The sequence below is a fragment of the Cavia porcellus genome, unplaced genomic scaffold (genome assembly GCF_034190915.1).
Source record: "Cavia porcellus strain 051 isolate PalLab524CR breed Dunkin Hartley unplaced genomic scaffold, mCavPor4.1 scaffold_2, whole genome shotgun sequence".
NCBI classification, from domain to species: domain Eukaryota; kingdom Metazoa; phylum Chordata; class Mammalia; order Rodentia; family Caviidae; genus Cavia; species Cavia porcellus.
Window position 1 is genome coordinate 52,046,183 of NW_026947485.1, and position 72,089 is coordinate 52,118,271.

Here is a 72,089-nt window from a genome sequence, read left to right on the forward strand (position 1 = left end):
TTATGGGATACAAATCATGTATTAATTTTCTGATCAATGTTGGCCATATCTCTATATTCAGAAAATGAATGGCGTGTTTAATTTATGAAAGAAATATTGAAATAATTCTTTATATACTAATAGATAATATATTCTATCAATATAAATTTAGCATACTATTTAAATAGACTACATACTAGTTTTACTTTTCTTCATTTTTCAAAACTTCTTTGCATGTTTCTTAATCGAATTGCACCATATAATTCTGTTCTCTAGCAAGAGATAAACACAATGTTGTTCTTTATTGTGGCTACATTAAATGTTAATAAAGTCTTCACATTTACATTAAATAAGTAAAACAGCATTCCAATGAAGCACTGATGGGGAAATCACATGCTTAGGATGCCAGGGCAGCCTAGAATAAAGGATACCTTGGGTTTCCTCACTACGTCACAGAACATACAGTACCACAGATAACCACCAGAGGGATTAGGAGAGTGAGAGTTCCTAGGAGTGGAGGAAACTGAACAACCTCAAAACTCTCCTAACTGCAAAATGACAAACACAGGCCTGGAGGAGAAGAATCCGCATAGAAGCTTTGAGGAGACCCTAAAATCTTTAGAGGGGCTTACTGCTCAAGGTCATTTCCTATACATACATAGTCTATGAAGAGTGACAGGACTGGCCTTATTGTTTGTTTTTGAAAGCAGAAATGCCCAAAGCAGTAAGAAGGCATTCAAATAAACTGGACATTGCTCAGTCCAGGTAGCAGACTAAATCTAAGAAACTCACCTTATAGAAATGGACTTCTGTGAACTAGGGGACCAAGAATTCACAAACGTCAACTAAAAGAAGCAAACTGGTATCAGTGATCTCTTCTATAGGACACTAAGAAACACAGACAATAAAAGCAAAAAGAGCCAAATAAATGGGAGTATGTTAACTTTTAAAATCATTTTTTTTCTTTTCCTCAAAGATATCATCTTTAGGATTATACCATCTCAAAGTAAGAGAAAGCTGGGTGTGGTGGTGTAGGATTTATCCTCAGCAGTCCTGGAGGCCGAGGCAGGAGAACAGCAAATTCAAATCCAGCCAAGAAATTCAGCAAGAAAATGACTAGAAATAGGGGCCAGTGCAAAGACCCTAAGTACTGAACAGCAGAAAACACAAAGACACAGAAAAATAGAGGAGAATCAGAGTTTAGGAAGGACCCAAGTTACTCTAGGTGGAGGATCTGCCCGAAGCCATGTCCAGGCTTAGGCTTAGCACAAGTCGCTAATTAGTTGTGGCGTCTTCCTGCTTACTCTGCTGTGCAATCTTTCTTTTTTTAATGCTAATTTTTATTTGTGCGTGTTTGCAGCACATAATGATTGTATTTAAAGTGAAGAGTTAATACATGTACGTAACACACCTTAATTATTTTTCTCTCTTTTCCTTTCTCTCCCATCCCTTGATTCCCTTCTTTTTTGCAAAAAATCTATCTATGTACATTATTAATCTATTATTCTACTCTTTAGCTTATTTATATGTAGGGTTCTCACATGAGAGAAACCACGTGATGTTTAAGATTGTGCATCTGATTTATTTCATGTAACATTTATTTCATTTAACATTTCACTTCACATTAAGGGATGTAGGAAGGTCCATCCTTTTTCCTACAGTTTATCATTATTTATGGCAGAGTAGTACTCTACTGTACACACATAATACTTTTTTTTTTTTTTTATTGGTATCAGGGATCAAACTCATGACTCTGCGCTTGCCGCTGAGCTAAATCTCCCACCTGCACACATAACACTTTTTTATTGAAATGTTAATGGACCTTTAGGTCACTTTCAAAATTTTTTGTTTGAGTTGTGCTGCTACAAACATGGTATGAATCTATGATTATAATACGTTGTCTTTAACTTGGATGATTTAACATGCACAAATCAATAAATGTAATATATTACATAAACAAAAACAAGGACAAAATCACATTTTAATCTCATTAGAGACAGAAAAAGCCTTTGACAAAATCCAACATCTATTCATGATAAATCCTAAAGAAAATAGTTATTGAAGAACTTTATATCAATCTGACAAAAGCTATTTATGGTCAAACTACCACTATCAACATATTAACTAGGAAAAGTTGAAAGCTCTCCCTCTAAAAGCAGGAATAAGCCAAGAATATTCATTGTAACCACTCTTGTTCTATATAGTAATCAAAATATTAGCCAAAGCAAGTAGACAAGAGAAAATAATAAATGGGATATATATATGTGAATAAATCAAATTATCACTATGTGCAGACTATGCAATCCTGTATGTAAAAGACACAAAAAGATAAAATAAGTGTTATGGATTAATAACTGGTAGTCAACTTAATACCAGCTGGATTACATCAGCATGGCACTGAGTGAAGATGCTCTACCTGAGGAAAGTTGCCAGGATAAATAGTGGAGAAGAAGGGAGGAGTTGAGGGTTGAGATGTTAAGGCATTATTGCGTTGAGGCGTTGTGGGTTCCCCTATGAGTTGCTGTTGGAGCCATTGGTTCTCCTGGAGAAGCTTGGGTCCTTGAGCATTGCTTCCTGGCTCCGGAGGGGGAGACATGTGCTGCTTGGTCTCCAGGATGAACTCATCATGCTGGCTTCCTGGCAGGTACCTGACTGTGCTTGTTGTCGGAGGAGCTCGGGGTCTCCGTGTCGCTGAGGATGGCTGTGGTGTCTTTCAGGACAGCCCTGGTCTTTGTTATGAGTGTGACTTCTCCTCTGCACCAGCGCAGAACCCTTATCCCACCGGCACAGCTCCTTCATCCTGCTGGCATAGGCTTTCTGGTTTCCTCTGCTGACCCTTGGGCTTTCCCAACATGGATCCGTAAAAGAGACTGGCGTGAGTCCTTCTTGTGGGCTCCGGACCTCCAGTTGGACTTGTGGGAGGCATTGTCCTGAGCTCTGGGTTTTTATCTGGACTCATGTGGGACATTGCCGTGAGATTTAGGCTCTTGACTAAATAATTTAAGTTTTTGGTGCTGAGGATAGATTTCCTGCATTTTCTTGTGTTAACTCCTGGTGACCATCATAAGTAATTTTCTAAACTCCATGTCCTGATTCTAATTGTTCTCTGCACAACCCCTAACTACAACAATAAGTAAAACATGAAGATATATACATAGGGAAGGGCTTTCTGAAAAAAACCCCAGTTGTACAGAAAACAACAAGAATCAACAAATGACTTTAGATCAAATTAGATATTTTGCATAGCAAAAGAAACAACCAACGGGATGAAGGCACAACCCACAGAGTGGGGAAAAATGTGCCAGTTATTCTAATATAATACATAACAAATTTTAAAAGATTTTACTAATCAAAAATGTGCAACTGGGGGAGCAGGGATTTAGATTAGTGGTATAACTACTTGCCTGAAAAGTGTGAGGTCCTGAGTTTGATCCCCGTACCAAAAAAAAAAAAAAAAAAAAAAAAAAAAAAAAAATCATTATGGAGATTCCTCAAAAAACTAAGACTAGAAATTCCACTTAATCCAGCTTACTCTGTTTCTTGATATCTTTCTGTAAAATTCAAACTTAGAAACCTTTACATAATAAAATAAATCATAAAATGAAATGCCAGTTTATAAAACAAGAGAAAATTCACAACTCAAATATGTGAAAAAGGGTAATCTTGAGGAAACACAAGGAAGTTTTACAACTCTAAAACAACAACTGAAATAATAATTGGACAAAGGATTTTAATACCTTATTCTCCCAAGATGATATACAAGTAAACAACAATTACATAAAAAATATCATTAATCATCAAGTAAGTGTAAATTACCTCCTACCATTAGGAGGGTCATCATTGCAAAACAAGACAACTAATGGACAATACCAAGTGTTGGTGGGGACACAGAGAAATTGAAACCCTTGTGCACTATTAGTGAGGAAGAAAAATGGTGCCGGAACCATGAGCAGCAGTACAGAGTTTCTTCAAAAGATTAAAATTAGATCTACTGTGTGCTTAGCCACCTTACTGGGCATACTTCAAAACAAAGTTAAAAATAAGATGTTGAAGAAATATCTGCACACTCATGTTCATTGTGGCTTTATTCCCAGCAGTAAGAGCAAAGTAAATATCCACATATGGATGAATGAACAGATATGAAAATGTGGTCTATACACACAGTGGAATATTGTTTAGCCTGAAAAAATATGGGAATCCTGATATAAGGTATAACACAGCTGAACCCTGAGGACACAATACTAAGTAAAAAAGTCAGTCACAAAAAGGCAAACTCCAAATGACTGCCTTTGTGGACAACATAAAACTCAAGTTCACTCCATAAAGTTAATGCACAACTGTTTAAAATAGTCCCCTTATAATTCTTTGCACTTCTTCAGGAGGTATAGCAACACATACTCTGGGCAAATTTTTCCATTTCATTTGCATTTTAAAAGACTTATTTTTAGGTTTATTCAATTTTCTCTGCTGTTTTCTAACATCTATTTTTTTTTATTTTCTGCTGTGATATTTATTATTTCCTTTCTCCTACTACCAGTGGATCTGTTCTTCTGCCTTTAGCTTGTGAAATGAAAGTTTAAATGAGTGGCTATATCTTTCTATTTAATAACAGTGTTTTAAATTATGCATTTCTCTCTAACTACTGCTTTTGCAAAATATCAGATATCTAGATGTTATTAAGGGTTTATTTTCATCCAATCCAATCTTAAATTATTGTGACAATTTTTTAATTTGATCTTTATTTCCTTAATAAGTGCACTATAGACTTTCGAATATTACAGCTTCCACCTTCTGTAATGAATGTATGAGACTTGTAAAGTGTATTCACGGTTCCTCTGGCTCTGAAATACTCTTCACATTTTATTCCTTTTGCTTTCCCTTACGTAGTCTCTCCTACACATGCCCATTATACCCTACTCAGCTTGAGAGGCAGGAAGCTTTGACAGCCATTCTATTTCTATATATCTCAGATGTTTCTTACATTTCTATCTGACTTGTCATTCATCCTTACTGTAGATTTTTCCCATTTTTTATTGGAATTCGTTTACCACCAGAATTGCTCTGTGTATTTGACAAATCCAGAATTTTTCACCCTCTGCATATATCAAATCTGTTCCTTTTACAGAAGAGAGGCTGGGTGTACAGCCTTTTACACTCTGGCAAAACTACAGATCTCAGCAACCAAGCTTAAGGGAGTATAATTGTGTGGTGGTCAGGTAAAGTTCCAGCAGACAGGAGCAGCACAGATAACAGGTATTCTGACCATACATTTATCATTTTTGTATATAGCTATTTCAATGCCCTGGCATAGACAGGTATTTGGAATTTTGTTCTAGCATGGATTCACTCACTTGTTTCTATATCCACCATTTCCAAAGATGCTTTTTAAATCTCTTTGGATTATAAAGTTGTTCCTTCTCATTTTCTATTTCTGTTAACATGTTATCTGTTGGGTCAGGTATCTAGTTCAGCAGCATAAGCGCCTGCCTGGCAAGCACAAGCTTGTGAGTTTGATCCCCAATACCAAAAAAAAAAAAAAAAAGATGTTATCTGTGGTTTATTCATTCTTGAATGGTTCTAAGTATCACTCATGGTACTGTTTTATTTCTTTTATTTGTTTTCCCTAAATCTATTTCAAACTATTTAGTTAACAATTTTTACTAATTTTGTGAAAATGTTTTTGTGGCATGCTTTATTATCCAAGAGGATGTTTTCTTTTTGTTCCTTTATTTTTCATATTTCTGAATTCCTTTTATATAGCCCATTTTTACACGGAATTCACGTAATTCATGGAATTAAGAGGTCAGTATAGCTTTTTTTATTTGCATGTCTTTAGAGATACTGCTTTGGTTGGTTTTGCAAAAAGATCAAAATACTTTCCAAGTTCTGCTCCTTCTCACATCCTTTTTCCTTTTTTATTTGAAACTTCTCTTTATCTTTTTCTTCTAATTCTCATATTATTAATTTATATTCTGGTTGTTGCAGCTTATCTTTTCTGTATGGCTTTGTCTAGGAAAGCAGATTAGGTTTTTATTGTTGATTATTTTTGTTTTGAGAATTAAAGATTGTTTTAACGCTCTTGTTATGAATCATATGCTCTCTGTATTAAATGGGCAAAAGCTTTTCTCAGTTGCAGCTGTTATGTTTTTACTTTAGTCTGCCACTGTTGCTAATAAATGCATTTTGAAAACTTGGAGGTCTGTGTTGTTTTTCTTCTCTTCCTGCGACAGATCTCCTGATACTATGTTGTACTTACAGTTATTGATATTTTCTTCTGTATTCAGCTCTTGTTAGTCATATAGATAATTCATCACCAAGTGTTTTTGCAGATACTCTTGCTTTTTTGTTTAGCTGTAATTTTGCTGCTCTGGTTGTTTTGTGCATTTTTATGGGAAAATTTAGATAACTGGGTAACTTTAAAAACTGTATTAGAAACTCCAGTTGAATTCTAATGCAGTAAAATGTTATTTGACTCAATCATGCCACAAAAAGCCACTGAACAGTATCAAACTACAAAGGACAATGATACTGAAAGATACTGAAGAATCATTAAAAACAAGAGAGCTATTAAAAAAAGGAGACATGTCTAAAATTGGAACAATAGATTGTTAGCAATTTTCTTCATCTTTTAACCTAACTACAGTATCATAGAAAATTTGAGGTGTCTTTTTTCTTGTGTCCAAAAAGCTAAAAGAGAGATTTTGGTCAACAATTTTCCAGAAACCACTGAAGAATAAATCACAAAAGGAAAAAATAGCAGAGAGGAAAAGTCCAAGATTCTGTATTTCTAATTCAGTTCAGACACGTGGCTAAGCCATAGATTATACATTCATATGATATACTCCAACTCAATGTAAAAAATTAAATTTTCATTTGATTTATTAACTAGAAACACTTTTTTATATTTAGTTCACCAAGTTAATTTTCTTTTTAAAATGTCACTTTTCTTGAGTAGATTAAAATAGAATCCAGTCCAGGTGTGGTGGCAGACACCTGTAATTCTAGCACTCAGGAGGCAATCACTGTAAGTTCGAGGCCAGCCTGGGTTATAAAGTGAGTTCAAGGGCATTCTGAACTGCATAGTGAAAAGTTGTTTCAGAATCACACACACACACACACACATACACAAATCCAGAGTATAAAATATAATGTCAGAATGTCCATACAGAGCCCAAAGTTGCTAAACATGATACAAAAGGTAAAAATAAAATATTTGCAAAAGAAAGAGTAAGAAAACCAAGTCCCAATTATTTGACTATGACTTTGAAGTACAATTATAATACATAGCATATAATAACACTTAAGACTATGTAGGATAAGGGCTGGGAAATAAATGTGGCACAGTGCCTTCTTGGCAAGCGTGGGGTCTTGAGTTTGATTCCTGGTTCCAAAAAAAAAAAATAAATAAAAGTTTGTACAGGAGAGTACGTGGACAATACGTGGAAACATACTAAAGTACATCAAATTAATAAATATTCAGAAAAAGGTTTTAAGATACTACATAGCAAAGGTAGATGTCAATGAAGTAGAAGAACTTTCAGTAGAAAATATTAAACCTGAAAAGAGATAAAAGACTGAAAAATAAATAAAACATCAAAGACATTATGAAAATGTTTAATGTGTGTAAAACTAAAATTTCAGAAGAGAAAACTGAATTAGAATAGCTAAAGAAATAATGTCTAAAACTTTAGAAATTTGCTGAAGACACAAGTGTAAATATATAAATATTTCTGAAAACTCAGAAAAAAATACAAACATAACATCCTTAGAATACATACTAGTAAAACTGTTAAAACATTTTTTAAGCAGTCAGAGTAAACTGATGTTCCCTTTGTTAATAAGGGAGCATTTTAATGTTGGCTGATAGAAACCATAAGGCCCAGGAAACAGTGAAAGACATAACTAAAAGATGAAAAATAAGAAATTGTCATAGGACATTACTTTGTTCACCAACACTATCCTTTCAAAATAAAAGTTGAATAAATATTTTTTTTTATTTTGAAGGTAGTAAAATACAACCAAACAAGACAGAACAAAGCCAGTTAAAACAATGTAGTGAAACTGTTACAGAACATCAGAGCAGGATACCAGGATAATAGTAATGGGTACCATAGTATATCTTGTTATATTCACAATAGTTGTCTATTCAATCAGGTATAGCAAAATCCAATCAAAAACAGAGCATTAAAAAAACTATCAAAACAGAACATTGAATACAGCAAGACAAATGATCAGAACAAATCAAAATATTGAGAACAATATTGGATTTCAAGGAGAATATAGAAGAAAATCCCCCATATTTGCTATATTGCATGCAGGTCATCCTTGCAAGAGATGGTCAGACCTTTGACCTCAGGTCAGCATAATCAGCCCAACAATGTAAGCATTTAGTTGCTTTATGTGCCTTATTATATTAACTCCGGCTGTCCTAGACACCTTCCAGTTGCTAAGGCGGGGCGGGAAGGAGGATGGTGGGCCGTTGGATTCTCAGTCCGGCAGGCAGGCTCATGGGAGACACTGGAGGAGGACTTGATAGATGAGGAAAAACTCCTTTTGACTCAATGGCTTGTCCAAAGTTAAACTTCTAAAGAAGAGGCAGAAAGAAGACAACCATATTTCATTGTAATGATTAAAAGTTTGAATTTGACATAGACTGAAAGGTGAAATGAAAAATTACAGTAAGTGAATTATGAATTTCAAATTGCTTTGCAAAAGAGGCTAGAAAAGTTTTGCAGCTTCCTAGTTTCTCATTTATGGACCATGGCCCCCTTCTGTTGCCCTTCCAACAGTCCGTGTACCTATTGCTTGATAATGAAACTGAATTTTGTTTTCATTTAATGCAGCTTTGGGTTTCCTGGATTAAATTTTGAATATTTAAATAATTTGAAAAGTCTATTGTCCTTCCAGAAATGCTTTTGGAATAAACATTAGATGCAAATGGCTAAAAAAAAAAAAAAGTTTCTGCAGCACTTTTATTCTAGAGATTTTGTAACTTGTTCTTTTAAAATACGTTTGCAAATTCAAAGACACTATGAATCTCAGGCATTACACAAAGCTATTCTGTAACTTGCCTCCACATGAAGTATTGATGTATGGTAGGAAGAAAACAGGCTGTTGATGATGAGATTTATGTTTTAGTATCCAGGGTAGTTTTTAACCTCTTGAGGAAGTCTTCTTGAATAATAATTACCTCATTTAAATGAATAGCTCTTTTTGTTTGTTTGTTTGATTTTGTTTCCTTTCCTTCAGCTTTGGGGCTTAAATTCAAGGCCTGAACACTAATATCCATGTCCAATATCCTTCTACCTGAACATTATTTGTTTGTTTGGTTGGTTGGTTCATTTTGTTTGTTTGTTTTTTCTCGAATATTTTCGACAGGATCTTGCTAAGTCACTAAATTCCTCAGGCAGAGTTGGAACTTGCCTTCACCCCAGAGATTGCTGGGATTTTCCATGTGTGCCACCACACCTGGATTACCCCTTATACTTTTATATTATTTAAATTATCTCAGCACTTACTATGTTTTTCAGTTCTCATATCTATTTTGTGAACTGCATGGCAGCTACAAAACAAAAACACAAAAGGTAAGAAGTAGGAAATTAAAGCATAACACTAGAAAAAAATCATGTAACTAGAAGAAAAGAGAATAAAAAGAAGATATACAAACAATCAGAATGAGTAACATAATGGCAATAGTAAGTCATTACCTGTCAATAATAACCTTGCATGTCAATGGATGAAATTCTGTAAGCAAAAGTCATAGAGAAGCTGAATGGAAATTAGAATAAGGCCCAACCACATGCTGCCTGTAAAAGATTTACACTGGTTCAAGACATACATAGGTTGAAAATGAAAGAGCAGCAAAGATATCCATGTTAATAGAAATCAAGAGAAATAAGTAGTTATAATTAATTAAAATAAAGCAGACAAAACTAAAATGAGACCAAGAAAGTCTTTGCATAATGATGAATCAATTCAAAGAGATATAAAAAATATTTATATATATCCAACATCAATGCACTGAAAGAAAAAAGACAAATATTAGTAGATTTGAGGACAATGCAACACAATAAAAGAGAATTCAGTGTCCCATTTTTAGCCAGAGACAGATCATCCATACAGAAAATAAATAAATACTGAGTTTGCACAATAATTGAACCACATGGATCTAACACATATAAAACAGTTCATCCATCAGCAACAGAATGTGTATTATTCTCAAGTGCACATAGAATTTTCCCATAAATAGATCAAACTTGAAGCAACAAAATAGGTTTTCACAAATTTAAGAAGAATGAAATCATGTCAAACACTTTTTCTGACTGTGATATTATGAAACTAGAAATGAGTAAGGGAGAATTTTGGAAAATTCAAATATGTGAAATTAAGCAAAGTGTTCTGGAATGGGTCAAATGAAGAATTTAAGGGAATTTTTAAAAAATATATACTGAAAGACAAATGAAAATGGATGAAAATGGATGCAACTTACCAAAATATATGGACTGAAACAAAAGCAGTTCTAATAGGCAAGTGAAGAGAGACAAAGGTATACCCTTAAAAAAAAAAAAAAAAAAAAAAAAAAAAAAAAGGATTTAAACAAAGTAAGATTTAAGTACAAAAAACTAAAGTGAAATAAGAAGACCCCTCAGTTTTAGTACACAGAAAAAAGAAAGAATATAGATCAGAGTGAAAATAAAAGAAAAAGAAACTAGAAATATGATAGAAAAAGTAATGAGACAAGTTGATTTCTGAAAAGTTAAAGAAAAACAACTTCTAGCAACACTAAGAAAAAAGGAATAAAATAAATGGAATCAGAAATAAAAGAAACATTCAGTTGATACCATAGGAATACAAAGCTTCATAAAAGACTTTTATGACTTATTATTTTCAACAATTTGGTTAGTCAAGAAGAAATGTACAAAGTCCCAGACACAGACAACCTACCAGAGTTCAAAGAAATAGGAAATGGACAGACTGATAATTAGTGAGGAGATAACACTAGCAACACAAAGGTTTTATCTTGGTGAAGTCCAGACTTAATTGCTTTATCAGAAATCTACCAACAATTTAAATAACTAAAAACATTTTTTTCTCAAATTCTTTTTAGGAAAACATTAAATTCCTCTTAAAAGGAAACACATCCTACCTAATATTTTTAACACTAACATTACCATAATAATAAAAATATACAATGATATTAGGACATAAAAACTGCAAATCAATATCCCTAACTGATACAGATGCAAAAATTTAGTAACCTGAATTCAGCAGTACATTAAAAGGATCATTCACCAAGAGCATGCTGGAGTGTCTGATGGAATTGAAAGGTGTTTCAACATGGAGAAAGGAATAAATACGATATACCAGGTCAACACACTGAGGACCAAAACTCTATTTTTGTGTACAGAAGGCATCTAAAAAAATTCAGCATTCTTTGATGATAAAGAGAATACCTTTAAACAAATCAGGTATGGAAAGAATATACATTAACACATATAATAAGCCAAATACTGATGACAAACACATCAATGGAAAGTTGAAAGTTTTGCTGTAAGATTTGGAATAAGACAAGCATGCTCACTCTCACCACTTCTATTTAATATACTGCAGAAAGTTCTAGTCAGAACAATCGGACAAGAGAAATAAAAAAGATAAGCAAACTGGAAAAGAAAGAGACAAATTGTCTGTTTATAGATAACACAACCTTGTATTTTTGAAAACGTTAAAGACTACAACAAAATGTGAGAACCAATAGAATTCTATAAAGTTGCAGGATACAAAATCAACATTCAAAAAGTAATCAGTAACAGTTCTATACCCTAACAATGAGCTACTGAAAAAGAAATTAAGAAATTGAATCTAAAAGAGCTACAAAAAACAAGAAAGAAAAATAAATTAATGAAAAGATGAAAGATATCCTGGTGATGCATAACTGTAACCTCAGTGCTCTGGGAGACTGAGGCAAGAGAATCATAAATTGCATCCTGGGCAACTTAACGAGTTAAAAAGATGCCAATCTCAAAATAAAAATAAGAAAAATTTTGAAAAGCTTGGTAACAAAACAGTGTAAATTGTCTGGGTTCAATTTCCATTACTGGAAAAAAAATCAGTTCATACAGTGAAAATAGCAAAATACTGGTCGAAAGAAAGTTAAATGACACAAGCAAAAAGAAATCTCTCTCGTCTTCCCAGATTGGAAAAGTAATATTTTAAACTTCTAAAATATCCATAATACCCAAAATGATCTAGATTCAATGCAACTTCAATCAAAGGACCAATGTCACTTCACAGAAACAGAAAAAGTAATTCTAAAATACGTGTGGCTCTACAAAAGACAGTGAATGGTAAATCAATCTTGTGTAAATAGAATGAAGTAAATAAAAACAAAAGTTTCACTTTACCTAATTTTAAAATATACTACAGAATCATACTTACTGTAAGTTAGTCCAACCATTACTGAAAAGAGTTTAGAGGTTCCTAAGGAAGGAAAAGTAGAAGTATTACATGGTTCAGCAAATACTGCTGCATTCAAGAAAAAGAAAATCTGCCCAAATTATCTGCATTTCTATAGTTGTTGCATCATTTTGACAACAGTCAAAATATGGGATTATTTTAAGGGTCTATAAGCACAATAAAGAATATATTTATATGTCTATAATATTAGATATATATATATTATATCAGCCTAGCATGCATGAGGCATTGGGTTCAGATCCAACATACCAAAATGCGTGTGCATGTCCATGCACACACTCACACAGAGAGAAGGGTAGGGTAGGGTAGATGAGCCTAGAAGACATTAGGCAAGTGAAAGTCAGGCACAAAGTGACACACACTGCACAATCTCACACATGTGTGGAATCCAAAAAAGCTGAACTCATTGAAACAGAGTAAAACTGTGGCAATCAGGGGCTCATGGCTGGGAGAATTGGAGAGATGTTGTTATGGTGATTGCAGTGAATAACAATATACTGCATTTTTAATTGTGGAAGAGAGTTTTTATACCTCAAAAATATAAAAATAGGGGCCATATACTCATTAACTATCTTGATTTAGCTATATCATTATGTATACATATACCCCGATGCCATAATGTATAACATGAAATATACTCAATTTTTCCTCAATTAAAAAAATCAATAGAAATTTAAAAGCAAGTAAGGATATTTTATCTCATTTTAAAGAACATCAGTTGCTCTTTTCATTATAGCTTGCATTGCTAAGTTCTAACAATATAACTTCAAAATTTTATCTTTTCACTGGAATATAAACTCATAAGGATAGTCTCTTGCTCTACGTCTTTTTTACATCCTTAATGTTTAGAAAATTATTATTAAAGCAGAGATTTAATGAAAACTCTCAATTTACTGAAAATATCATTTTTCTTAGTAATATATGGTTGTACTGTTTCATTGAAAAGTAACTTAATTAGGGAAAATAGAATAAGAAAATGAGAACATTATCAAAAGGAAAATTTTGAGGTTGTTTTACCTATGGGAAATTTTATCTATCAGGAAAATCAAGAGCGTTCTAAACATTGTTATCAAATGAGTAGACAGAAATTCAATAATTTCTGTATATGATAGTACATAGTTGTAGGAGTATATATCTCAAATTCACAAGTTTTCCAATCAAAATATTCTTTCAACAGTTCTTTTTTTCAGCAAATATTATGAAATACTATAAATAATTGTCTTAGTGACTTTCTTTATCAGTAGGATCAAGTACCTGACTCTTGCAACTTAAGGGGAGGGTTATTTTGGCTGGTGATTACAGCCACAATCCACAGGCTCCAGCACAGAAACACATGGCAAAGTGTCACAGAGATGAAAGCTGTTTCCATTATGGTGGCTGGGAAGCAGAGAGAAAGGGTTAAAGAGCCAGGGAAAGAGGAGATACACTCTTCCATGTCATGCTGCCATTAACCTGTCTCCTAGCCTCATTACTGGTGCTTAAGCTACAACTCACCATGGTCCAAGTCCTCTTCCAAAAGCCATGGCTATGAGCACAGGAGTATTTGAGAGACATTCTTCACATAAACTGAATTACAGCAATGCTGTAAGCTTATGTAGTTTAATATAACTTTGATTTCCAGCCCGATTAGTGTTGTTAAGTTTATTCCACAGTCAGTGCTAAATGACCTTCCTAGGAATCACACAAAAGTTTAATTCTTAAACTATCACTTACACAGAAACATAACAGGCTCGCTGAGAGATTGGGGACATCTATTTGAAAACCTCGTTTCTGAAAGTTGACTATTCTGCATATGTGCCGCTGTGTATGCTGGAAAAGACATTTGGCACAGTGTCTCTAAAGGGTAGAAGAACAGAGTATTTCCCAGCTAAAGTTTTAAGACAAGAAATGACCAGTTTCAAATTAGAGTTCTCTAAAGGGTTTGGTTCACCTTCATCATTGATCTTTCTGTTTGAAGTGTTCATTTACCATCCTGACACAATCTAGGACCTCACTGCGTGATGCTGATGATACTTTTGTCAATGTGAAGAATGCGGTGCCATTGTTACAAAAATCGTACAAGAAACAGGGACCTTAATATGTACCATCTGTTTTACAAAAAAGCTCAATGTGGTAATGCATTTGCAATACCAGAAGCAATATCTCTAAGACATGAAATGAACATATGTTGTCTAAGAGCCTTCAGGCTGACATTGAAAAAGAGAAAAGATAGTACTTCAAGGCAAATACTGTCCCAGTAGAAAGACTGCCAGATCCAATATGGCTCAGCCTATTGACAGGTCTCTAGTGAACAAGTTCATATAAAGATTTTCACATTGTTATGGGCTGTACAGCTCTCTGGCCCATCTTTTCAGCATGGGTAAAACAGTAGAAACACCCTCTTTGTCACTCGGCATACTTTTCTGTTTCAGAGCAACAGATGTTGTCAGAAAAAGTCACACCATATGATAAAGAGCTTGAATAATTATTTTCTAGAGTTAGTGTAAAACTAAAATAATGATTTCTGATGAGAGATAAGGTAGTTTTTAAAACAGTTGAAAATACAACCAACTGCATGCCAACAAAAACATCTAGCTATTTACTATCAATGCAAATTATAAATTTTATTAATTGTGGTTTCTGTAATTATCTCATAAATGTGCCAAACTATATCAAATATCAACTGAAGAATTTTTACCTCTTTTTCTACATAAACTAACAGAACTATAATCATTTATAATATAGATTTTAGATACACCGTGTATGTACTCATATATTGTATGTACATAGCATAAGTATGTATATGTATGTTGCATATGTGAACATTACAAGAAATTAAAGTCAGATGATGGATTACTATGCTCATGAGAAGGAAGAGTAGTTAACTAGGTTAAAAAGTGTTAGTTTGCTTATATTTCAGTTCCAAAGATTCAATATGTGTTTAAGTTATGTTAAACCATAATCAGGCTTAGCTCTTCATAAACATGTCAATATAAAAAATAAGCCCTACATTTTAAATACAGTTAAAAACAGAGCATGGGACTTGAAGCCACAAGCTCTGGTTTGAGTGTCCGATGTCAGCTTACATCATGTATGACCTGCAGCCTGTCTGACCTTGGGTCACCCTTCAAAGCCTCACTCATTTCATTTATAAGTAAGGAGATTGAACTAAATGATCTCTAAGGTTTTGTTTTTTAAATCTAAGAATTAAATTCATATTACAAAGAGACCATCATTACACTACACTTTAAAAATAAGGTGTTTAAAATATGTAGTCATGGTGAATAATTAACTCATTTATCTCATGCATTTTATTTTAAAAAACATATACTGGTCTACAGGAAAGCTGAATTAAACAAAATATATCCATAGACCATATCTACTTTTATGTCTAATTTCATATTATTGCTTAAAATATTGGCTATTGTCCTTCTAAATCTTTCTTAGGAAAAAAGATGCAAACTGTCTGTGACTAGCTGTTAGCCCCTAGACAGGTAAATGCAAACGTTTTCCTATATTTTCAATACTTTTTAAATTGAGTTCTTAAGTAGAAGTAGTTCTTTGATGAGCATTTTTGTAAGCTAGCCAATTTTATTTTTATTTCATTTTATTTTTATTTTTTTGAGACAAAGGCTCACCATGTAGTTCAGGCTGGCCTTGAAATCACTATGTAACCCAGTATGACTTCAAACTTGCTGTGGTCCTCCTGCCTCAGCCTCCTGACTGCTAGGATTATAGGCATGTGCCACCATGGCCACCTCTGTAGTTACCTTTTGAAAATAATTTTAATCTTCTATTTATAAGAATTGGGCCAAACAAATGATGACTTGCATGACCTGCAAGAATCCAAGACTTATTTTTGACATCCTGATGCTGTTCACAGTTATAATCCAAAGAGGACTAATCAGGAGATTTTGGTTTTCTTCAGGATGGCATTCCAGACTACTGTTTCCCTCTACCCCACTCTCTCTAGTATAATAACTTTTTGGAATTTTATCTCACAAGAAAAGCACAAAAGTTCACTAATCATTCTCTGATATTTATGCTACAGACAGAAATCCTCAACATAGACATATACATCCAGCTTTTGAGCTGAAATTGGTGTAAAAAAAGTCTATGTTTACATTCTCACTTGAATTACTAATTCCTTTAAGATACACTAAATTTACTCCCTGATCACAATCGCTCCCTTATTGTTTTATAATCTACTTTCTACTACTTATGGTAGAATTCATGCTACATTAAAGTGCTGGAAGGAGAATGAAAGTTCTGGTTGCATTTTAATTTAAAGGCATATTCAAACAACTGCCCAGTCTTCTAATTTGTCAATAGTCAGAGGCAGGTCAATAGGAACTCTTCTTGTCTCTGTGGGTTAGAGGAAAAGCACTGATGAAATTCACTTCCAATCACACAAAGTTCAAAGGCACTGGCCTGAGTGGTGTGCGTGTTTACCCAGGAACATGTGGATCTGATGAGTGTGAGGAGATTGGTGCAGTATGGCTCAGATGCAAGTCGTTGAGTATAATTGATTTTTAATGGGCTGCCTACCTGCCACCAGATGTTCATCAATTAGGTATGCTTTAAAAACCAACACAGCTGCTTATCTCATGCTGAATATCCAGGGGCTGATGTATTGTTACATAGCGTAAGTCATATCTGTTTAGGAGGACCATACATTCTGTTTGCTCTGGAACAGTCCTGATCTAGGCCTATAATTATTAATAGCCCCACCTCCAATGGCCCAGTTTGTACGATAAATCACAAGGGCATCCTCCCTATTTGTCATGCTACTTCATGCACCATACAAAGTAAATTAGACATAGGTCTTGTGAAACAGCAGCAAATAATTTATATTAACACCGTATAAAACATGACTTACCTCTGGACATCATTAAATTTTAAAGCTAGGAAGAACTTTTATATGACATTTCATCTAGTTCTCCTTAGGAACTGGTAAGTTGGCAAGTTCATTTTTACCACCTTGCCACTGTTCTCACTGTCCTTCCTCAATTATTTCTTCTTGCTCTTTCCTACTCTTAGAAATCACCCACAGCTTCTTTCTTCCTTTCTCTGATAGTTACAGATCATGTTCAAAGAGTACCTTTTTCTCCTATGAATCAATGTCTGTGCTACAAGTAGGTGATCAAGTGAACTCACTACTCTTTAAAAATGAATAAACAATCGTGTTTAGGCACTAAGTCCTAAAATATTTGGTAAGATTAAATTCCATGACTATTCTGTAGAGTATGATGTATTTTTAGTATTTTATAGAGGCTTTTCTGCCATAGAATTTGTGTCATTTTCTATGAGAATGTTGCAGAGTAATCTGCTGTGGTTATTGTTGTTGTTAATCTTGTTGATATTGTTATACCTTGATGTTTTAGATAACTGCCTTTTGATAGATTTTGACTAGTGCTCACCCAGTCCGTGTTTACAGGGACCTCCCTATTTTTGTCTTTACTGATGTCTAGGAAATATTTTGCACTGCAGTAGCTCCAGACTTCAACACTGTATTTATTTGCATAGTTTAGAAGCCATAGTATTTTAAAATTTAAATTTTATTTTTATAAAAGTTATGGTTGCAATATTTATAAAAATTAACATAGTCCTTAAATTTAAAACAGCATATAGTTATCCTATTCCCCAAGGCAATCCCTTTTGAATATTTTATTTTGTAGTTATTTTTTTGTCTCTGCATGATGTATGCAACTTCCAAATTTTTGATTTTTCTATTTTAATTTTATTTTTCTTTTAGATTTTACAACAATTCTCCAACTACTAACATACTCTCCTCTTCCTATTATGCCACAAATTTGGTTAATCGCTGTTTTGACATGATAACTATTAATGACACTCAGACAAGTGGTATATAAAGACCATAATTGCTAATTTTTATCTTGGAAATCTGACTCTGTGATTTATTTTTCATTTTTGAGTTTTACTTGATTTTTTTTTATTGTGTCTGTCACTAATTTGGCAACCTCAGCTTCCTTCAAAACCTGTAAATCTCCTCTTAATTCATTGAAACGTGGATTGTTATAAATTATTTTTTATTTGCCTTGAAATAGTTTCTTGTAGAATCAGTCCTCCTCTACCATCATGTACACTACAAAACCTAGCTATTGCTTTCTTGACTGTGTCTCATCATCAGGGCTACTGTGGAGCAAAACAACACCATTTTAACAGATAACCCTAGGAATGTGAACTATTTATTATTATTTTCTTTCCTTTGACTTCTTAGGAAAATTTCTTTTAAAATCTAGTGTTCTGATATTTTATACTCATTGTCTTTGCTATAGTTATAATTGCATCCATTGTGCTCAATATATATTGGTACCTTGTGATATGGAAACATTCTTCCTGTCCAGAAGTTTTATTTTTAAGTGTTTATAGAGTAATTGCTTTCATATTTTTTCTTTATTCTCTCTTTAATTTGCATTTGGTGTTCAGGAAGTTTTTGGATGAATCCATAATATGCTCTTGTTTTTCCTTTTTTTATATTAGTATTTATAGTATTTTCTGTTATTTTTATTACTTTACTTACAAGAATATTCTGTTTATTTATAAAAATATATAAAAATTGATATGTTTAAATTTACAGTGCTATTACTAGTGCTATTACTGTGAAATTCTGTGTAATATTTATTGTTTATTCATTCTTTAATATATGTTTCACATTTTCTATAACATATGAATAAAAAATATGTGAGTACTACGTGTGTGTGCCTACATGCATGCAGGGTGATGGGCAGTCCCAGTGAATTAACTCTGGTTCTGCACTAGTTTTCTATATTGTAACTGCAGAGTTTTTTATCTAATTTTTTTCATTTTATTTAATAAAGGACTATGCTTATTTTCTGAATAGGATGCTATAAACATATTTTTGCTAAATATGAAATATTTTGCCTTTTAACTTTAAGTACTTAATTTTAAGTACATGTTTCTGACATTTTGATATATATAATTAAGAATATAAGAAATAGAATATGTCCACATACATCTTTTGTATTTTGATTCACTATATTTGTTTACAGTACTTTTTAACTGTACCTTTATTCAAGTAAACCACACTATACCCTTCCACTCCCTGTTAGATCACCATATTCTTTAAATTTTATGCAGTAGAATGCTACAGGGCTCAGTCTTTACACCTTTGTCTTGATCACAACTAATTCCTATTGATGTGATCCAAATGTATGGCTGTAACTATAATCTACAGGCTAAGCGCTCCCCCATTTATATAGCTTCCATTCTTTCTGAATTTTTTTTCATGCATCTTGGTTTAAGAACTAATTCTCCAGAAGGTGTAAGAATCAACTTACATATGTTAATTGTAAATTTCCCTGCCTTAAAGCGTAGTACACAAGTTTGTTATAATAAAATAAATAATATCATAAATTTAAAGTTTCTGATGGCCAGTTTGCTCTCTTAGTATATTTGTGTTGTTTTCTGCTAAATCTTCTAACAATAGAAAAGTTTTGGTTGTAACTGTGAACAAAAGTTTGTGCAATATGAAAACATGAGATTTCTGTTTGCATAAAATAAGGGAAGTCTGGGGATGATCCAAACATTTCTCATAATGGAGGTAGAATATGGCTGTGCATTGAAGGAGAAATAAGTTGAGAGGACACAAACACAATGAAGAACAGTGTAACCGGAAGGAGGATAGGGGATGAAGCTAGGAATAACCTGCAAGGAACAGGAATATTTAAAGAAAATAGACTTTTGTAATTTCAGTAGAAGGTGCTAGCAGGTAATACCTAACTATCTGCCATGGACTCTGGTCCCATATCTGCACACAAGATTCTTGGTAGTTTAAATGATTTCACTTGCTTGGCTATTTTCTCTGGATACTTTATTGTGAACAAGTTAATAACTGGCCTCAGCAAATTTTTCTGTAACAGGAATAAATGTGGGGCTATGATCCACCGGGAAAAAAAAAAATCACTGTTTATTTTTAAAGAAGACAGGAAATGTTACATTTTCATATGACCTATTATCTGTGGAACTGTTGATTTCTCTATGCACCGAGAAAACCAGTGGCATTTGATACTTGCTAAGAAGGAAAAGGGCCTTTCACAATTTCAAATCTGCAGGCAGATTATCATGCGAGACAGCTCTCAGCTCTCAGAGATCCTGAGCATAATTAGCAGGTGATCACTTCCATTTTCAGGTCACCAAAGTCATAAGAAATACACTTTTGCAAATACATTTGAGTCATAATTAAACCCCTGTTGCCACAATAGGCTGTGCCTATTTCACATCCCATACACGTGATTAATACAAAGAAATGGAAAATGTCAACATAAGAGTCAAAACTCACACTTACAGCTTTTTGCTATTCTGAGATGACATCTGAAAACGAGCAGTTTGGAGTGAGAATTTTTCCATTAACATTGCTGATCAGCATGTACTATCAATTCTCTATTGACTTCAATTATTAGCAGTTGCTATGAGTTTTCCATTAACTTTAATGATTGGCATCGGCTAAGAAATTTTAATGCTTCCTATGACCAGTATTTGCTAAAAAAAAATTCTTCCTAATTCTTTGGTCATTCTTTGTTATAATTTTGCTTCAGATTCTATTTATTCTTGTTTATTCTTAATTTTAATGGGTAGCAAGAACTCTAAATGTTGCTAAAGAATAGTATTTAGTATTTGTTATGAATATATTTACATTTAATGCATCGATTAGAACTCATAAAACACGCAAAACAAAGATTTACAATATAACACATTTCTAACAGACATTCAAAAAGCCGCAAGTTTGAATCCTACAAAATGTTTGATGAGCAACATTTCAGCTGTGAATTAATGTTTTTATTCTTTTATTGTATATACTCACAATACCTAATGATTACATTTATCATGGGGCCCTGAACTAATTTTAAAGCCAGTTTATTAGATATCCATTATTAGACAATGATTCATAAAAAATTTGTGAGAAATATTACTGTATATTATTTTATTACTTGTTTATTCCATGGGAATAGGAGATAGAATTTTATTGGGAATAAAAGATAAAGAATTTTCTTGAACTCATGAGTCTTTTTTAAAAGTATAGTTTTGTATGTATTTAAGGAGGACAGAATGTTTTATTATTCATATACATAATGAAATAATTACTGCAGTCAAATCTGCATGTCCATCACCTTCCCTAATTTTGCCTTTTTTATGTTAAGGCAATCTAAAATCTACTATCTTAGCGGAGAGTCAGTATTAAGTATAATAGTTGTAATTGTGGTCTTCATGTTGCATATTAGATTTCTAGATATATTCATCCTACTTAACTGCGGACTCCTACCTTTTGAACTATTTTCCATTCCTATCCCCTTCTCATCCCTAACTCCAATTTTTTACCCTGCTTCTATTTATTTGACTTTTTAAAGATACTACATATAAATGAATTGATACATTATTTTCCTCTCTGTGACAGACTTGTTTCATTTAATATAATTTCTCCCAAGTTCACCTGTTTTGCAATTAACAGTGTCTTCTTTTTAAAACCTGAATAGGTTTGATATTTATTCCATGTTCTTCAACCATTCACCAATCAATAGATACTTACATTGTTATCCTGTGCTATGTTGAGATCCGAATATCCTTCAAAACTCTCATGCACAAGAGGTGGGAGTTTGGGAAGACATTTGGTCGTGGGGAGTCTATACTTATTAGTGGATTCATCCACCAGTGAGTTCAGTAGCTGAGTATGCTGTTAAGACCACATTAAACGAAGGCCATTGGAAGTGTGACCTGGAAGGGCATATCTTATATCCTGGGTCCTCCCTTCTGTTACTACTCCCTGTCTTCCATAATGTAAGCAGATTTCCTCTAACAGACCTCTCCACCATGCAGGTTCTGCTCTGAAGTGAAAAGATCATGGACAGCACCTGTAACCGAAATAAACTTCTCCTTCTTTGACTGGTGGTGTCGTGTACTTTGTCTTAGAGAGGAGCTAATGACCAAGATGCCACATCTCAGTTATTGTTAAGTAATGTTACAGTAAATATGAGAGCTTATACATAACTACAAGTGCTGATTTTATTTTATTCAGTGTATATACTAAGAGGAAGATTACTGAATTTTAAGGTAGTTTTATTTTATTTTTCTGTACAATCTCCACACCATTTCCATAAAGACTATACTAATTTCCAGTCATAAGAGAACGCAAGGATTCTCTTTTTCTCTGCACCCTCAGAAATAATTCATTTCTTGACTATTTGACAATAACTATTTTAGTATTAGTGAGCTGATATTTCGCTATCATTTGATGAATAATAAACATCTCAAATTGTCATTTCTTCAAGGAGTAATTTTCATTAATTCTTTCAGCAAAAAGTAACCCAAAACACACAATACATTCCATTCTTTTGTAGTCTGGTAGAGGTATGAGATTATTAGATGCATAAGAGCACTCATATAGAAAGAACTAGAAAGATTCATTTAAGGCTATGTTCACCACCATGATTCTAGATTCCTATCCTTCCTACCTCAAACACCTTCTACCATTTCTTCACCTGTGTCCCTAGCATTGGCGTGTCAGCTACCTGTGAGATACCTTCAGCTTTTTTCTACAGCAATCCAACTCTGAATCAGCTGTGGCTTCCTCTCTTCTATATGCTGTAGCAAATTTTACTTCTATTATGACTACCACTACCACTAGTACTGTTTCTATTCTACCACTGCTGTGGCTCCTGCTGTTGCTAATTCTGCTTTTCTAATGGCCTTTTGTCTGACAGTTGAATGGACAATTTTCTGAGAAGCAAAATAGTTTTTTTTTTTTTTTTTCCATTTTTGGCCCCTAGAAGAAGTATTTACAGTACCGTTTATTAGTATTTGTTTGTTGTTGAAATAGCTTCTCTATCCATCCATCTGACTCTGTATTAGAAGGAATATGGTATTAGGAATGATGTTCTTAGAACATGTCCTTTAAAATATACTAAACCTCAATTAGATATTGTAAACTACTCAGGTCTAACCTAGCGTGAAAAGGTCAGGATTTTGTTGAACAATAAGCCTTACTCTTTGAAAAATATTATTTGCAAAACATAAAAAATAAGTTGCTAGATTATTCTGAATTAAATTACTAATTTCATTCGTATCCTTTTAAGCTATTCCTTAATGATTTTTTTAAAAATCTGGATCATATCAACTTTTCTTATAACTCCTGACTGGGAATTTTAGTTAAGTTTACGTTGAGGTAGAGTTACCTTCTTGCAGATGACATTCCTAAAATTGCAGCAAAATTTAATAGATTTTTTTAAAAAAAAAACAGTCATAAGTCAATGTTGTATATGGCTTTATCACTAAAGAATGTGTTCCATTATAAAAACATTCTAAGTAAAACTTTACTAACTGTGAAATTGATCTTGCACTCTGTCTCATTCTACTTTTAAACAATGTGCTTACCAACCAGTCATCTTCCTCATAAATCAGCTCTTTCTAACACAACCCAGAAAGACACTTGGAGTCAGGATATAATGGCACCTTTGTCAGGAAACTTAGGTTCCCACCTCTTTAATGCACATTTCATAAGCAATCCTGGGACACTAAGTTGTTAGTTTTATGTTTTCTGCTTTAAAAGAATCAGGAAGTGAAGAAGATTACCTTTGGCAGTTCTGCCCCATGCCATCACTTTGTTGTAATTTTTGGAATGTCTCAGAAGGTTTATTAGGTAAAAGCCTCTATAAATTCCAGGTGTTGGCCATATGTTCATCATTGCACCCACAAACAGAAAAATGGCTTTATTTTCAAATCTGACTTCCTTGTATGTCACAAATCCTAAAGACTTGTTAGTGCATAACTCTGTAAACCTTTACATAGTGAGAAAAAAAAAACAGAGGAAATAGAACAACCACTGATATCCTGCCACTACTCTACTATACGAAAGAAAAAAATTTTGTGAAATTCAGAAGGGAATATAACAATCCCACCTTTACAGTAACATCCTAGTAAGAAATTTTGGAAAAAGCAGGAAAGAAAGAACAGAGAGAAAGTAAGAAAGACCCATAAAGATAACACACCGAAGCCTCTTAGTAGAATATGAGCTGCCAAAGCTACTCTAGTAACATGTAGATGCTGAGCACCTATTTTCAAATTTATGCTCAAAGAAATCAACTCAGGATAGTTCCGTAATCTTTAAATCAGTTCCAAATTGTGTGCATAAAGCATGGTGTATTTTTTTATGGGCATCAATTTAAATAGAACTCTTTATTTAATGTCTAAATAGACATTAAATAATAATTTAATAAATAAGTTTTAAATAAATAAAATTTTAGACATCATGTGCACTTGACAAAAGATAGAAATTAACAGATGACTGATAAGCATAACATTTCCTTTCTTTTAAAATATCCCCTCTTTAAACTATGAAATTTTGCTGATTTGGATTAAGGCTTTTAATTTTTATTACAAGGCAAAAAGTTTACCTGTATGTCAGGTAAATCTCAGATTTCAAAAGTTTTATACTTATAATTAGAGCTTGTATTAGAGCTCTAGGTTTTATTTAAGCTGAAAGCCAGTTGTCTTTTGAAATGAAATTATGAAGCAACTTCTGACAACTGTTTATTAACGGTTCTTTCTTGATGCATATATTAGTTTCAAGCTCTCACCTATAATATATGCATAGTCAAATCTTGATTCTATGCACTAATGGATAAAATTTGTGAATAATGTGACAAATTATTTAAAATGATGGAAAATTCTGCAATGTCTCGTATTTGATTTAAATGGCAACATATTAGCAAATGTAAAATTTATCTCTGTTTTTAATCTGAAAAACCAACTATATTACTGATGAAATAATGAACTATTTTATAAAAATATAAAGGTCTGTCTTCACTAGTTTTACCCGTCATCATTTCTCCATTGTAGGTCCAGGTCAAGGGAGAAAGATGTCATTTCTTAAATTAACCCCAAAACGAAACTTTTTCTTCCTGCCAAAAAGTTGAAGTTGATTCCTGTCTTTCTTATGGTATTTATTGTACTGAACTATTCTCTCTTAAAACCCAGCATATTAGAGTAAAATAAGATAGGTTCATGGCATCTAAGTAATTAATTAAAGATAACTGATTATTTGGGTGTTCTTTTAGATAAACACATCAACTTCTGAAATGGAATTGCTATATGATTTTCTTTCACATTTTCTAGAGATAAACCAATCAATTTATTTCTTAATAATTTATTTACATACCTGGAAACATTTGTAAAATAAATTCCATTTGTTTACATACATAAGCTCAAAATAGGGGTTTAAACATTCACCATGCCTGTGTTGTTGTTTACTTTTTGTAACAGACTTGGATTTTCTGGAGATTAGAGTATTAAACTTCAGCAAGTAATAATAAATTAAAGTCCTTGGGACTATTGCTCCTACTTTAGGCAATATGATCAATTCTTTTTTGTGTGATTGATACAGATTTATTTTCTTCATTCAGCTAAGCATATTGAAGGCAGGTACTAAGTGTCATGCCTGAGTTATATATACCTGAATGTACAGTAAATAACCCTATTGATTAGTTCAGGATACAAGAGCATAAGAAACTTTCTAATAAATTATCTTGGTAAATAGAAAATATTTTCTTGGCCATTTATTAGTTTATTCTTTAATAAGAGAATGATCTTTGTAAAAGAATCCTATTTTGTTCACTATTATTACTTTTCCCTCCTTTCTGATTTTATTATTGATTAAAAAGATAACTTTGTGCTTATAACATAATTCTTGTCCAGCCTTAAATGTGTGCTAAGTAAGGTAGATTTCCTTTAACTCACTATCAATAATCATAACGATGTTCTTGTTAATGACATCCACTCTAAGTAACTCAATGCTGAACAGAGTCCACAGTAATTGGGAAGGAAATGATTTCCATTGGTATTCTTTGGACCCCAAGCTACAACTGACATTTCATTATACATGGTGACATGGCCTCTCTGCTAGAGGAGAAATAAAAGTATTCCCTACAAATAGGCAACAGGCACCTGACCTGCTGGATCAGATTATGCTGTGTTACATGATGTGACATGCTCCGTGGTGACCTGAGGCAATGTCATTTTGTGTTACCCTGGTGGAGCCGTGTGGCTCTTTATTAAACCACCATGAGAAGACCCATCCACAGTGGCCATGTAGCACTTTCCTGCCACCTTGGCAAAGAAGTGGAGAACCAGCCACATTCTGACTTTTCTTCCCCAGAGTCACTTAAATGAATCCAAAATCATAATTACCACGATAGTCACACAAGTTTTAATCATCTTAATGCTGGAATTCAAACTTTAAGTGTACAAGAGAGAGAAGCATTTTTTGTGACAAGTATCATGCATAGTCAGGGAACAAACCGCACTTTTAAATAAATATGTTCCATCAAAAATATTTTCAATATTCTTAATCAGTTAGTTCTTCCAATTAGTTTATCTACTTTTTACATAAAGTCTGTTCATAATTATTTTCTGGTAATTCAAAGCATTCTTTTAAAATCACTCATTGTGTAAATTAGAAGCCCTAATTAAAAGGCGAGAAAAAAGTACATCTTTAGTCTTACACTTGGGATGATTTTTATCAACACAGTAGCTCTCAGTGAAAAACTATCTTAAATTATTACATTATGTTATATCGTGTAAAAGGAATTCATTGTGTTTGGTCATTTTTTCTAATGATTTTAATAGTATTTTTCCATTGATACACCTTGCATATAAATTCAGTTTTAATGATCTGCATAAAGAACTGAACAATATTACATAGGTACATCTATCTAGTGATTTTAGAGTAATTACTGGTGCATGGAACGGAATATAACCTTTTGGTTATATTCTGCAGTAAAAGGAATAGGTTAGAGAGGTTTTTATGCAAATTAGAAATGCTCTGTGTTGGAAGCCTAATTGTACTTTTTATTGTTAGACAAGTCAATACAGCTTTAATACACATTTTATAAGCTTCTTGCTGAAATTGTATGTGAAAGGATTGGTTTCCATAGATGAAAGGCATAATCTTAACAATGAGACCACATAAGCAGCGTGGTTGAAGTACTGATAAAGCATTTGTTAGCTTCAACACAGAATAAGTCTTATTAGCTTTATTATCACTACCCTTTAGTGCACACTATTAACTGTGTGAGTCACATGCATTGTGAACAAAGACAGTTGCACTGTGTTTATTTATTTAGAGTAAACATCATCTCACATGTAGGGCATTTCAAATGCAAAGAATTACAGACCATGTCTTGTCTTTTGGTTTTTCATTTAATTTAAAGAAATTATTTGAAGATTTGGGGTTTTAATTTTGAAACATTTTATATTCAAGTAATCAGAGTGCAAAAGTATCAAATATAGTGGTCAGGTACTCTTTGTAATCAGTACCTCCTCTATGTAAGGGAAAATGCAAATCAGGAGGCCATTGCTTGTATCATAATAGAAATTTGGAAATATGTAAAGAATATCAAATTGAACTTCTAATAAGGCTGAAGTCTGAATCATGGGTACTCATCTTTTGTGCCATTTTAATTTTCAACTGAAATTGTGTTCTCAATTTAGTAATGAGATATATTAAAAATGGTTGTTATATAAAATTAATATTTTCTAGAAAAAAGTTCTAAAAATTAGAAGATCATTAAAGAGAAAAGGAAAGAAAACTCAATACCCAGCTTCTTAAATTGTATAACAGGTTTATTGAAGTGTCAGAGCAGATGATACAGGTTTCATGAGTCCTACTTATATTCAGGACCTACTTTTCCAGAACTCTTGAGATATTTATTTGTTGATAATAAGTTCAACAAACATTTAATTATTTCTGTTTTTTTCACTGGTAAGTGCTCATCCTCAAACCCAATGAGTTGCAAACATTAAGTATGCTAAATCTATACAGCATCTTATGTTTCAATCATAACTCAGTAAAATGGCATAAACTGTGTTTTCATCAATTAAGAACCGTCAATAAATCATGTGCTTCCTAGTTTGCATTGAGAAGAAATATTCATTTACCAAAGAGATATATGTCATATGCTAATAAGTTTATGAGTATACTTAAAGTTTGAGACTTCATCAAAGAGAAAAACATAAACATCGAAGCTATGTAAGTAAGTAGTGGTCACATAATTAAGGAAAATTACATCCATGCATTATCTCATATACAAAATGCTTATACTCTAGGAAGTATACTGGGCACTAGAAATATGTAAGTGAGGTAGGGAGAAGTATTGAAGTATTGAATTCTAGGTATATCATGAACGTGTAGCAAATGACATTTGGTTATGAATGTATTACAAATAACATTTAGATAGAAGAGCATGTGTAGAGTGATTTGCCTTGGCCATTAAAAACTGGCTACCTTAGTACAAATTTAGAGGACTAAACAGACAATGGGTCTGTGGGAAGTCGAATGTTTAGTTGTTTGTATTGGCAAGTATTCATTTTCTACATTATGATTTGATATTCATAACATCCTTATATTGTGAAATATATTGCTATTTAAATCTTGATCAATCCAATTTATATCCTGTGATTAGATGGTAAAATTTCTAGTCTTTGACGATGGGAAATTAGTATTTGTTTATCTTTCTGATAATGCACAAGTCTTGGTGGTTTCAACAAAGCAGGCAGCATTGGGCAACAGACAGAAGAGAGAGAATGCAGAGATATATCTTTATCTCTCTCTCTAATATATATATATCAGAAAATTCAAATGCCTGACTTCAGATTTCAGGCGTACTTTTCTAAGATTCTGAGCGCTTTCCCAAGTTACTTGAACTTGAGCCTCATGAATAACAATTTCCTTATCAGTGAAATGGGAGAATGTTTGAGCTATTCATTCATACATAGTTTTATATGAGCACATATACAAATGCATGTGTATTTCATAGCTGTAACAAATGCATAATACAGATTTAAACATTAAAAAATACAGGTTTTCCTTCTTATGAAGCAATAGAGGACACAACATTTTTTTAGGTGAGTTCGCTTGAAAAATGGTATTATAGACTGCTAGAAGAAAGGAGAGATATGACTGTCAAAAAGACTAAGACCCAAACCAGCCTAATAATTACTAGGAGAAAAATGGCCTGCAGATCTGGAGTCCACATTTCTATACAGGTGTAAAGTCATCTGTGATTTCCAGTAATCACAGGTATCTTATTAGTTGCTCTAATGAAAGACACATTCCTGTTCTCAAGAAATTTTATTCTAAAAGGAATAGTTCTTCCTATCTTTTAAAACTCCATAATAACATTTGATGAACTAGAACATGTAAAACAGTTCAAATTGTCAAGTTACAAATATTTTACCTTAAGTTGTCTTTTCCTTTATTTTAAATAAAAGAAAAATATAAAGCTAGCCATCAAAAATTCCAGGTCATATCCTATATTGAAATTATAAAATATAGATGAATTATCTATTCAGTGTGAGGAAACTTATAGGAAGTAAAATGGAAAACATTAGTGTCACCCAAGTGGGGAATAAGTCATATTCTGCCTTTAAATTTCATAAATAATGTTATCATAAAAGAAAATAATGCAGGTAAAACCAGAGAAGGATTTTAATTATATGTAAAATGGGTTTAAATTTTGTATTACCAGCCAGGTCTTTGAACTCCTAAGCTTAAACATTTGCATAAAAAGTATATCAGCAACACTGAATCTTGAGACACAGTAGAAACAACTCAATTATTTTTTGGAAAAGCATGGCTTCCCCTCTTAAATGCCCTTCTTATAATTTGAAAAAAACCAACATCTGGAAGAAATAACCAATAGTGGAGTTAGACTATAATGAATTTACTAGAACTATTTAGGAAATACTATAAAAATATATAAACTCTAAAATGATAAGAAACTATGCTACAGAACAAATAGAATTACTGTTTTTTTAAATAACCAATTAGAATTTCCAGAAATAATAAATGCATTCACAGAAATTTAAATATTCAATGTATACATTAATAAGGTATCAGACACAAATGAAAAAAATAGATCATTTACATTGAAAGTGTTTCTAAGAAAAATTATTCAGAATTCAATAAAGATAGAAAGAGACAGGAATTGTTAAAGAGAATTAAATACATACAGATACGTAGCAGTTCAATGAATGCATAAAAGTACTCATAAAATAGACAATTTATCCCTATTTATAGATAATGACAGAATTTTCCCCATTGAAACCTCAAATTTGAGAATCACAAGATTCAAGGAACATAAATGAGAATAAATATACATCATAGTGAAATTATTGCATGCAAAATTCAAGGAAGAGATTTGCATAATAAGACCATTTACCACTAATAGACATGTCATTCAAAAATTACCAAGGATGAAATCTGGGAGGCAAGAGAGTTGTGACAAGGACTAATGGTTTTATTTTGAGTATAGTTGGCATTATGGGGTGTTAAAGAAGGTAGTGATGTAATTTAGTTCATATATTAAAAATATTGTTCTAAATGCTGTCTTCCTAATTGGTTTATGAGAGCATCTGCAAAAAAGCAAGACTAATTAAAATTGCAGAAATCGTTGGCAAAGAACAACACCAGGTTGATGGTAATAGAAGTCCGCAGAGATGGGGCAGAGTATGTAGGTAGTTACAAAGCTTGCTGAAGAATTAGAGCTGACATCAGAGGAAAGTGAAGGGTCCTCGACGACTTAGAATTTTCTGATCTGAGAAACTGAGTACATTTTTCTGCTTTTTGTTAAGAAGGTTAATAAGTAGGAATAAGCAGAATTACTGGAGGGAAAAGTCAAGTTCTTAGCTATTTTTTGAGTGTTACTATGGGATGGCAGGATTGTAGGTACTTAAATAAATATTCCTTCACTTAATTTTCATTATAACACCAGAGGAAATCATTAGTATATTTTTAAATTATTTTCTTACAGCATGGGAATCAAGCCCAGAACATTTTCCATGCTATACAGCATACTTTCAGTAAACCACTTTCCCAACCTAACTCTCCTTTTAAACATGAGTGAGATTACTATATATATATAAGCCAACTCCCTCTCTAACAGTCATATATCTTTTTTGTCTTCAAAGTACGTACTCTCAAGCACTACTCTCTTCTTTGGTTTGATCTTGGACAGTGGTTCTCAATCTTTTTAATATTCTTGACCCACTCACACATCTAAAAAAATTGGCAACAAATTGAAGGCATTAACAGACAGACACAACAAAACTATTTGCATCTTAGCTGTCTCCTAGGGCTAACAGAAGCATTCAGAATCGTAGAAATTTTCCTTGGCCACCCTTCAGCATTAACAAACTTATTGTGCTTGTTACTGCCCTGAACATTACCAAGTTTCTTTATGCCAGACAAGGTGAGGAGGCACAGATGTGAGACTGGCTCCTCGGCAGTTCATCAGAATGTAAGCCACACGAGGGCAGGGATTTGTTTTTTATGTTCCCAAACATTCTTAATACCTAGAAAACAGCCTTATATAGAATAAGCACTTGGTACATATTAATCTTATCAATGTTTGAAAGCTGCAACATGCTGTAATCCCAAATGTCTCGTCTCAAAATATTCCACAGACACTGCTATTTAAAGCAAGTATTAAAAAATAATTTGACAACAGCACCCGAAATTATATCATTGATCAAAACTCACAGAACCTCTGAGGATTTGGTACACTCACAAGTAGCAAATAGCTAGATGAAAATCGTCACTGTAGGAGGTCAGCCTTATTACTCACAGAACATTGTAAATGTTGGTTTTGAGGCATGATTAGTCCTGCTTAAGATAGAAGAAAAAGTTCTGTAGTGGACACTAAGTTGACTGCAGATGATTATATTGTTAGACTGTGTATTTCAAAAAGGTAAAGAAAAAAGGTTTAAATGTTTTCATTATGAAGATATTATAAGTGAGGAGACAGGTATGTTTTATTACAGTGAAACATTACATAATGTAAACATATATCAAAACATTAAATAGTACCCATGCATGTGTACAATTTTCATGTTTTTATGTTTCAGATGAAATAGGTTAAAATTAACATCGTCAGAGAGAGAGAAACAGAGAGAGACAGAGACAGAGAGACACAAGAGAATGTTGCCCTTGACTCACAGCCAAATACTGATTAAAAGCCAAAAATAAAACAAGATGGATATGGATGGATGAAAACAAGAAGTGTGAAAGATAGTAGAATTTGTTTAAAGGGACTGGTAATTCAGGATGGTCAGTAAAAATAGTCTTTGAAAGGAATTGAATTAGGGTTCTCTAGAAGAACATAATCAACAAAATATCTACATAGTATATAATTATTTCTGCACACCGAAGGCTCAGAAAAAACAACAGCTATCAGGGGAAAAAAAGCTGAAGAAGAAGTTGAGGATAAAGAGTGCAAATCTAGTCCAAATCTTATGGACTGAAAATGACTGTAGCGTTGTCAGTGTGAGTTTGCATTGCACATTTGAAGAAATTGGAAACCTGAGTAATAGTTAGAAGTGATGGCGGGAAAGGATGGGGCTGTCCAGGAAAACTGAACTTCTTCAAAATAGGCACACTTCCTTCTCCTTTTCTCTTTTATTTTATCCAGTCTGCTAGCCTTTTGGTTGGTCAATGCCACCTACAAGTTGGTTGGCCTGTTCTATTCAGTTTGCTGCCCTGATATCAGTCATTTATAGAGTTGCCCAGAACTGTGTTGTATTATTTTGCTAGGCATTTTAATACTCCAAGTTGATGCATCATTAGTGGTCATGTAAACTTAACAGTGAACAGAAGTAAACAGTGATCAGAAAAAAAAAAACAGTAAATAATTGGGCAGTTGTACAATGGGCTTAACTAATATATTACATGACAGCTAACCAGTAGGTTTTTGTTTTAGAACAATAGCAGAAAAGGACTAGTTCAAGGATATGGTTGTAAAGACTTTATCTGAAGCTAGTGGGTTGAAAAAGCCAGATGATTTAGGGATTCTGACCCCAGATTAGTTACTGAAAACTCAAATGAGCACATTTCTGAGAAGTTCTCCTGGAATCTTTTGAAGATAATTCTCCAAATACACAATATTTGTCATGAATCTTGGGGGCTATAATATTCATACTGTGGTATTTCATTTTGGGGGATGATTATTTAATTTTTAAAATTCTCTACTGCAGATCTAACTGGGAGGACAGAATATATTAGGAAACATAAAGCTCTAAGGCAGGTGTTTCTTGGAGTGAGAAGAATATGTACTTTGGACAGATGTCTTTTTAGGCAGCTAGAGATGAGGCTTGCAGAATCTCCTTTCCCTCCTACCTGGTAGAGTTACAGCAATAAGTGATGGTGACAATTTGAAGCTTTGAGAATTATAAACAAGTGCCCTAAAGAAGATACGAAAGAAATTTCTTCCAGTGGCTGAGGGACAGAATCAAGTGAGACACTTGTAGCCTCCTTGTAGAAAAAGTCATACAGGTACAAGATGGCCAGGAAGCTGAAACTACTCTTCCAATCACTTCATCAAGAATAGATTTTAAAGAGTAAAATTTACAAAGTCTTATTATTACATAATCAGAATCATTGTATGCAATTTCCTTCTTTCTTTGCTAATGTTGAATTAAATTTGCTTTCTCTGTAGTCTTAGTAGTCCTTCAGAGAGAAAGAGAACAGCATTATATTCATAAGGAAAGAAAAAAACGACGGAACACTTTATACACTGTCTATGAATGCCCATTTTGTTGCTCTGTGTATGTGATGTTTTCAGCATATATTTTTGTTGTTTCTGTAGTTTTAAGAAAATAAAAATCAAAAGTAAAAATAATTATTTCAGTGGCAATGCCATTTTAACTAAATTTTTGGCACATTTTACAAATGCTGAGACACTGCAAGGACAGGATCACATTCAGCCTTTCTAAAGAAATGAACTAAGTTTTCCTCTCTCTAGTTTCTCCACTGGTTCCACGTGGGTGGTCTTTTATTTCACGGGGCATATTAATCTCCTGTTATTCATGACAGTCACTACTGTGTGTCATCTTTGTACAGGACAATAAAGTAACTCCAGGTTTTTTTTTTTTTTTCCTAAACTTAGTGACCAGGCTTCTTGCACTGTGACAAATGTTTATGGATTCTTCTAATTACACGTCTGGTTTCCAGCTAAAATACCAAGAGAATATAGTTCGCTTTTGTAAAGTTCCCAAGGTTTTTCTATAATAATCAATTACCATAATGAGTTTTTTTAAACCTTCCATTTATCATTTTCTTAAAATATATAAACTACCCAGGATAAAGATAAATAGCCAGTGCCTGCATACCCTGAGGCAGTCTACCAAAGGCCTCCTTTAAATCAAAATCAACTGGAAAACACGTTGAGTTTTATTTCAAAGTCAATCCTACTTAAGTTTTTTTTTAAGTATGTAAAACACAAAAGGAGTAAAAGAAAACCCATGACAAGTTGACTTCATAAGGGAACAGGAGACAATGTATCATTGTCACATTCCTCCTGTGGTTCACGCGGGTTTGTTAAATGGGATTCACTAGTTGGCTCCTGTACTATTAAGATGGGGAAAACTAAACTTCTACATAAGCATTTCTTCACCTATTACCTATTTTTGTTTCTAGAAAAACAACATTAAAACTGAGAGTTATATGGTGTGTCTTATCTAAACTAGAGTGTCTTAGGTGTGGCTCCATTTTTGGAAAATGCAATTCATTGTTGTATAAAAAAATATGAAGCAATTTGGTCCTTTGTAGAATGTGTAGCAGGATATCATTTCACTGTCCACCAGAGAGAAAACACCTTTCTCTCCTGAAGTATGACACCCCAAGATATCTTCAGAATTGGAGGGTGTCCCTGGAGATAAATGTTCCTTCCTGTTTGAGAACTCCTCTGAACTTTCCGTGTAAGAGAAGGCTGTGGTCACATAGAATTGTGAAAACTAAGGCAAGGGATGACAAGAACAACTCCTCTGTTTGGATCTTCATTGGCTTGAAACTAAATGAGATTTACTTGACGACGAGAAGAGACATGATAAGAGAATTGAAATGTTTCCTGTATTATTTATTAGGGATTTTTTTTGCAGTTGCTATTCCTTACAAGCAAACTTTCTAAAAAAAATCTTCAACCATCTACTCTGTTTTCCTATTCTCTACTTTAACCATCTTGTATATTTTTTTGAATGTATCATCAGTGCAAAGATGATACATTCAACTCTTTCAACTCTTTTTCTTCTTCCTAATTTAAAACAGCACAAAATAGCCATTGTGCCCTGTCTCCTAATATTCCTTCCAACAATGTAGGTTCTGCTCAAGTTGTGATTCTTCTAGGCTTTAGAGCCCCAGACTGGTATTTGTAGACACAAAGTCAGAAGAATTTTAACAGATTATTTTTACTGGTACATGATTGTGTGTCATCATAATTACATTTGTGTTGGTTATTTAGTACACGTATAATGCATTTTAATCATTTTTACTTCTATTTTCCCTACTGTTCTCCCCTGTCTGTCTTTCTCCAGATTTTTGAAATGTTTTAAGAAAAGATGTGTTGCTTCTCCTTACATTTAGTTTTTCATTTCATGCTATCATATATTTCACCAATACTGCAAACTATGTAGTACAAAAAAATTGAAATTTAACAAGACAGGTTCAGTTTTGCTTTAGCAACATTCCTTCAGGCATATCACATTTCTGAATTGGAATTTTGTAGTAATTAAAAGGCAGCTTCTTCCAAAATCCTTATATAGATTAAATAAAATGACAAGGGGTGGAAGAACACCCAATAAAATGTCTGGTATTTAATGATATTTAATAATATTATTAATTTAATAATTTAATATTATTATTATTATTTCTTCACATTGCGATTGCTGCTGCCCTGAATGAGGTTCTTGATGATTTCATTCTGGTCTATATTTTCTCCCCCATTTACCTTCAGACCCATCAGTCTGACGCCGTTGCTCATGATCTACACCTGGAAGCACTCGAAGCAGCCCGCCCACAGCTTTCTCAGTAACACTGGCTGTGCTGGGGACTCCACCCCCTCCCTCCTGCTCCTGCCTACCTTGCTCGCTTCATTCTTGTTTTTGCTGTTATTAAACATGCTCATGTTAGCCAGCACTTCTTTGCTTACTAAATGGGTTAGATATTTGTGGGTATTTTTGTTAGCTATTTACATGTTTTCTTGTGAATTAGCCATCATATTTAATCATTTTTAAAATTTATGCTCTCACTTTTTCATTGGCTAATAAAACATCTTGGCATATTAAAATATCGATCCTTGGCCATACACGTGGAAATATTTTTCAATTTGTGCATGAAAATTCTAAAGCAAAGGGGAGTATCAATAAAGTAGACTGTATTAAAGTTTTAAATACCATTATATTTTCATATATTAAAAGATTCACTTCTTAGTATTTAAAAACATCGTGAGTACATAGAAAAATTAAGTGAAATAAACACAAATGGAATTATTGATCAGTTTTATATTTTTTTAATACTTTTAAATTCTCCATGAAGTTTCAATGAGCTTGAAGAGTTTTTGAAATGAGAACAAACTAAATTAATATGATTTTCATTAGCTTGTAAAGGCAGAGAAGCAAAATTAGCTTAAATAGTAGTTTTTCTAAATTGTGATACCACAATTTCTTTCTTTACTGTGTACTCAATAATTACTGATAGTAATGGTAATTTTTTGAAAATCTGTTAAACATGATTTTCAGGTAAATTAACAATCTTAAAATATTAAAAACTGATGGTCAACTTAACACCAGCAGAATTAAATCAGCATGGTGCTGAGCATAGATGTTCCACTTAAGGAAAGTTGCCAGCATAAATAGAGATGTGGAAAAGGAAAAGAGAGGCGTCGGGGCATTGTGGGTTCTCCTATGAGTTGCTGTTTGAGCCGTTGGTTCTCCTGGAGAAGCTCTGGTCCTCACATCTAGCATTGCTTCCTGGTTCCAAAGAGGAAGATGTGCGCCGCTTGGTCTCCAGGATGAACTCGTCACGCTGCTTCCTGACATGGACTGGACTGTGCTTATAGTCAGAGGACTCGTAACTCCGCGTCTCTGAGGATGGCTGTGGTGCTTTCAGGACAGCCCTGGTCTTTGCTGTGAGTGTGACTTCTCGGCTGCAGCATAGAACCCTCAACCTACCAGCACAGCTCCTTTATCTCTCTGACATGGAGTTTCTAGCTTCCACCACTGACCTTTGGGCCTTCTTGGCACAGATTTATAACAGACTGGCATAAGTCTTTCTTATGGGCTCCAGACCTCCAGCTGCACTTGTGGGAGGCTTTGGCATGGGTTCTGGGTTTTCTCTGGACTCATATAGGACATTGCTGTGGGATCCAGGCCCTTGGCTGAATATCCTGTGTCTTTGGTGTTGGATAGATTTCCTGCACTTTCTTGTGTTAATTCTGGGTGGCCACCATAAATAATATTATAAACTCTATGTCCTGATTAAATTGTTCTCCTCCCAACCCCTTACTACAATATACTACAATAAAATATATGGGTTATGAAGATCTTTAACAAGAGATTCTGATTCAATAGATTCTAAGATTGGAAATAAAAGAATTAAATTCTGTTTCTATCATTTATTAAGATAATTTCTTTGCAATCCACCAATATTTAATATTTTATTCTTCATTGTGCATTACAATGTCTTCCTCTTCTTCACTTTGTAATATTAACTCAAGAAAAAAAAGGCAACAAATTAGAAAAATACAGGTAGATAGAATTACACACTTTATATTTTCAGCTTGTTAATTTACCTGAAAAGCCTTTCATTTTCAAACACAATATGGAACATAATAGGAAATTATTATATATAAGAAGATGCTCACTTAAAATATTTTATGTGGTTATTAACATGGCAAAAGAGCCTTAATTGCTCACTGACATCTTGAATTTGAAACTTCTTGTTCATTTTTCCCTTCCCTCACATTTCCTAAGACATATTTTGGTTAACTGTAGCTAGGATACTGAGTTTCAAACAACACTGGAGTTGTTCCTAAAAGTTACCACACTCTGTATGGTAGCACACTCCTGTAATACTAGCTACTCCAGAGGCTGAGCCAGGATGATCACAGATTCTAGGTTGTCCTGGCCAGTTTAACCAGATCTGTCTCAAAGTTTAAAAAAAAAAAAAAAAAAAAAGATTTTTTTTAGAAGTTAGAGATATGGCTCAGCATGACCTGAGTTCAATCCCTGGTGCAACCCTGAAAAAAAAAAAAAAAAAACTCCAGAAACAAAAACATGTATTTTTCCTTCAAACTAGAAATATCACTGGCATTATATGAAGGAAGATAAGAATGTCATTTTAAGAGACATGTATAAATTATTGGAACTACAGTCAGCCTCTTTAACTAGTATCTTTGGCATATTATAGACCTTGGAAGACATAATTTTAAAGAAATGATACTTGATTTGGTACTTATTTATGGGTGAAAATGACTGGGTTGCCTCAAAATAAAATATATCCTATGACAGTGACTTATACAGAACATTGGGTTTATGGAAAAAGCAGTGGTCCAGAGAAATAACTTCTTTATTTATGTCAAAGATTTAAAAAATGCTACATTTGATTTTAATATCATGATGAGTACTATTCCCTCAGCTTGATAGGCCTCATTACACTGCAGCATGTATAGTATTTGCCTTATTTAATGATTTTTATCAATCATTTAAGAATCAGCAATGTACTCAAAAAAGACAGACAAAAATACCTGATACATGTATAGTCTACAATCCTTCAACTTGACAAAAATTTGCCCTCAGGAATAAGGAATAATGAAACATAAAACTGAAAACAGTCAGTGTTAAACCCTGGGTTCCTGATTTGACTCATTCAGTAGCTAAAGTCCATGCTAATTAGTTGAGTAACTGTAATTCTTGTTTAACAAGAAAATGTATCTGACTTTTCTTATGATAATGGTTTACTTTCATTTACATGAGTAGATTCATCGTGCATGTGAATGTTATTTTTCTGTCTCCCTCACACTTGACTATAAACTTCTTCCTATTGCTCAACTTTTTTTTGCTTTTCCTGGTATGAAAAAACCCCAAAGAGAAACCCGTTGTTAAAAGCCTCCTAAAATGTAAAGTTCAAGGCATGCAAACAAACACAGTACCAATATGGAAAGTTTCACTATTCTAAGTAATTTCTGAACTAACTGCCAAAAGAGAAAAAAATTATGAATCAAAAGTCTTCACTGAAGAGGAATTCTTCATTTGTCAATGTATTGTGTATTTTTATTTCAGTCATATTTTATTTTTCCCTCTTCCTTTGCATTTTATTATTATTTTTCTTGTGCACTAGTTAGATCATTCACAGAATCTTCCACTTTAAATTCTCACTTTTTAAGTTGTTTCTTATATTTTTATATTATGTATTGTTTCAAAATTGTTTTTAAAACTCTGGTTTGTCCTGCACTTAAGTCATATTGGGTGAATATAAGCTCTGACTTGCCTATAATTTAATCAAATATTTTAACTTCAATGAATCTCAACACCTGTACTGTAAAAGGACTTTGGGGGCTAACATTTAAAATAGTAATTGACTATTAAAATAATATACTTTTGCTAAATAGCTAATTATTAAAACTCTTCTGGATAATAAATATGAAATATTATGACTAATGGAAAATTAAAATAACATCAGTTTTTTCCCTTCATTTATAACATTGCCTTTATGGCTAATAAAATATAAGGTACTTCAGAGAATAAGGATTTTGTTAAACTCACAGCATTAGAAGAATATTTTGGCATAATCTCAGAAACAAAAGACAGGTTTGAATTAATTGGCAAATTTGATTCACATACCCTGGAAATTCTAGTCAACTGAGTATGATTTTTTTATTCTCAATAAAACATATGAAAAGTTACCTTTACTCATATTAGAAATTCAGGAAGAAAAGAATTTCACTGTAAGTCAAATGTCTGAAGCTCTCAAAGAGAAAGCTTTTATTTTGCAAAGACTGATGCCCCAAATTCATCATCCTTATTCTGCCACTGAAAAGATCCATTGGAATATAAAAAGAACTTGTTTGAGTAACTCATAAAGAGCCACAGAATCTTATGGGATAATTTTTCAAAATCGTGTGTTACAGTGTTACAATGACATTGTTCTCATTGACTTTAATGGAAGTCAGAGCAATAATGCCACATGTGGTTTTTCAAAACACATCTCTAAATGTCCTTTCACTAGTTCTTTTAGATAATAAAACAGTACACAGTATATACAGATACATAAAGACAATTGTGCTTGTATCCACATACTTAAGAACTGTTTGTGTCATTGTAACTGGTTTTTCATTGTTATGTCACTAGTTTTCTTGTAGAGAATCCAATTTCCATGGATATTGTCACATGTTATGTGCATGTGTGTGTTTTGCCATATTTAATTGTGGTGGATCTGTACCCCGACAGGAACTATGAATGTTTGCCCTGGAAATTGCTCACTAAGATGCTTATTTATATCTTCTGGGTACATATTTCTAACATACAGAACCATAATTCTGAGATCTAGTTTGGGAAAATACGGCAACATAATGACTTTTTGTTACAAAATGGATATACTCTCAGCACCTTTTAGCCTACTGTAAATATATGATTTTTAATAAAATAAGATTAAATATTTAAACATTTCTTTGCCAAACTATATGAGTTATAACCCACAATATGGTCATAGTACTAAATTTCTTCTAAATAGTACTAAATTTCTGTGCCAGATTGCATAATGACTTCACAATATGTGAAGTTGTTCACAAGGAACAATAAGGTGCTTTCTAATAAAGTCAGCTATTACATAATATCAAGCGGTATTGCATAGTAATTCATTTCAACAGTTCAAACTACAAAATAATTGAAAAATATGAAGAAGCTAAATACATTAAACTATGAATTTTCTGCTAGTGTTTAAACAAACTCACAAGGTGTTTTATTATCAGAGGGTCTTAACACCAGAAAGAATATCAGTGACCTCACAGTTCAACTTTCCCTTTTCCTGCCCCGTTTTGCAGATGAGTGCACCCAGAAAAGTTAAAATAGTATTTTACAATAAAAAGTTCTATTAATAATGTGGTTCTAAACTCTTCATTTTACTTTTTAAATATTTAAAGACTTCTTTGAAGTAATATGTATAAAGAGTTTAACAGTTTGTGGAAAAGTGTGGACCTCGTATTTCCCCCATCAACTCAGGTAAATATAAAATATCTAAATAGAAAACTTCCTAAGGACGTATGTCCACAAGGGATGTACATTTGTCTTCCATTCTGTTTTACAAATGTCAAAGTTTCTTCCTAGTGAAGAATTCACTTCCAGCTTAAACTCAAGACAATATTTAAGACACCTGTGTCATAGTAACTGCTCAGGAAACTGCTTTTGAAATCAGCTCTGAGCTGGAAAATAAGACAGATGTTCTTTCACTACATTTTCTGTATGAAAGTCATATTATTTGTTCTTGTGCTTGTTTGTGTAAACTACTCAGAGAACTGCTTCCCCGGCCAGGATTTGGAACTTTTGTGGTTAGTGTCAGTAGAATACAATAAAGTACACAAACTCTCTCTGAGTGATGGGGATACCATTTATTTCGAACTTTACTACCACAGGTTTTCATAAAGCAGGAATTAGGTGGTAGAAGAATAAACATTACATGTGACAAAGAAGAGAAGCTCTTGAATAGTTGACCCATAGGAAAAGAGATATCTAGGATAGAGTCCTAAAGAAATTCTCCATACTAGATTTGGTGAAAACTTTTATTCATTGTGATGCTGAAAACTCATCATCTTTATTATGTTTTATATACTATTTATCCTGCTCCAAAGAGTTTGATTTGTTTTATATACTCATAATTGTGAAATGGATGTCCTATGGTTATTTCTTGTTGAGGCAACATAAATCACTCATAAGTAATATTTTTATAGTCTTCATGACAATTTGTGAAGCCCTAAAGCATAATAATGTATATGTAACTTATATATTATGCAGATTATGTAAATCTGTCCTATGTTATTTTACAAATGGTCTCAATTGACTTGGAGAGGGATCAGTCAAATAGCAATGTAATGAAAACTTATTGATAATTATCTTTTTCTAAAAGTGTTCCTGCTATTTATGCAAAATTAATATCATTAAGATTGATCACTTAAGATCAATTATTTGTCTGCAACAATGGACCCAGCATTAGGCAGTAACTGAAAAGCTTGTTTGAATTATAAAAATGCTGCCACATAAAGTCAACAAGTAACAAGTCCTCTGAGAAATCTAAGTCCCCACCCTGCTGGCAAATTCTTTCTTAGGTCATTCCATGAGAAGCGGTGTTACAGAATGGGTTATAGCATAGTCCCACAATACGTTCAACTGTTAGAATTAGGCTTCTCTTCCTCTTTAGTTACATGACTGAGAATATTACTTAACCTCCCCAAGCCTAGTGACTAAAGTTGATAAAAGCTGTTCTTGTCCATGTGCTCCACTTACTCCAATGGGAAGCACTTAATAGATGCCATAAAATGTCATTGTGATCATGTTACTCAGGATGACTACTTAGGCCTATTTGTAAATCTATCTTAGTGGTTCCTTAATCCCACTTGACTTTTACCTCTGGATTTTTTACTGTGAATTTGTCTTGGTGTTCTAGTTTAACTATTGCCTTCTTCATCTAGCTTCTTTTATCTTCTATTCTGTAAGACAATGATCTTTTCCTTGTCAACCTCAACCTGACAAGGGAAACTGGACTTCTAATATTTGATGACTTACCCACAGAGCTTATGACATAGTCTGGCTTCAATTAATTTTTCTATGTGAACCAAGTACAATTTCAAATTATTTTGGTTCATTCTGTGTGTTAGACATATAAACATTTTATTATTTTCATAGAACATTGATTATTTTTATATAATATTTACTATATTCTGCTAGAGAATTTTTATATAATATTTACTCTATACTGCTAGAGAATAAAAGGTGCTTGGTGGACACTTTTCTCCAGAACAATCAATCTGTGCAGTTACTGGTGGCCATCAATTGTCAGTAAATTACCTAGTCAGAAATTGTAGACAAAATTTAGAATGCTGCTGAGCAAATGTCTGCATGAGGGAAAATGCATTGTCGGAGGGAAAAAAATGCATGCTGTGAATTCATACAAATCTAACGCTGGTCTTGGGAAATACTTCTCAAAATATTGCTCTAACACTGGCTTCCACTTATCTCTGTCTTATGATTCTCTTAATTATGACCCTAGCCACTACGTTCAACCTGGCTTTACAGACATTATTTTGTGAAAATTTTGTACTATGCATTTGGACAAGCATTCACAGAGCTTTTGTAAATATTTTATTTATAAACCTCACAAATATTCTTTTTCATCTTTCCCATGATTTTGTTATTTCATTGTTTACCTTTTCTTTTGAAGAATTATTTATAATTTAACAAAAAAATGTGCACATGCTTATGTACAAAATTATTTTATAATATCTATCTTATAAAGCTAAATAAAGCCAGTGATTAGATACTTTGCTTTATGCATGTATCTTTTGTGTGTGTAGAAACACTTAAAACCTACCCTCAGCAATTGCCAAGCATGGTAATATAGCTGATTAGTAGAGTCATCATGTTGTACTACAGATATTTTAAATTATTTTCTTCTTTTGGATCTTTTTTCCAGAATCTTTCTAATCTTTGCACTTTGGACTTTCTTCTTGTCTAAGTTCTCATATATATTCTATATGTAACTGAGGTTGTATCTGTGGTTCTGTACCTGGTTTATTTCCAGTCTTATTTGTATTCTCACAGATGACAGGATTTCCTTCTTTTGAAAGACTTACTAGTATTTCATTGTGTGTGGGTGTGACATTCTCTTTATCCATTTGTCCATTGTTAAAAATTGGTTGACTCCATCTTTTGGCTTTGGTGAATAATGTGACAACCAATATGGGTTTCAGGTGTCTCTTCAACATCCTAAATTCATTTCCTTTGGATTCCCACCCACAACAGTAGGGAGAAAGATATGCTATGTTGAATTTTAGCTTTTTGAGTTGGTTTCATGCTGTTTTCCATGCTGGTAATTTATATGAACACTAATAGAATGTAAATGTTCCCTTTTCTCTACACCTTCATTAACGCTTAGCAACCATTTTTGTAATGACCAATCTAACAGGTTTAAAATGGTATCTGTTTTTTGTTTTAACTTTTCATTTACGATTTTTAATATTTTTCATATACCTGTTGGCCATTCACATGTCTTTTTTAGGTGGAGGATATCTACTCAGTTCTGTGCTTATGAAAGCTCACAAACTTACTATTCAAAAGCTCAGTGGAGTCTGAAAATATGTACTGAGAGATTCTGTGCAGTATGTTTGTTTCTCAGTCTGTTTTAGCCTGCTGCAGCAAAGTTTCTCAGACTGGCTAAATTACAAAGAAAAGAAAAATACTCTGGAATGTGTACAAAACTGAAAATCCAAAACTTTGTACTTTACTATCCATCAGGTTTTGGATGTGGACTACCTCAAAAGGGCCAACCTTTGTCAAAGGGCTTCACTTCGACAGCAGAGACCTGCCTAATAACAACATTCTTTGGATTTCCTAGGAAGTTCTTCTTCAAGAATTCAGCACTGTTTCTTTGTCTGCCACTAGGTATTTCTTATCTACGGACTTTCAGAAATTGTAGTTGGGGATCTGATATCCAAAACAGGACATTGTGTATAGTATGTGACAGTCACAGATGTCCACCTTCTTAGCATCTTTGCACTACTATTGTGCCCCACTGTTCCCTCAGCTGCCCTACACATACTTACAAGGGAGGCAGAGAGTAAGCTCTGTGTTAAAACATGCCTGTTATAGTAACCTAACTAATCCCTTAGTTATGAAAGGATACTATAAAGTTCAAAGTCACATAGCTCATACCAGAATAGAGTCTGATTGTGAACAGTCCAAGGTCTGCACAATCCATAGCTCAATCACTGAACTATATTGTTTTGTATGAAGATTGCTTCGTATGAATTCATTTATAAACACCACTTCTATTTTTAAAAAACCCAGTGTTTTAATCTAGTGTGTGTGTGTGTGTGTGTGTGTGTGTATACACACACATACATATATGTAGGCACTATCCACTTCCAATTAATCATTGAAAAGACATGCTCTATTTACTAATATGACATTTCATTCCTTATTAATCAGCAGATGTAATTTTATAATACCATGGTCTATCTATCAAAAAAGTGTGAGGAATGATACACATCATTGGCTAAAAGAGAAAGAAATATTGTAATATATGAGGTATTTTTCTGGTGTAAGATGTCCATTTCTTGATACTTCAGGTAAACTTCAGTTTAAAAGCATCATGTTAGTGATAGGAAAAATTTTGATACTTTGTGTCACTGTTTTGACTACATATCCCTGAAAATATAGCATTGAATTGAAATCTCCCCAAGCAGACCCACTGCATAAGGTGCTTAATTCAGCCCAATATCCCTTTTACAAATCACCATCTTTAGTTTTTCATTCAACTATAGTTATCTCAGACAAAAAACGTAAACCCAAATCATAGAACACCTGTTGTTTTATATTTTTGAATCTAAATTTCTACAAAAATTTCAGAGATGGTTCATAAGGAAATTGTGATTGAAGTTCTATAAGACCTGCTCTAGTTTTTCCAAAATCTGTGGATCCTAGTTCATTTAAAGACTGCCGCAGACAAGATAAGTAAGTTGGTAGAGTTTTTTCTTATTTATACCCCCGAAATGGTTTAGAGAATGGTAGGCATAAAGGAAATGTTATTGTAAATAATTTCTACTTTGTAAAATAATGATCATAATTTGCTCAAATTTAGATATGTACTAATATTTCCTTATATGGAATCAGACCTAGTTAGTTGTCCCAAACAAGATTCTAAAATATTAGATATTTATTAATTTTACAGCTTACAAATTTGAGTGACAAGCATATGAATAAAGAAAATCTTTGCCCTTTTTTTCAGTAATTAAGCACTTCCACATCACTGCAGTTAAGAATTCATCAGCTGCCTGTTATCTACTATTTCTTTATTGTTTCATAACACTGTCATTAAGCCACTTATTAACCACGTTCTTTTCAGTACAAATTTAACACCTTAATCCATCCATTTTTTTTTCATGAATTCCCACAGGTGATTATTTCTCAGAATAATTTTGAGTGGCATATTCCTTTTTGGCCTTTCTCAGTAGTCATGGGGATTTGTGGAATATAGGACAAACACTCTTACTACAAAGTTATATTAAAATGTTTAATTAATGGGAAACATTATATTAGCTCATATTTTTTTTTTCTTTGTGTCTCATTGCTGATCAGAGATTTCCCTGCGGTAGCCATGCTACATAGAGTTCCACTGAATTGCTGGCTTTGTTCCTCTCTGTAGTTCACATTGCACCTACATATGGTTCTATGCGTTGTCAGTTTTGTTCTTTTCTTCATAGGACCCCTGAATCCTGTGATGTAGCAAAATAGTTGAACGATACATAAGCAAGCAGTTCTTGGTGGCCATAATCAATCATTGTCATGCTTAAATTGTAATATATTCTTGGTGTTGCTTTCTGAGAATCTATCAATCCTGTTGGAACTGGTCAATGAGCTGGATGATTAAAAGGCTAAGTGCCAAGGCCTCCACACCATCTCCCTATGATACAGATCAGAATCTCTAAAGGGGAGTTTGGGAATCTGTTCTATAACAAAGTCCTGTAGTGACACTTGGGCATATTAAAACCAAAGTGCTATTGACTCACTAGAGAATTTTTAATTTCTTCTCAGTCTATGGTTTAAGAGCAGAGAGTCCTTGACAATGTAAGTGGATATTGGGTCACAGTTCCTCTGTCAATAGCTGTTTTGAAGCATGCCTTTATTTCAAACATTTAACAGTAAAAATAAATTTCAAAACAAACAAACAAACAAACAAAAAAAAAAAAAAAAAACCCAGCAACACAAAGCTTGGCTTAAAAGCAAATGAATATCTTTTTTACACAAAGAAAAGAACATAAATTCAAAATGGAAGTATAGCTGAATGTAAGTGACTTTGGAGCTTGTAAACCAGAAGCTGGACTGGAGGGAGGATCTCAGTGTCCGCATCCAGCACCATTCATGGAGGTGGGGGAGGCCCAGGTTCTATTTTCATGATAGAAGCTACAATTCAGACTATCTTGACTATGGTCTTGTGCAAATTATGGGCTTAGAGAGGCAGAAGGACAAAGAAACAACTTATGGCCAAAAACTAAGGCAAACAAAAAACAATGCTAAAGTAAGTCGAACTAAATCACTGAAACAACTTCCCAATCAAAATGATCCTGCAAGTCAAAATTCCATAAGCTGTGAGGAAATCTCATGTAAAGAAAGCCAACACAATCAATGATTAACAAAACCAACAATTAAAACATGACTGAGCTTTACATAAACATGAAAAAGAGCCAATAAATGACTGAAAATTAAAGTGCCATATGCTAATTTCACAAATCTTTTAGATAATGAAAGGAACCACACCTGTCCCCCATCATTTACTCATTATATGTTCTCCATGGAACTCTTCAGAATTCTTACTTATCTTTCCATCACAACATATGGAACAGTTTGTGAAACTGTCATTAGAATTCAGCAATGCTTAAAAAAATTTTTAAGGATTACATCATAGTACTTTATTTTCTACAATAGCACAACTGAGATGAAATTAAAGCTTGAAAAGAATCCTACAATGAAATCCTCAACCCCTTACTTACTTTGTCATTAGCCTCATTTATTTTTCTCTTGGAGAGCTAAGCTTATACCTTCAGGTATCCTGTGATATATTTAACTCTAATGTGCTGTGCTCTTCACTAATTTGCAGATATGGAATAGAAATTTAAAACAAGGACACTCACTAGGCCTTGTTACTGCAGAGTTTCCAGTCTACATGATGTGTCATCTTCTCTGGAACTATAAATGATATTAAACTATTTGTTTGTTTTCCACAGAGTCCAACAGCAAATTATGTGCTTACTTGTTTGCAGAGGTGATCACTATGGCATACACAGGCTGAGATGTGGCCATTCCCCAGGTGACAGTATGAGCCATCTACCCATAATAATATCATCATTCTAGAAAATGATTGTTATGGTCTCTTATTTTTAGGATACCTAGACATTATCAGCATGCAGATATGGTAGCCTAACTTTGATTTTCACACCAAACATGCTAAAATATCATTCAAAGTTTATTCGGTACTTGATGTTACTGTGTCATTCTGCTGCCAAGTACAGTCTTCAGCCTGTGTGCTTTTCTTCACTATAACCATTTGACTGGACAATTGATTAGACAAATTCACTCTATCCTTTCATCTCCACTGTACATCAGCTCTCACACATTCAGAAATAATGAAAACAAAGCCACTCTTTAGATAGCAATATATCTGTGATGGGACTGCATGTGAGAGGCGTAGTGGTGTGTGATTTCAATGGGTGTTAACATGATGTGAAATAATACATTTACCACTGATAAAACATATCGGTTACTAGCCCTTCCCTCAAAGAATCTTAATACATTACAACATTCAAAAATAATTGCAATATAAGTAAATATAAGAATTATCAAATGAATGTAATGGATAGTATTGTATTATTAAGAATAGATTGCCAAATTTTGTATATAAAATATCAGCAAATCAAGGGTAAATATTTAGATGAAAAGCAAGATTAAATTCATTTTTTGCTCCTTTTTAATCCTCTTTGCTGTATACAGTGTTGTTGCTTTTATGAGTGACTTTTATAGCAAGAAAATATTAACTATTTAAAGCTCATATTTTCTCTATTTTATTTCTTTCCTAGCAAGAAATGCATTAACATATTTCATACTCCTAATTCTTAACATTCCTATTCGATAGTTGTACTTTATATCTTTCCTGGTCTTCTTTTATTTTTTCTTCTCATACCCTTATTCTGACTACCACTGCCAGATTCATCTTCTCATTTTTTTTTTAACACAGATGGGGTGTCCCCACTACATGAGTTACTTACTTTAGGACCTTGGAGACAGCTCTTCTTGAAACCATCCTCTCTTCAAAGAGAATAATGATATTTGCCCCTCAAAATTATTACTAAGCCTACATGAGATCAATAATTACAAGTATTCAGTATACACAGTGAGAGCTCGATAAATCCTCCCTCAAAATATTTCAATGTTTTCACATTATATACACAAGATATATTTTCAAATGATTTAATACATTAGTGAGCAAAGGAATGAGCTCTGCAGTTTGGTCCTGATCTACCCTTCCATTCAGTCCCCTGGGGCATGTGAACATAAATCCTGCATTTGATCAAAACTAATCCATTTATTGTCCTAACAACAAGCCCATTTTTCTTCATCATTCTGGTTTATTACCAGATGAACATTGAGATGTTTGTGAGATTTAAAGCTTACATGACTATTTGTGCATTCAAAGTACAACTTGGAAATGATGCAACTTGGTAGTTCACAACGTAGGAGGGAAAGAGAGAAGGAATAAAGGAAGAAGGAAAGAAGGAAAGGATCAAGGAAGGAAGGAAAATGAAACAAGGAAGGAAAGATGGAAGGAAGGAAAGAAAAAAAGGGCAGGACAAGGCAAGATAAGGCAGGATAGAGCAAAGCAAAATAAGGAGAAGATGAAAGAAGGGAGAAATCTATAAACACAACCCAGGGCCAGGGTGTAGAAGGAGTCAGTGCCTCTTACATTTTCCAGTAAATCTGCCTTTGCTCACTGAGCTATTTACTATCCTATCATTTCACTTTTATTTCACTTCTTATTACAAGGTCTTTAAACAAGACCCCCTCTTGGAAAACTGGCCAAGTCCAATGCAGTATTGTTCTCTAAATTTTTCTAGTGCTTACTATCAACACTTATCATTTAGTCTGTATTGCATATTGATTTATGTAGTTACTTAAGTTGTTATATCCATAAAATAAAATGCCTAATTTGATTATCAAGTCTCTTGTGTTTATGTTCCAACACTCTTGTCATCAGCCCAAAATAGTGTTCTGTAGGTGTGCAGTATTCGTTGTGGTATATCAAAGACATTTCCAAGGTCTTTTTATTAGATAAAAGACAGTGCAGATTGTGTTTTATTTAAACACAGACTGTTCCAACTGGAATTCCAAAATTACTAAATCTACTTAATTAAAATTAATTGTAAAATGTGTCAACTAAATTGGTATGGTTAGTAGGCTTACTCTAAAAATTACTGCCATAAATAAATAAATAATAAAAAATAAAAGTTACTGCTCATAAGAATTTTGGGGCAATCACCCTTCATTTTGGTATATTTCAATACAAGCAAATGAGTACAATTTTGCTGAATTTTTTGCTAAACAATTGCTCAATGTGTTTTATACTTACTTTTCCTAAAGAAGTCTAACTCTAATGTAGAGTGCTATCCAAATGAAAGAGATTGCATTTCTAAATGAAGTGTCATTAAAAGCAGCAGGAAGGAGAGTATTTATGCACCATGTCCTAAACCATCCTTCCTTCATTTATATTGCTGTTGAAGTATATTTCTTAAACCCTTGATGTGACTATATCAGCAAAATATAATAAATTAACATGAATAATCCTCGACTTTTATTATACTGTATCTTTTCACATGAAAAGCATATAAGTAGGCATGAAATACCATGAATTTTCTACTCCTAACTGCATTATATAAAGAGCTGTCGTAGGCATATGAAGTGCTTTTAATCTGAATGAACTTCATTAGCTTTGGATTTAGTTGTGCATTCAGGGTACAAGTTGAAAGGCCTACCTGTTTGCTCAGGCTTTTCTTGGAGTTTGCCTGAGCAACACAGAAGAAATAGAGAGAGATAGGAAATGTGGTATTTTAGGAAATAATTATAAAGGAAAGCACTTTTGAACATTCAAAGAGATCTTTTTAGCAGGTCCATGCATTTCACTGAGAACTTATCAAGAATTGTCTTACGGGAGTTTTCAATCCAATCTTTAGGTAATTTTTTTTAACCTATCGACCATGAGGGGCCCAAAACTAGGCACTATTTGTGGAAGGGATAAGAAAACTCTTAAGAACAACAACTGCTACCTGTCAAGGGCTTTCTCTGTGGCAGGTCTTATTCTAACACCTAGATACATCTTATTATGTAAGCCTGACAACAAGCCTGTAAAGCATGTATGGATATTTTCTTTAGTTTACAGATGTCACATAGAGGCCACAAAGGTTAAGAACTTGCTGGACTTGAGATTGGAAGCCAGACAGTCTGGCTCCAGAGCATACTTTAGCTACTCTGGTATGCAGAGAACACAATAAATAGATGAGATAAAAGACAAGGGCTCTGTGTTTAAGAAGTTTACATTTTGGGGAAGAAGGGAATGGCTATTATCTAAAGGCAGAATATGTATATACTACTAATGTCCTGCATATTCAAGGATTGCTTATGAGAAAAATAGTAAATTAGGAGATAGAAGAAAAAGACATTAAAACACATTTTAGAAACAAAGTAAAACATACTGTCTGTAAGACAACCAACATGTAAGTAAATGAATGTATTAAATTTAATTCCTGGGTATAAGACAATGAAAGTTTTATGGATATGTATATCAAAGTAATACATATGTTAATTAGCTTGATTTAGTTACTTATCTATGTACACATACATCAGACCATCATGTGGCATACGATTAGTATACACCACACAATTTATATTTGTCAGTGAGTAAATAAGGTGATATATTAAGTGTTAGGATGTTGTGCCATGAGTATAAACCTAGAGGACACATGAAATAAAAATCTGTTCTGTGATTTAATGAACTAGGACTCCTGGGATAAAACATTTTAGCAATAACATCATAAAAAATTTTCAAACATTGCTAGAACATGTACAATTGAGTCAGGCGATGCAGAAGCCATATTTAGTCATATTAAATACATTAAAGCCAAACATACTCAGGAAAAAAAAAGAGATAAAAAATAGTCTTCAAAAGGTAAGAATAAAAAGCCCACAGTATTTCTGAATGATACTGAAAGTGCTTTCATGCCCAGCATAAAAATTTAATAATACATACTTTTAGGAAGCACACTGAGGGCCGGGAATTTAGCTCAGTGGCATCAGCACCTGCCTGGCAAGTACAAGGTAGTGAGTTTGATACTAGGTACAAAAAAAAAAAAAAAAAAAAAAAAAGAAGTGCACTAAAAGCACAGAACATAATGAGCTCTACAAGGCTGGCGCTGGTAGTATTGGATGCACAGCATTTCACTATACAATGACAGGATCAAGAAGGAGAACAACAGATCAAAGTAATAGCGGAAGTGAATTTAACATTAAGGGAATGGATTACACAGGATGCATTCACTGAGTTCTGCTTATTCTCTGTCAGATGAGTTTGAGAGCACCAAAGTGAAAGAAAGAGAATGAGAAAAGGTGAAGAGTAGTAAATGAAAATCATGCACGTGGGGAAAAGTCAAATTGTAAAGGTGTTTTACACCTTGCAAAGCATTGGGCCTCTGACTAAAAGTTTGGTGGGGGGGAATCCACAAAGGGATGCTTATTAGAGAAGTGCTGTTGGAAGATTTTCCTATTATTATGACATACACAGATTTAAAAAAAAACTTTTCATGACAACTAATAGAATGTTTACTAATAGATTGTGACAAATAGTAAATGCCAGAAAAGTACTATTATAATTATTATTTTATTATTAGTAGGATTAGTTTTAATGAACTGAAATATTTGATCTGATCTAATTCTGGCTTTTAATAATATACTAGAGTATATTGTATACTCATGACTGAGTATATAATGGCAACCTATCAGAGGAACTAAGTGGAATTCACTAAGGTAATCTAGCACCCATCAGTGAGCTAAACACCTTTGAAACATAAAAATCAAGAAGCTTGTTTAACAGATTTATTTTGCCAGGTGAACATTCACAAATACAAATGCTACTCTAGTTAGGAAAAACAGCATGATAAAGACACTTTGCACTGTGTTCCACAATAAAAGTAAATCCTGCTGTCTTTAAGCCAATGGGTCTTTTCCATGCAAAGACCCCTAAGATCAGGTCCTTTATTATCTAATTATTTGGAAATTAGAAAGGAATCATTTAGCAAGGAACACACACCTTATGGTACAAATGACATGTATGGTGAGTACAGTTTCTTTCAAGAATTAATAGAGAGTGTCAATGAACTACATATGATATTCAGGTGTAATTAAAAACAAATCACAACACTGAGAAACATTAAATATGCTAGTAAATTAATCTTTGCAATTAAAACAAAAATTCCCCAAAATTTTAATAGAAAACATTTGTCTTTTCATGAAATATGGAAATGATTTCCCTCTGTCTGACTTGATTTTTATTTAAAATAATCAACAAGAATGAAGAAATATATAGAGAATATTTTATTGACAATATGGTGAAAAAGAAGACATTGAACAACACAACAAAAAACAATCTCCATCCTCATTTTTGCTGCCAGTTCATCACCCTATGAATTAGATATGTTTTATGTGAACAAGTAACAATAATCTATGAATACTGTTTGTTATAGTTTATGTTCAAATGCGTCCCCCCAGCCTCATGCAAACATGGATGTGGCCAAATCTAGCGTTTGTGATTGGTTAGTTGTCTAATGCTCAGATTGGTAGTATGAGTGCTATAGGCACCCAGAGGTGGAGCCAACATACAGTGTAATGGCGAAAAGAAGACATGTCTTCTCTCTCTTTTGCCCCATTTGTGCTTTGCTGCAAGGGTGGCCATGAACCGCTACCCCTCAACCACGTCATTCTTGGAGCCAACTGAATATGGACTGAAACCTCCAACCTGTAAGAAATAAACCTTCCCTTCCCTAACTTTGGTTATCAGGTATTTTTGTTTCAAAAAGGAGAGAGAAAAGTAATTAAGACAGTGTTGCCCTTTTATTCATAGTTTTCTTTATGATAAGTAACATAAAATTCCAGATGTATATAGCAGCAAACAGAATCACTGAGATTTACAAAGTATTGTCTCATTTTTCCTTGCATTACATAAAATCCTCAGCTGGCATAAGCTGTTTTCGTATTAAAATAATTGTTTCTTATGCTGTGTGAAACTCATGGTAAACCTAAAGTAATAATGATAAATAACAAATTTTGACTGGGCCAAATTATAAGTGAGAATGTAGCCAGGTTGTAATTGTAATACTAAGGGAAAATACAACAGATCCTCAAATCTACTCTTTTATTCTAAGTAAATATATTTGAACTTCATTTGAATAATTTTGAAATCATTAGTACTGACATTTACTTACCTTTACTCAGCTACTCACTTATTTCATAATTTTTATCTTTATTCTTAAAGATAAAAACTATCAAAATACATTAAAAAACTATCAAAATACAAATAGAAAAAAGAACAGGAAATTGATGGGATTGTTAGGAAAAATTAGAATAAATGATATGAGTTATAACCAAATGTAAAATTCACAAGTGCTCAATATTATTTCTGAAATACTGCACTAGAAACTGACTGAAAATGCACATCTGATATGTCTAGGAACCAAGTCAAAGACAGAAACCTGATTAGTTACTAAACACACAAAAAATAAAAGTAAGTATGATACATTTTGAACCCTGAATATAATTTCTTCCTATATTTTCCAGTACAGAAAATTACCTGTAGTACAGTGAAAAAGTTAAAAAAGATAAGTGATCAATAAAATCATCACAGATGCAGCCAACATTCTTATAATAAATCAAAAGGCAAGTTCTCCAAAATGTGTCATTATGGCCTCATGAGCCTACACAACAAATGCAATGACCTGGTATAGGTTGTCATGCTTTGCATTATTTTGGAGATATCATTTGGATTATGGAAGGACTATAAATCCTTAAAACATTTTAAAGCATGGATCTTGACATGTAGTTCCCATGTCAGTGCTATCAATAAGAAATGCAAATTCTAGGTTACACATCTGACCTTTTGAATCCGAATCTTTGAGGCGTAAGGCCTGGCAACCTTTAAGAACTCCGAGGCACTGGGGTACATGCGCAAGTTTAAGAAATGTCTTACACAATTCTCTCTACACATTCCTTTCATAAGTGATTTTCATATGCTTTGGGAAACAGGAACAACTTCTCCTCTGATGAATAAAATTTGATCCTGTTCAAGACTTACATAAGACTGTGGTTTCTTTCACTTTCAACATCTTTCCAGAAATTTTTCCTGTTCAACAGAAATAAGGCAGGAACAAAAAGAGATAAAATCGTTAAATTTTGCCAGCTTTATCACTAAATTTTACTAAATACATTTCAGCTAACAAACTATGTCCTACCAGAGGTCATGATCTAGTAGAAAAATACACATTACTGCAGATTGTGATAAGTGAACTAAGAATTTTATTTCCATGTTATTACTATTTTTCTTTTTAACAATATTGTGGAAGTTCCTATATTTTGTATATGCCAAGGCATTGTTTTCCAATAAAACTGAAGCAATCTTCAATACGAATCGTTTGGTTCAGGAAAATTACTGGGAGAATCTTTTCACAAAATGCCTCATTAACTTCTATCAAATAACCTCTGGTTATCACTGTCTCTTATACAAACCTGTATATCAATACTTGATTCACTATTTGGGGTTTGGATCAAATGATCCAAGATCTTCATTTTACAGATGAGCAAACTGAAGTCTGTGTGCTTGGTAACCAAGTTAGAAGATCTTGATTCAAGTCATGCTTCTCTGACTACTTAATAAATTTTAGATAGTTGGAGGTTACATTGGAGACACACAAAGATTAAATTCCCTTGAAACTTCTATGGCAATTATATCATTGGAAACTCAAATCTCTATAGCTTATTTTTTTTTCATTGGTTGAATTATCTTTCTAGTTGATGGAAAGCTAAAATACAGTTCTCTAACCACATCTCAAAAGCAAAGATGGAGAAGAATTTTTTTCTTACAAGTAATAGCTTCATTTTTATGTTAAGTGACATTTAAATACCAATAAAGTTCACATTATAAAACTAGTTCACCCTAACTGATTACATAATTTTTAAATGAGCACTTAACCCTTTATACCAATCAATTCAATTACACTTTGGATAAAGATATACCTAATAAATAGTTGAAAATGCAAATAAAATTAGCTTAATTATAATACTCATTTTAGTGTTCCTGGTACATACATTTTCAAATTAAAAACTTGGTTAACAGAATCAATGGATACATGAAAGAAATGAATTTATGGATGTATAGGCCATATCAAGGAAATGTTATTCTAGAATACTCTAAACTCTTGCTAAGGATGATGATAAACACGAATTAGAGGGGTGAAGGAGCACAAGCTCAGTTACTCATAGAGGAAAATATGTGGCTTCAGGGATGACCAATAATATTTCTACATGGAATTAAATTATCTTACATGGAAAAGAGCATTTTAAAGACTGAATCTTTACAAACACATCAGAATTAATCATGACCAAAATATTGTTAAGAATGTTCCATGCCATAATAAAATAGGTTATTTTGAGCTTCCTGGTTCTTCAAAAGGATGAGAATGTCAGCAGCAAATATTCAGCCACAAATGTTAAATCTATTGTCTATCAATATGGAGAAATTTTCCTCAAAAATTCATATATTGATTCTCTAACTTGTTATTGTAATGGTGTTTACATATGAGATTCTTGGGAGATAATCTTCAATAAAGCAGAAGGTGAGGAGCAAAGCATGAGGATGATTATTGCCCTTCTAGAGGAAACCCCTTATGAAGACACTGAGAAGACACCTGCTTACTACACAAGATGAGCTCTCTTGCCAAAGAACAGCTCCAAGCCTGGATAACTTTCCCCAGAGGTCCATGTGTTACAGTTGGAGTTACACCCTTAAATGGGATTAGAACCCATTCTCTTCCTTCTCTCTCTCTCTCTCTCTCTCTCTCTCTCTCTCTCTCTCTCTCTCTCTCTCTCTCTCATTTTCTGACCATGAGGTGAATTGTTTTTGCTTTTCATGGGCCCTCGACATCACACAATAGGTCAAAGGATCAGGATCACTAAGTCTTGGACAGGAAGCTCCAACAGTGTGGATAAAAATAAACTTTGTTTATATATTGATCACCACAGTTTAGTTTTAGACTGAAAGAACACTGAGTAACATATCAACTGGATTGGCACTTTAGGTTTTGATGTTCAAGCTTCCATAACTGTAAGGAAACAAAAGTTAATGTATTCAGCCCATGGCATTTTCTTTTCTGGAGACAGATGCTAAGTTTGAACCAATATACAGAATTTTAAAATTCTGCAGTTCTTGAAAATTTTAGGCATGATAATCAAATGTTTGTGATAATGTGAAGCAACTGGTGGAGGCATAGTAGATATTCTGGCAGGTCTTCTTTGCATTATGGAAATTTACGTCTTGCATAAAATGTGTTTTTGGCATTTCTGGCTCATATATAGTAACAAAAAGCTTGATGTTCCACAGTCATGTTCACACTCATCATATAAACCAGAAACCAGATTGAAGTAATATAGAGCACTGAAATAGATTCACACAGAGGGCAGATACTAATTATCAACATGATGAATTGTAAGAGAAAGGAGGATGTAGCTAAAACTGAGGCCATGGATTAAGCCTGGAAAGAGCTAAGATATTTCTAAAAATGCAAATGCTTTTAATTCCAAGGAAAAAACAAAATCATGAACTCTTTGGATGAAATAATCCTTGGCTATTATAGATTAAGATCAATGCAAAGTGAATTATCAATTATAAGACAGGTTCCTGAAAAGGGAACATGATTATTGAGAGTCAGAAAGTTCAGCAGGTTAAAATATCAAACCTTCAGATACTGGATTTTCATTTATAAAATAAAGAAATCTGTATGTGAAATGTTTAAAGAAATAATAGTTTCATTAAAAAAGGCAAACAGTAGGGCACTTTCAAAATAATCAGGTTATAGAGTGAACTAGCAGAACATTTTTTATTTTAAAAATAAAAATAAATGCATAGGGTTTGCTATGATCTGAAGTGTCCTTCAAAATTCATATGATGGAAATTTAATTCCTGTTATCACAGCCCCGGGAGGTAAGGCTTTGTGAAGGTTCCCCCTCCCTGCCCACATCATGAAGACTCTGTCCTGATGAGTGAATCAATGTCATCATAAAAAGAATTTTCGGGAGTAGATTGGCTCATTTCTGCTCCTCTGCCTTTTGAGGACATAGAAAGGAGGCCTTAAAGCAGACACCAGGTAACTGTGCTCTGACCTGGGACTTACTAGTCTCCAAAAGTGTGAGTAACAATTTAAGTTCATAATGAATTACCCAGACTAGTTTTTTGTGATAGGAGAACAGACTGCAGTAGGGCTAAAAGGCAGTAAGATGCATTGTATAGAAGATCTATGAGCTTGTATACACTCATATAAAAGACCTAAGAGCTTGAGTATATATCTGGAGAAATTAACCCCAGTGCTCCACATACAGCCAAGAATATAAAATGTGAGAAGTAGAGATATAAGATGCAAGCTCCCCTCTTCCTGGGCGTTCTGTTATGCTGTACTTTCCAGTCTGTTCTTCCTACCTGTTCTCTGTGTTTAATAAGAATATATACTGATTTATTCCTCATTAATACGGCTGATTGATGGCCAGTGAAATGTGGGAAACTGTTTTGTGTTATTTTCCACATTTTTCTTCCTTTTGCCTTTTAAGTGGTTGATGGCAGGGAACCATCCTTAAAGATATACATGTCCTTAAAGTCACTGAGAAGGCATGCCGAGTATCTGAAGTGATGTTTACAGGACAATAGTCTAGTGGGACTGGCCAGCAAGATATCGTCATAAAGAATCTCATCTAAGCAAAAAAAAAAAAAAAAAAAAAAAAAAGAAGCTTTTATTTTGATTACATTTTTGATATTTTAGAGTTATTGTAGTAACTAATATTTACCTTGGATAACAGATTTGAGACTGAGGTGGTGATTTTTCTGTGGATTTACTGTCACGTCTTAAAAGAATACATACAAAGAATGAGAGAAAATTTATCTTTGGTCATTTTTAAATACTGATGAAAGATGTTAAATCACAGAAAGATCAATCACAATGTATGTTAAGTACATTCTAGAGAAATCTACACCTAGACACAGAACTACACTGAAGTTCATCAAAACAACAAAAAATTTATCATCTCATGGAAAAAAAACGAGAACACCTTGAGAGGAACTATAGTAGAGTAAAAGCAAATTTCTAAATTGAAACACCCAAAAATATAATGAAATATCACCCAACTGTTGAAGGAAAGATAATCCTAAAGCTAGAAATCAATGCTCAATGAAACTATTTTTCTAAGGACAAGCACAAATCATTATGAGACCAAAAAAAAAAAAAAAAAAAAAAAAAAACCAAAACTTTGAGAAAACAGGGTTTGTTACCTATCCAACCTCACTTGGGGAAGCTGTAAGAATTGTACTGCATTAAAACAATCTTAAATGGAAAGTTTGAAATGCATTGAAATAGGACAGGGAGTAAAGGTTAAGTTTCCAAGAACTACAGAAAATATTCTTCTCACAGTTGTAACATATATACAAGGAAAGAATCATTTTGTGAGTGCTTCTATTTTGCACTAAACTGAAAGTTCTCAGAATAACGAAAAAAATCAGTCAAGAGATTTTAAAAGCAAACAGTAAAAAATGAAGCTAGATTTCTACCTTGGGCTAAATACAGAATATTCATCCTTGTAATTAAAACAAGGGCCAGCAGGCCTGATGCCTGCTTTTGCAACAAAATTTTAATGAGATAAAGGTATCCTCACTTACTTACATAATCATGGAAATATAATGCAAGGTAATTTTAAGTATTTTAGAACTAGAACTATGTTTGTATTTTGCCAATCTTGAGCTAAAAGTCTCCTTCCCTAGCTCACTCATTCCCAAAAATAAACACTAAAGAGATCTTTGTACAAATGGACCAGAAAAGAGCTTCTAGAAGTCCAGTGTGTAATAGTGAAAACCCTGGAAGATGAGGGTCCAAATCCACGATTAGATCAGATATTTTAAGGCAGGATTTGGCAAACATTTTCTGTAAAGGATCAGATGTTAAGTAGAAGAGGCTCTGGGTCACATTTTTTTTTTTTGACAATTTTGAGTTATAAAAACCATTTGCACCTCATGGACTTTTCAAAGGCAAGTGGGTGGCATGTCTTGACTCAGCTCAGATTTGATTGGCAATGCTATTGTATAATTAAAAAATTGAGGATGTGCAAATTTTGTAAAACCCAAAAGTTAACCAATCTAAACAACAGTTTTGGTGACAAAACAATTTTTGAAAGAGTTAGAATGACAAACATAAAGTTTAGAATAGTGATTTCCTCTGAGAGAGAAAGGAGAGCACTGAATAGATCAAGTAACATTCAAGCTCTTAAATTGGGAAGTAGTGTTATGGGAATCTCTATGCATTTCATACCTCATTTTTATCTCTTATCCATTTCAAATTTTATGTAAGTAAAACCTCATTGCACCCTTTGATGATTTAACGTTATAAAAGTGATTTTATTCTTGGTAGTCAGGTCAAGGGCTTCTCTCACATTGTGGTTCTCACTACTGAGGAAACAGTCCCAGAGACATCCCAGAGAAATACATGATGAGTAGATTAATTGAGACAGGCTTAAAGTGGACAATTATGAATCCCTTTCATATGAATAAATATTGTCTACACACATATGGCCATAAAAATTTTAAAATTTGAAATACTGCATAAAGCAATCTATTTCCTGAAGTTTAAAACCATTCACAAGATTATGTTTGTAGAACCTGGAGACAGAGGCTCAATAGCTGTATTGTACAGCATGAAAAGTTATAAAGTCTGTCAACCGTAGGTTATGTGTTTTCTAAATATACACATTGCACAAAGAATTACAAAACCTGAAAACTATAGTTCACCAAAAATAAACATTGTACTGTAAACAGGGTGCTAAGTAATTATGGGAAATAACGTGAATACAGTCCTTCAGTTATACAGCCTTATATCAGGTTTCTGAAAAAATCATATAAAATTCCTGTTTCTGAAGTCTGCAGGGGAAATGCAGAATATTAATTTTCATGGTGTTCCATTCCCATATTTCTATAAGAATTACACGTCTGGATAAGGCAGTTACTACATACCAGCACTAATATAGTTGAAAACATTCCATGAATTGAATGAGAATATTTCCATCCAAAAAGTGCCAAATAACAGGTCACCTCAAGTGAACGGAGAAAGGTGTAATTATGGGTGCACTTAATACCTGTAATGAATTCAATTTTGAAAGCCTTCTATTGTTTATATGTCATATACTGGTTATAAATAAATTTTAAAAGGTATAGCACAAAGAGAACATTAAAACTTCAAAGATGTTTCACATATATATGCTGTATTTGTTGTTGCGGTGAAATACTATATTATTCAGTAATATGTGATCTTAACTGCCAAGCAAAATACATTTGTCCAATTTGAAATTATGGATTTTTATTTTCTTTTCTGTTAAAATTATTTGGATTTAAGCTAGCATTTATAACTATCAAAGCCTGATGGATGATCGAATAGACTTTAGGAAAAGAGTATTCATGTACTATAAGTTAAAATATGAGTTAATGGAGAAAAAAGTCACCACTCTGTAATAAATTGAGGTGATAAAAAGAACATACATTAAAATTTCATGGAAAAAGTGAAGTAATACTATTTTATGTCATTCAGATAAACTGACATATTTCATGAGCAATGTTTTAACTTTTTAAAAATTATAAAAATAAACTTTGGGCCAATGTTGGAGCTCCCCAAAGAAAAATTTTTAGAAGTTTATGTGGCAATAGTATTTATGAGTTGGAATGAGTGGTGCTGTGCTGTCTTTCAAGTCATGGTAAGAGCCTGTAAAACAGACCCTGAATTTTCAGCCTTTTTGGTGAAACTGTTCAAATTATCAGTTTCTCTGGTCATTGCCAAGAATATCAAAATAAACTGACTTTTCAATTTACTTACTCCTCCACTCCTTAAGAAATAAGATCTAACAATTATATACTAAATTTTCAGAATGTATTGAGCATAAATGATGAAATATTAAATCATCTAATCTTGAGAGCTACATCATTTAGTCAAAAAATTCTGAAGTTCTTAAAACTCGATTAACTTTCATTGTATTAATAAACATATCCTGTGTTTTATTGAACATTTTTATACTAAAACAATGTTTCACTTCCTTAAAAGTCAGTTTTCATGTTCTTCCCAATATTTTCTAAGCAAGATCATTATAATGGAATTCTATTTTTATTATTTATTTTATTTATGTATCTGTCTTTTTGAGACAGTCTCACTATGCAGTGCAGACTGATCTACAACTCACCTTGAAGCCCAGGTTGGCCTTAAACTCAAGATGATCCTCCAACCTCAGCCTTCTTAGAGCTAGGACCCCAGGCCTATGCTATCATGCCTGGTCATAATAGCATTCTTAAAAATCATATGTGCCATTTTGTTTTCTTCATAGATATATTTATAGTAAATATGTATACATATTTATAGTATAAAATATATTAGAAATTTGGCATATACTGAAAAGTTTGCAAACTGTGAATTATATAGCCTTTACTGAAGGCCATCTGAATTTCTACCTCAAATAATGATCTCTATTAGTATTTGTGACAGCACAAACCTAGGTATGAGTCTAGATCATTAGTAAATGACATGTTTAAAGCAAGATATGAGAAATATTCTTAATGTCTAAAACAACACAACAGTATTACAAAGGAGTATCCCCCAAATGCAAGGTTGGTAAAGAACATTACCCAGCTGTATGGGCAGCCTGGTCACAGTGATGAAAAATATTTGCTAACATCTTGCAGCTCCAAATATGAGTGATAGTCAGTTTTCATCAGCATCCTGCCAGGAACTCAGAACATCACATACCCCATCGTGCTTACAGTGGGAATCTGTGGGCTTTTCCATATTCCCCTGGTTTGCACACAACACCCTGCAGGCCCTGCACCTCTCACACAGCAGAGCTGATGACTCAGAGCTAAGTTACTGGTGAGGCACAGAGCACAGCACCTACAACCTGCAGTACTTTAAAAGAACCATGGAGGTGTTTTAATTTTTCAAGTGAGAAACTAAAAATAAACTTTTAGATAGAGGAAAGTTTTTAATATGTGATATTAATATATATATATATATATATATATATATATATATATATATATGCCTTTTACTAGTGCAAGTCTAGAATGAAATTCTCACTGTGGTCTTTGTGGAGGAAGAGGCCTAGGAAGGCAAAGTTCCTAGTTCTCTACAAAAGTCATGATGCAGTCTTAAAATAGTAACAAAACATTCTCCAAAATAAAAGTAATCTTGTATATTTCAGTAAGACGATGTATTTTTGTTTAAATCTCTACCTTTAACTGTTGAATCTATGTTTCAGGAAAATTTATAGATTACATTTTAAAAACCTTAATAGAAATCATCTCTTTGTATACAGTTAACATACATGTTAATGTTCATAAATGCACATTTAAAGGGAAACCCGCTATATTTTCATATACTCTAATCTAAATTAGCATCATTTTCGAGATATATTCTTTTGTCAATGGACATTTCATTAAATGTTGGATTTACAACTGGTGTGGTGGGGCATGCCAGTAATCCAGCACTCAAGAGGCTGAAGCAGGAGGATTGCCATGGCTTTGAGGCCAACTTGTGCTAATAGTGAGTTTAAGGCCAGCCTGAACTACATGGTGAAACTCTGCTTCAGAAAGACTAAAAAAAAATTAATAACAACACTGTGGATTTAACATCTGTAAAGCATTGTGTCTTATAAATTAAATACTTCCTGTGAATTTTTTGAGGATTGTTTTCCCTTGTTGCCACTAAAAAAGATAGTGTGATAAATACTTGCATAAAATTCGTGAATATTTCCTTCAAAGAAACTTCTAAAGTGAAATTATTTGTACACTGAGTACTTACTTTGGTTTAAACTTGTTCATCTGCTGCTCACTTTTAACTTTTTGATAGTCTTAAACTTCTGGAAATCTGCAGGGATGGTACAGGAACACCCTGAGCCCTCCTCCCCGGCTCGTCCCTTGGCTCTGGGGCCCTCTGGGTCTGCAGTCTGTGCCCCTTTTTCTCCCCTATCTTCCTCTCCCCAATCCTCCCTTTGTCTCCAATTTCTCCTTCTTTTCTGTCTTTCCCAAAAACCATCCGAGGGTTAGCTGACAAAAATCTGCCGTATTTTCACAATGCATTTCAGTGTACTTTTCCTAAGGAAAAATTTATTTTGTTACATGACCAAAGCCAGTGGCACAGTGACGGAGGCGACACTACTTCACACACCATATTTAAATGACATCAACTGCTCTAACACTATTCCTTCTAACACCTGCCTTGATCTCCTGCCTCCCTACCCAGCACCAACAGGTTTGCATTGCATTTCCTGTTACTCATTCATGTTTAATCTGCAATTATCGATCATTGTCATTCTTATCTTTGATTTTCTTCAAGGTTTTTGCTATTTATTACCAAATTAGGTTTCCAAATGCATTGTTGTATGAGAAAACCAGCATAGAAGAATGTATATTTTTTGCAAATGAAAACACCCTAGGATTCCATTTTACTATAACAAAAATGACTATTGTCAAGGACTCAAATAAGCGGCAAATACTGAAGAGGCTATGGGGAAAAAAGAATCATACATTGTTGATGGAAATGAGTATGAATGTTTCTCAAAAAAAATATAAATAGAAATTACTTCTGACCCAAATATACCTCTTCTTAGTATCTTCCCCAGAATTAAACTTTATCCTAGAGTAACACATGCCTATCTGATTATAGCACCAAAATTCAGAATAGTTATATCATGAACGTGGCCCATATGTTAATCAATAGGGATGAGTGGATAAAGAAAACATAGTACACACACCCAGTGGAATACTATCCAGTCATATAGAAAGACAAATTTGAGAGATTTTAGAAAAATAAATGTAGTTTGACATAATACTAAGTAAAATAATCCAGAAATGGATGATAAAAAGCTCATGATTTCTATAATATAGAAGCCTAATATATAAATAAACAGCAAACTAAAAGAGACATAGTAGGAAGCAGGGAAGTAGACTCTAGTGATGGGAAGTCAGTCTGGGGAAGCTGGCAGCAAAGAGGCAGAGATTGTGGAATAAAAATGATCAAGACACATTGAAAATGGATCAGACCGTCGCACTGAATGCAGTCACAATGGGTCACAAACATATATCAATAAAAATAGTGCAAAAGAAACAAGACCCATTTCTTTCTGTCTTTATAACATTCAAATTAATGTTCTTTTTATCTTTCAAATGTTTTTCTTCAAATAATATTTCTAGATTATAAATGGAGCTGAACGTTTTTGCATGTGTGTAACTTTCAATTCTTTCCTAATTTATTAATTTCTCATGATTATGCTTATTCTTCTGTCAGGGACTTGGTTCTGATTTTATTCGTTTATAAATATATTTTATTCTTTACATAATAAGATGCAGATGCTAATATTTTGCAAACAAATATTTTAACTAGGTCATTTATACTGCTTGATGAATAGAAGCCTTTTATTTTTATACAATGATATATAACCAATCTTTCTTTTCATATTTTGCCATTAGAAATGAACTTGACAAAACTTTGACTATTCTATGTTATCTAAAGATTCTTCTAAGTATAATCTATTTTAAAATTTCTTTCACATATCTTTTGAACATTGTGAAACATATTTTGCTATGTAGCCTATACTTCTTTAAAAAACCTAATCTATTTTTCCACTGATTTGGAATGCCAGATTAAATCATCATGCTGATATTATTACAGAATACTAAGATAAATTTGTATTCACATTCAATGTTTTAAAAGAAGTAAATGTAATAGAAATTTAAAGTAGAAGAAATCTTAATCATAAAGTAACACATTGATGGAGATATGTATAGAAAATATATACAATTAAAAGAAAATACATACCAGTCAGATGACTCAAAACAGATAATATTTCCTTTCTGAAGTGAACTTGTTTTTTATTTTTGTCTTTTTTTGTTTTAGACTTGCTATTTTAAGCTAGGACCTCACATCTAAATTTTTCATAATATTTATGAGAAGCTGAATCATATTTTGATTAAAGATACACAGGAGATTTTTCTTTTTGCTTCTTCATATTTCAAATGGATCATAGAGAAATTAGCTTGTTTATTCTTAAATTCATTTTTTAACTTCAAACTCAAAACATTGAAGTATTGGTACCAAAGAGGAGAAGTTCTCTGGAATCTATGAGGAAAATATATTATCAGGAGCAGTGTACTACTCATGTACTCTTCATTTACATAAGATGAAAATTCATTTTCAAATATGCACTTTATAAATTAAATGGATTTTAAGGTATTCAAGGAAAGTAGCAACTATGAGCTTGTTTAAATGTCTGTGAACTAGAAAGCAATCTATATCCAGTGCCAAGTAGTTAAAACTGTTTTTGGAAGCACATTAAAATTAATTGCCAAAAAGGAAATTTATCAATTTGTAAAGTACTTCACAATCAAGGTTATCATTTAATGCGTCTCTTAGCAAGTACTATACTCTAATAGCAGGAATGTCCTTTTCAAGTGTACAAACACCTTAGCCAGGAGGAGGAGAGTGGACTGGTGCTTGGTTTCCATGCCTGGGCCAAGAGAAAAATGAGAGGGAAAACTGTGAAAATTCTCCAGGTTTTGTGCCTCAGGGGAGATCTACCTTGCAGCTTACTCCGCAATAGTAACATTTCCTTCATTAATATGCTGTTTTCTTTGTCTTTCATTCTTTTGCATTTTTTGGTGTTTTACAATTATCTGGAAAGCTATTTTTTTTTTTTTTGTATCAGGAATCAAACTCATAACTTGCTCTTGTCAGGCAATCTTTGTGCCATTGGGCTATATCCTTGGTCTGAACACTAGATTTTTAAAAAATATTTATGAAAATAAATAAATAGCACTAAACTTTATTATCAATGAACTGAGAGAAATTAGTATAAATAAAATAAATTGCCAGTATTAAATACGGTTATTTTCTTATTAATTTGTTATGAAAGTTTTACTTTTTCATAAAATAAAAATCATAAATAATTTTTTCAAATCTGCATGCGTTGTTTACTTCTTAGATTATTAGTTTAAATTCATGATTAATAAATCATCTGAAGAACATACTATGGTCAAAATAGGTGGCAAATTGGAGACTGATAAAAGTTTCATCTATTAATGATTTCGAAAAAGAAAAATGATCATTTAGCATGTGTATTTTCAAAACACTACTCTAAGCATTTTATAGCTGTCATTTGATTCAGTCCTCCAAACCATTATCTGAGGTATTCATGAGCTTTGTGTCCCTGGAACTGATAGAGAACCTGAAGAAAGAAGCTCAGTAGTCATTTTAATTTTAAAATGTGACTGAAAACTGTTTGAAAAGAGTATTTCCCAGACCTGGGAAATATCACTGTTAAATATAATTGTATTTTAAAAAATATTTTAAAAAGAAAAAAAAACTTTCAAAACAAGGTAATATTGAGAGGTAACAGTGGTTATTATACTGCATTTTGTGATCTTTAAATTACTCAGAGTACAAGATATAGGCATTTAATTGTCCAAACAATATTAGCACAAAACTTTCTTTTCAATAAACATGGAGAATTTAGTAATGCACGTTTTAACTATCATGTGTGTATGTATTGGCTTTTCCCTTTCTTCTCTTCTCCTTTACCCCATCCCAGTGTCTCTTTCCTTTTGAATAGTTTCTGCCCATTTCACTGTATCTATTGTGGATTTTGGATTTTATTTATCCTTTCAGCTTCTCACACTAGGGAGATAATATAATGTTTACACATGTGAGTCTGATTTATTTCACTTGTGAGTATGGTCTCGAGTTGCATCCATTTACCTATAATGTCTCAAGTTTATGATTTTTATGTCTGAGCAGTACTTACTCCATGATATAAAAATACTACATCTTCATTATCCATACTCAATTGCTGGACATTTGGGTTGCTTTAAAGATCTAGCTATTACAATTGGGCTTCTATAAACAAGGGTACATATATATTACTGTGCTGAGATGTTTCTAATTCTTCTGCAAAGATACCCAGAAGGAGATTAGCTGAGAAAAATGGGATCTCTAATTTTAGTTTTCTGAGGAATCTCCACATTGATTTGCACAGTGGTCACACCAGTCTATAGTCCCACCAACAGTGGAGAAGGGTTCTTTTTCCCTACAGCCCCATCAGTTTTTTCCTTGGATCTGTTGGCTTTGGGTGATTTCTTGATAATAGCCATACTTTTAGGGGTGAGATTGAATCTTGGTTTTAATTTTCATCTCTCGAATGACCAGTGATATTGAACATCTTTTCAAATATCTATATTGCCATTTGTATTTCTTTATCTGAGAAGAATATATTCATTTCATATGTCTAGTTTTGGATTGTAACTTTAAATTTAAGGGTCTGTTTTTGGGGGTTGTTATTGTTGTTGTTTTCTTGTTTTTATGTTCTTGGTAGTAACTATTTGAGAAACAGCCAGCAAACATATTTCCCACATCATGTGTCTTCTCTTCACCTTGTTTGTGGTTTCCTTTGATATGCAAAAGCTTTTTGGGAAGTTGAGGTCTCAGTTGTTGATTCGTTGTGGTAGTTACTGTGCATTCAGGGTCCTACTCATCAAGTCTTTGCCCACACCAATGTCTTCAAGAGTTTTACGTCTTCTTTTTCCAGAAGATTAAATAATTCTGTTGTAATATTCAGATCTTTGATTCATTTCAAATTTACTTTCATGTGTGGTAAAAGATATGGATTCAATATTAATCTTTGCTATGTACAAAGTCAGTTTATCCACCACCATTCATTAAAGAGGCTCTTTTTCTTACAGTGAATGTGTGTTGCACCTTTGTCAAATATAAGGTGACAGAGTGTGTCTGAATTTGTATCCGCATCCTCTTATTTCTTCATAGATCCTTGGATCTGTTGTTATTGTTGTTGTTGTTTGTTTCTAGTTTTTTGGCTTTTTTTTCCCCCAGTAGCATGCTGTTTTTATCACAATAGCTTTACAGCATAATTTCAAATTAGGGATTGTGATGTCCCCTGCCTTACCTTTGTTGCCAAAATTGCCTTTGCTATTCTAGATCTCTTCTATTTCCAAATGAATTTTAGTTTTCTCTAAATCTGGAAGGTAAAGTATTTGAGTTTTGATTGGAATTACATTAAATCTGTTTAATAGCTTAAGAAGTATGGGCATTTCACTATATTGGTTCTTTCTACCCAAGAGTGAGGGATATCTTTCCATTTTCTGATATCCCTTTAAATCTCCTGTACCATAATTTTCAATGCAGAGATCTTTTACATCCTTTATTAGACTGATTTGTAGGTATTTAATTCACTTGGATGCTATTGTGAAAGTGATTGTTTCCATAATTTCCCTCTCAGTGAGTTTGTTATTTGTGTACAGGAAGGCTACAGATTTTTTGATTGTTGACTTTATATCCACCTATGCACTGACTTTGCTTATTAAATCCAGCAGTCTTTTAATTGAGTTTTTGGATCTTATATGTAAAGTATCATGCCATCTTCAAACAATGAAAATTTAACTTCTTCCTTTCCTATTGTTATTCTTTTTGTTTCTCTTGTCTAATTGTTATGGCTAAAGTTTCCAGGACTACACTGAGTAAGAGTGGAGACAGTGAACATGCTTATCTTGTTCCTGATTTTAGAGTGAAAGCTCTCAGGTTTTGGCCATGTAATATGATGTTGACTGTTGTTTGTCATAGATGATGTTACTCAGAGTGAGATTAGGTCTATCTATCTCAATTTGCTGTAAGATTTTTATCTTGAATAGATGCCAGATTTTGTCAAAAGCTTTTGTGCTTCTTTTGAGATGATCATATGGTTTTATCTTCTGGCTTTGTTAATATGGCATATTACATTAATTGATTTTTGTGTGTTAAAACATCCCCACATCCCTGACATGAATACAACTTGGTCATGGAATATAGTCTTCCTGAGGTTTTGCTGCATTGTTTTCCAGTATCTTACTGAGGATTTTTACATTAATTTTCATTTAGGAATTTAACTTGCTGTTTTCTTTCTTAGTTGAGTCTCTCTCTGGTTTTGGTATTAGAGAAGTACTTGCTTCCTGGAATGAATTTGGGAGTATTTCTTCCCTTTCAGTTTCTTTAAAGAGTTTGAGAAGTAGTGGTGGTAGGTCTTCTTTAAATTTCTTGTAGACTTCAGCTGTGAATTCATCAGGGCCTGACTTTTTCTTTGTTGGTAGGTTTTTACTTACATCTTTGATATCAGTGCTTGATGTTGGTTTATATCTTCTTGATTCAGCTTTGACAGTTCATATGTGTTTAGGAACTATCCATTTTATCTACATTTTCCATCTTATTAGAGTACATGTTCTTAAAAATATGTACAAATGATCTGGTTTTCTGTGGGAACTGTTGTGATTTCACCCACTTCATTCCTAGTTGCATGGATATGAGTCTTTTGTTTCCTTTTTTGATAACGTTGTCTAAGGACTTGTCAATTTTATTTAATCTTTCAAATAACTAATTCTTTGATTCATTAATTCTATTATTTTTTTAATCTCCAATGTATTAATTTCTGCTTTAATGTTTACAATTTCCTCCCTTGTATGAGCTTTGGCCTGTTCTTCTTTTTTCTAGTAGTCTGAAGTTCAACATTACGTTGCTTATTTGAGCTTGTGCTTTTCTTCTAACATAGGCACTCACTGCTAAATTTCCCTCTTAGTACTGCTTTCATTGTGTCCTGTAAATTCTAGTATTTTATACTGTTATTATCATTTAAAGGTTTGAACTGTCTAATTTCTTCTTTAATTTCATCTGTGATCCATTTATTGGTCAGGAGAGTGTTATTTAATTTCTATATGTTTATGAAGTTCATGTTGTTTATTTTGCCACTGATTTTCAATTTCATTGCCCTATGGTCTGAAAATATGCATGCGATGATTTCAATTCCTTTGTGTTTACATAAGCATGTTCTTTGAGCTAGTATGTGGTCTATTTTGGAGAATGTCCCATGTGTAGCTGAAAGGAATGTATATTCTGATGTGGTATGGGACACTCTGCTAAGTCCATTTGTTCAAAACTTTGGTTTAATTCTAATATTACATTGTTGATTCTTTGCCTGGTTGATCTATTTGCTTGTGACAGCAGGATCCTCCAATACTGTTGCATAACTGTATACTTGATTTTTCACATTTATTGATACTTGTCTTCTACAGTATGGTATACTGATATTTGTTGCATATGTATTTATGATTCTTATCTCTTTTTCTTAGATTGTTCCCTTTACAAGGATGTAGTGATAATTCTTTGTCTGTCTTAATCTGTCTTGACTTGAAATTCACTTTGTTTGCAAATAGAATAGCTACCTCTCTGTTTTTTTCTGGGTTCCTATCACATGCAGTATTATTTCCCATCCTTTGACTTTCTGTCTATGATTTTCTTTTTGAGTTAAATGTTTCCTGTATGCTGTATACTGTTGGACCTTGTGTCTTGATCCATTCTTCCAGACTGTGTCTTTTGACTGGTGAACTGAGACCACTAACATTGAGGGTTATAACTGATAATCACTGAGCTATGCTTGCCAAGCTATTTTCCTATTGTTGATTCCTCCTTTCCTTCTCCCCTGTTTATTTGCCTTGTTAGGTAGATTCCTTCTGTTGGGTTCTTGGAGTTGTAATCCTTGATATCTCCTTCTAGAATGTCTTATAAAATACCTTGAAGTGTTGGCTTGGTAGTCATAAGTTTCCTCATGTTTTCTTTCGTGTGGAA